At 35.9% G+C, this 63,437-nt stretch overlaps 3 protein-coding genes across 6 annotated transcripts in view; 2 read left to right on the top strand and 1 right to left on the bottom strand.

Annotated features, from left to right (window-relative positions):
* The first annotated feature begins 6,542 nt into the window (after positions 1-6,542).
* Positions 6,543-47,777, top strand: LOC128241791 (uncharacterized). 3 transcript variants are annotated; one of them, XM_052958876.1, is made up of 5 exons: positions 6,543-6,817; positions 40,046-40,185; positions 43,399-43,481; positions 45,357-45,626; positions 47,158-47,777. In XM_052958876.1, exons 1-5 carry the CDS (start codon positions 6,677-6,679, stop codon positions 47,223-47,225), a joined length of 702 nt encoding a protein of 233 aa, XP_052814836.1. In that variant the 5' UTR covers positions 6,543-6,676; the 3' UTR covers positions 47,226-47,777. The 3 variants fall into 3 exon arrangements, with proteins under 3 accessions (XP_052814836.1, XP_052814834.1, XP_052814835.1); XM_052958874.1 differs by lacking the exons at positions 40,046-40,185; positions 43,399-43,481; positions 45,357-45,626; positions 47,158-47,777 and adding exons at positions 11,306-11,428; positions 12,863-16,237; XM_052958875.1 differs by lacking the exons at positions 6,543-6,817; positions 40,046-40,185; positions 43,399-43,481; positions 45,357-45,626; positions 47,158-47,777 and adding exons at positions 8,994-9,093; positions 11,306-11,428; positions 12,863-16,237.
* On the top strand, positions 18,408-25,653 carry LOC128241793 (uncharacterized). Its single transcript, XM_052958877.1, has 3 exons — positions 18,408-18,507; positions 20,720-20,842; positions 22,279-25,653. The coding sequence occupies exons 1-3, from the start codon at positions 18,436-18,438 to the stop codon at positions 25,042-25,044; spliced, it is 2,961 nt and encodes a 986-aa protein (XP_052814837.1). The 5' UTR covers positions 18,408-18,435; the 3' UTR covers positions 25,045-25,653.
* A 3,202-nt stretch (positions 47,778-50,979) lies between the features above and the next one.
* The window catches only part of LOC128241497 (neuronal acetylcholine receptor subunit alpha-3-like), a 26,808-nt gene continuing 14,350 nt past the window's right edge, over positions 50,980-63,437 (bottom strand). For both annotated transcript variants that reach the window (XM_052958450.1, XM_052958449.1), the window contains exons 2-9: positions 62,319-62,461; positions 61,694-61,738; positions 60,869-60,978; positions 60,426-60,531; positions 58,525-58,649; positions 58,070-58,185; positions 55,740-55,940; positions 50,980-54,831 (exon numbers count right to left, since the gene is read on the bottom strand). In XM_052958450.1, the coding sequence (XP_052814410.1) occupies positions 54,404-54,831; positions 55,740-55,940; positions 58,070-58,185; positions 58,525-58,649; positions 60,426-60,531; positions 60,869-60,978; positions 61,694-61,738; positions 62,319-62,461 (1,274 nt within the window). In that variant the 3' untranslated portion in view covers positions 50,980-54,403. The remainder of the gene's footprint in view (positions 54,832-55,739; positions 55,941-58,069; positions 58,186-58,524; positions 58,650-60,425; positions 60,532-60,868; positions 60,979-61,693; positions 61,739-62,318; positions 62,462-63,437) is intronic.

The following is a 63,437-nucleotide window of genomic DNA, read 5'->3' as shown; positions in this document are numbered from 1 at the left end:
CACCCTCTGCCGCACTGTCACCCTCTGCCGCATAGTCACCCTCTGCCGCACTATCACCCTCTGCCGCACTGTCACCCTCTGCCGCACTATCACCCTCTGCCGCATAGTCACCCTCTGCCGCACTGTCACCCTCTGCCGCATAGTCACCCTCTGCCGCATAGTCACCCTCTGACGTCATGAAATTGAAAATACGCTACAAATACGCCGCCATGTTGGATTTGTATGTGAAAAATTATGGTTAATATAAAACTGGCATTGCAACCTTAAAATGCACTAATTATAAAACCTCACTTCTATAGAAAATATGAAATTGGCAATACGGTACGAATACGGGATTTACTGATAGTATTTTACTTAAAGTCTGTATCACCTGAGCGCCTTGTTTACCAGCCGACAATTCTTGCCAAAATGGCAGCAAGATTCGCAGCTGTCAGTGAAAATGGTATTTTTAGTCTTTAAAATACTACAGTTTTTGTTCGGCCTCGGTCGACAGCATTTACCTCAGGTTGACAATATGCACTGTCACCCTCAAGGCAGTCAATATTTATATTATAACATTTTCATTCTTACTTTACTAAATATCATTTTATTCAAATATCAAAATAAAAACAAATAGCGTATGTATGTCCAAAGGCCGTAAATCGCGCGATGCGGCTCATATGATGTAGACCACTAGAAACACCTTAAAGATTGTTAGTTTACCACAAAATAATTGGTTATGAAACTGCATCGCTCTCATCAAATGTTTTGTAAGTATATACTTAAAATCTTGAACCATTACTTAATGCTGCTATATTGATCAGATAAAATCAGCATCTCACACAATATTATAAAGCGTCTAATTCACCAAAATAATTGCTCACAAATCAGAGTTTAAAGCGCGTTTAAAATTAAGCTTGCACTCACTGTGCAATTAGCGATACTGCACACATCTTGGTTACTTCCCTTTGCCCACGCATCTCAAGTGTTCATGATCAATATCACGTGAATTAAAAAACATTCGAAATTATGTTCTAGTTTTTAACTTTAAAAAGAATGTTATTTAATGGAACTTAAATGAAAAAGTCTCCTAATACGTTTATAATTTTCTGAAATAGAACTCGTATTTGTGGCTGAGACCATATTTGCTTGTCAAGTGAGGGCATTGCGTACGAGATTGTTGTTCTCGTCGTTCTAGGGTACACATTAGTAATGGATACGCTAAAATCACGCATTATATCATTAAATAAACATATATTTAAAGTAGTATAATTATAAGATACAAAAACCCCATACCGTTTTGCTTTGGTGTAAAATTAAGAGATTGCCTAGTGGTAAAAAATTACTATCGATATCAGTTTGCCTATTTTCCTATTTTCGTTTAAAGCACATTTACGTTTATATTTTGTTGTTGAAGTAAACTTTATTCCTACTACGCATTGTTTTGTCGTTATTTTTATATGCAGTAAAACATACTTTTGCATATTGTATATAATTATCATCAACATGGCATTGTTTAATATAAATCTGCTCAATTAAAGTAACCAAAAATGTACATATGCTTATTAATAACTGACAAATATTCGATGATGGAACCAATTGTGACGTTAAATTACCTTGAACGAAAACAAGTATCACTAAATCTATGAATTCAACATGTATCTACTGCTGAACACCATTGACTCGAACTCCCAGGGACCAGTGACAATATCTCGAGCCTCGGGAAATTCGAGCCAAGCGGGAATTCTTACCTTTAGAAGAGAATAAACGGTCCTTTTCATCTAGCTCGAGCCAGCGAGGAAATCGAGCCAAACGAGTTCGAGCAAACGGGGTTTGACTGTAACATGTTCTTTTTAGCTTTATCTGCACCAGTATAATTTTGACGGCAAGACTAAAAAGGCCAAGAAACGATAAAAAAAAACTGCCAGAGGGCCATACAACCAACAGAACACCATTTTAAGGCCCGCTATAAAATGTTGAAATAAGATTTTTTAGCGGTGCAACGAGCTTTGAAGAACTGAAAATAGAAGAACTGAAAAATAATGCGTGACGCTATTTTCGCATAGACGTCCTCTGTGTGACATTTCGAGTAAGAAATAAAAAAAAATAATAATAAAGTTGCGTATTTGTTGCAATATAAGCTAAATTAATGATATTGTTTAGTGTGAATCCAGCTGCTCATTACCCTTTAAATGTCTCCACTGAAATTATATCTTAAATTTATTTATTTAATTCGGACGATTATGTTTTTTATGTCTATGCTTACATATCTAAACTGAACGGAAAAGACCGTTTGTTATGGGTATCGCTTTTATTCAAGTCTGGTACATGCAATTAGAAACATGTATGCACAAGTAATATTTAATTATTTTTAAACTTATATAAGTCCTTAAGCTCATAACGTACATCAGTTACGTCAACCGTTGATCTACACTTTGCCAATTACAAAGTAAATGTCCGGCACCGCCATGTATATAAATGCATAAACGGTGAGCTTTCTTTCGAATTCACGCATTTTGTTATTTAATTTATATACCTGGTCATACTAGAGTCAATGATGAATTGGGACCTAATGTTTTGACCTCCCAAGATATCTTATGCCATGGGTTATCATCAAAATACGGAAGCCTTCTTGATGAATTTCGGATATCGATTTCAAAATCTTCTTTCATTTTGACGTATGTAATTACATATACCTGCACTTGCCAAAAGGTACGAGAAAAGCCTCGTTAATTAATTTCTTGTGCAATTTGTGTATATTATTTAAACTGGCATTGGCACAGACTCGTTTGCATCAATGCATTTTATTGCATGAGTTGTTCATACAGATAGATAAAATCGACATGACTATAAACACAAGTATTTCGAATCTGCAACGGTTTGAGTGAGGTTTTGGAGTCTGATATGCAAGATGGCGGAGAAACAATGACAAAATGGGATCTTCGGAACCTGTTTTCGACTAGTAAGTAGTATAAAGTATATATTTCCAAAATATCATGACGCGCATTCGGCTCTACAGTTACCATGCCTGCCTCGGCTTTTTATTTCATGCTTCTAGGTTACGGAATTAAAAAAGTTAAGAAGGAAAACCTTGCAGATTCGAAATAAGTGTACCCTCCTGGTAAATGGGGTTACTGACTAGTAGTCTGAAATGGATGTGATTGATGCCCACTAGATGGTAATCACTCAATCAGGCCCCAGTATTACAAACATACTCAAGTCAAATCTCAAACTCAATCTTTACTCATTTTACCATATAAAATTATAGTATGATTCGAAATCTTGCATGTTTTTATATTTTGGAAAAATATTTTCTCATGAAATATGTTGATAAAAATATTGTGTCAATATTGAAAAGAAAACTGATTCTAAAGCTAAAATATACTTAGTTACTTTTTAGAACAAAGATCTGTACTTTAATACATTATTGGCTGTAGAATATATGTCCTTTGGAATTCGATCAAAGGCTTTAAAGGGGCTGTCTCACGTATGATGAAATAGAGAAAAAAAAGGAAATTGTCGAAAACTGACATAAACTTGGCATCGATGAGTACAATGCATCGAAACTTACTTACTGCAGTACCACATAGTTTGAATTTTTTTTTAAGTTTAGCAGTTATTTCGTATTTTTCCATTAAAAAAGATTACTGGGTATGTCAACCAGGTAGAATTCATTCCTTATGCGTGATTGGCTAGTTGGTGTGTTCACGTGATATTACCGAGGTAGGTCTATAGCTCAATTATGTCCCCCGATTAGAATAAGCCTTTGTAGCGCAGTGAGTAAGATGCTGGCCTACAATTTTGGCGTCGCGGGTTCGAACCCGGTCTCCGTCACAATTTTTTTTTTTTGCATTTTGGTATTTTTTTTTACAGTTATGATATCAAAGCGTAACACAATCTATTAGATAATTTCCCTGAAATTCGTTACAGAAATAAACTTTTGTCGGTGCCAATCTGTGACACAGTCCCTTTAATCAACATTTGTTAGGCTATAAAGCGCTTTTAGAACGTGTAAAAAACATAAATGAGTTTTAATAAAGGTGATGCTATGTGGTAAATTGAGTTGAGACTGAGTTAAATTGGGGCCAGGCCAGATTTAAACTATTCTTCGTTTCTCCTACCACGAACGATTTTCTCTCAACAACTTTTTTAAATTTTCAACAGCTCAGGCAGATGTGGTGTCGGTCGGACGGTCGATGTTAAAACTCTGTATTTGTTTGATTGAGTAATAGACAAATACTGTATTTGAAATAATCGTGGAAAAAGATGCCAGTTTTTCCTAGCTTTGGTAACATTCTTGATAAGTCTTGATATTAAAATAAAAATGGCACATACGTTTTAGAAAAAATATTAATGTCATTTTTAATATCTCCTTCATGTGACTTTTAAGATTTTACACCTAATATCAATTGGTCGTACACAGGCAGGCCTCAGGCAGAATACATATCAGCAAACTGGATCGGTAGATATTTTTTTTATCAGATCTGTGCCTAAACTTGCCATCATTAACAACTTAAATCAATGAAACGTGACGAAAACAATTGTATCGACCATACATTTTGTTCACAAATACACGCAACTGTTGTTTTTGATGTCTGACCCTATCAAACATGAATGGGTCCCTTTCATTATTATCTCAGATGTGCCATGCATTTAAATCAGCAGCTGGCTCAAATAAAGAGAAAATTATATACACTATACGTGTGTTTATTTATCAGATAATGAATATCATTTCACTCTTGAGTGTCAATTGTCAAAGATCTAAAAAAGCAATACCTTAAAACATATTATTATACCGCACTGAATATACCTAAATTTATTGCATTACTTAAATCGCAAATTGTAACTTTAAACCGGAAATCTTGACGTTTAAAGCTGCTATCTCATAGATTTGTTGTTATGACAACTTTTTTTTTATTTTTTGTCTTGGAATGGGCCAATTTTTGCGTAAATATCAGTGGTCCAGTGATATAAGACTACTGACAAAATATCAGATCGTAGATTTGAAAATTAATGTTTTATGGCTAAAAGCGTTTCTAACGGGTTAAGAAAAATGCACAAAGCATCAATTTTTAAACTTAAAAATGAAAACCAGCGATCCGATTTTTTGTCAGCAGTCTTATATTACTGGTTTCAGTGCATTTTCTCATAAATTGGCTTGCAACAAGACAAAAAAATAAATAAAAAGTTGTCAAAACGCCAAATCTGTGATAATGCAGCTTTAAGCAAATAAATTAAGAGGGAGATATTTATTGTATTACAGGAAATATTGTCAACATTAACTACTTCACGCTTAAATGTGACTATACTACTGATATAACGTTTGGTCGCATGATTTGCTGTATTTATATTTTGTTCAGTTGCTTACATAGATGTGTTGTACCTTGATAATGTTTAGAAACATTTCGTAATTGAAATATGTACACGCATGAGCATTTTTGTATAGATGTGTTTGGAAATAAACTGCCAAACTGTGGTTGTGTGTATGTGCGTGCGTGTTTTGTGTTTTTCAATTCGTTTGTTGCATCGCTGGTGGTCGTTGAGTGTCCTCCAATATCGTTCTACTTCCTATATTTAAGCCTCCTAATTTGATTTTAAACCGCTCTACCGCTGTTTACATTTCATTGATGTAATTGAAAAGACGTGTGCTTAAATCAAATAGTTTACGTTTGTTTTGTAGGAAGGGAAGGATCTAGATACGCAAAAGCCACCCCTATCGAATGCTTATTTTACAAAAGGTTTACATACTGTTTTGGTTTATCCAGTCGTCTAAAACATATCAAACACAGATCGTGGGTCATTTTCGTATGTTTCACTGCACTTTCCTTTAGAAAGATCGTATCAGGTTTCAATAATGGAAAGAGATATACTTAAAGGAACACACTATAAGTTGATGTATCTTTATATTTTAAATGCATTATCTTGTTAAACATTTTAAACCTTTGACTTGAATAATCAAAATGCATAAAAAATAAGTACTGATGAACAATATTAGCAATATTGTGGCGCTTTCTTAAACGGGTAATTTGTGGCCACGTATATCCATTTATAAAAGCTGATATTTATTTACCTGTACCCAAATCATATGATTTTGTGCTTTATCGTTAAGCGCAGATAAGTTAAACATGATAAGGCATTTTTTTATTCAACCTATATTCTGCGCCTTTAAAAGGTTAATAACATATTTACTTAAAGATGCACTCTTACTCAGGCCCAAATAAGATATATCACATAAATACAAAATGTTTTAATTTAGCGAAAGGCATGAAAACATATCGAAAACAATGGTTATTATGAAGGATACTGAGTTTATATGAAAGAAAGGTACAGAAGACACGGTATTTCTACCTTATTAGACGATAGTTGATCACTGTAAATCTTTTAGAACTCACCATTCATTTAATATTTGTGCGTTTTCAGCCATTAAATACACAGTAATTATTTTCCATAAATGCATTTTTAGTAGTTTACCTTTTATCACCCAAAACTTATATTTGATATACCTGGGTATGTATTGATTTCAAATACGAGTGTCACTTGAATACAATATCAAAATGATTCAGAAGCGTTAGTTCTCAGGTACCTGTACCGTGGGTAATTTTCATACATTTAACTAGCATTATCTTATGGACATAACTAGAAGAGGACTTCATAAAAGGTTAACACTCAAGCACCTTTTCTGTAAAACAATATTATAATGGATTTGAACTGCTGGTGCTCTGTGCTTTGTTGCTTGAGTTTTCTGTTATCAAGAACAGATGGGAATTGTGCGGGTAATCTTAACATCGGAGAGGCTAAAATACCAAAAGGAATGGATTTGGCGACTTACAAAAATACGGTATTTAGAATAGTGTGCCTATATTTGTTTTAGATCTATTTTACAGATTCATTATTAAGGAATGAACTTGATGACTTACTAAAATACGGTCTTTTGAATGCTATATCTTTATTGGTTTGATATGTATTTTACAGTGACTGTTATTTTATGCAAAAAACTCCTTGACATGGCTTTTTAAATTATACTTCTATTACCAATTGAATGCCGAAGGTAGAAAGCTGCACACGGGATCGGTAAGTCTCTTTTTTTTAGTGGTGGTGTTAGTATTTTATACTCCGGGTCTCGGCGTGAGCACATTGAAGGATACCAATAGTGACAGTTCAACCACCGCACACTTATCCTGGGCAGACTTTATCTGGCGGTTAACCAGCGCTAGATGCCTTCATCTCTGCAAGGAACTGGCAACTTCTGTACATGCCAGGGGCAGTGCAACAGTGCGAAAAGTAGAAAGGATTGCATAACGAAAACAACAGGAATGACCAGGTCCGGCCGGGAATTGAACCCGAGTAGTCCGATTCACAGTCCAACGCTCTATCGATTGAGCTAACCGTGCGGACTAAATACTCTTATTAAATCCATGCCCAAACTTGTCATCATTGACACATAAAATGAACGAAAATGATTGTATCGATCAAATATTTTGTTCACATTTTACACGAAATTGTTGTTTTTGATGTCTGACCCTTTTAAACGCGTATGAGTTCCTTTCATTATTATCTCAGATGTTTCATGTATTTAAATCAGTAACCGATAAATATAAAGAAAATATAATATACACAATACAATTTTATAAAGTAATCAGTCCAATCACGTTTTCCAAAATCTTAAAAAAAAACAACATTTCAGTTTATATTTCATCCGTTAATTATATTGTATTAACAATATTTGGCCGATTGTTTAGAACTAATACTTATGTGAAAAACTGCAGACACAAGCTCAGTAGCAAAAAGTTTAAACATAAACCCGGTAAAATGGCACTGGGTAAACGCCAAAGACATAGAACACGAAAACAAAAATTCACACAAACAAGAAACATGTGCTTGGGGCTTGGTGCCTTCATCTCTGCAAAGCACTGATAACTGAATAAATTATATTTAGCAGCGTGATTAACGACGACATCGTTGTTAACTTTTAAATGCAAAGTTTTTCATGATGTGTATTTATATTAAAATAAAACAAGCTTAGCTGAAACAGTCTTCTCAAACATTGTTTAAGGCCTAGTTTAAGCCTTCTATAAGTGAGGCCCCCCCCCCTAAAAAACCGTGTATTTGTACAACACCTCTGTTAATTGATCTTAATCTAATTACCTAATTGTCTTATCAGATCTCTGATCTGAGTATCCTGCTGTGCAGTTTGGGGTGTTTTATGATAGAAATGGACCCTAAATGGCCCAAACATTCCTTAAACTAGGCCTTTAAGAACACTGAGATCATAGGTGTATCAATAAAACTTCCAGAAAAGTAGCGATTTGATGGTTAACAACGATGACGTTAACAACGTTGTTAACTTTAACAAAGTTCCGAACAATCGGCCCATTATGTGTTCATTGAAATACATGAATAGGGTGGGTTTACGTATTTCGTGTATACTTGTGTTTATTTATTAGAAGATGAATTTCATTTCATTCTTGAATGTCAATTGTGTACAGATCTTTGAAAACAATACTTAAAACATCTCAATATATCGCACCGAATATACCTATTGTATGCAATATTTAAAACATCTTATTATACCGCACCGAATATACCTATTGTATGCAATATTTAAATCGCAAAATTATTTTGTAAACAGAAATCTTGATACTGTAAACAGAATCCTTGCCATTAATTTGTGTAAAGCAAATGACTGAAAAGAGAGAAATGTATTTTATTATGGGTAATATTGTCAACACGCTAAAATGCAACTATAATGATGCTATAACGTTTGGTCGCATGATTTGGTGTGTATATATATTCAATTTGTTCAGTTGCTATATAAATGTATTGTACATGTCTTGTTAAGAAACAATTTGTTATTGAATTAAGTATACTCATGTGCATTTTTTGTCTAGATGTATTTTGAAATGAACTGTGTGTGCGTTGAGTATCGCCTAATATCGCTATTACACTCTTTAAGCGTCAAAGTTTGATTTATAACGCATCTATATGGAAGTTTCGACTTACGGGTACTTTGACTTTTTACTTTTGACTTTCGACTTATGACTTATGACTTTTGACTTATTACGTTTGAGATGCATGCCTCATCTCATGATGGCGGACAAGGAATATTCAGAAGAAGTAAGTTCATTTGTCTTAGTTTTTTCTTGTATTATTTGCGAAATAATTGAAAACAAAACATATATACACACGTCCGCGAACAGTGTGTTATTAATTTGCAATTAATTCGGAAAGAAGAGTCGAAAACACTTTGTTTGCATGGCACCGTTCATGCAAAACACCGGCACAAATGGTGTTTGGTTTTTATTTCTAATGTACTAGAAAGGAACACTTGGGATCCTTTTCCACAACGCTATTTGGGCAGAATTCAAAGTTCACTGAATACTTTGACTTGTATGCACTGTCACTCCATATAGAGCTTCCCTCGAATAGAGCTCCCCGTGTTTTTCTTCTGTCACAAAGTGCACAATGTAGGCCTTTCTGTAACATATTCATTTCAGGAACAGGGAATCTTTGCTACATGTGTAAGCTCAATCTGACATATCTATAAATGAAAAGCCTAAATATTGGATCGGGTTTTAAACCCACTTATATCAGCATTGTTTGTTGCCGTTTGCAGTTTCAAATTTGTAATTTAAACTATCGCATTTCATCCGTGGTTCATCCGTCCGTCCGTCCGTCCTTCAGTCCTTTCTTTAACAAATTATTGGTATCGCAACCCGCAAGTCGCAAGAAACTACTGAGTATAATTCAATGAAGCGTGACCACCATCATACAGTACCATATTAGTTGCTAGAATAGCGTTGCTAGGTCAATGGTCAAGGTCACATTGACCTACCTTTGAAATCGTCGTATATTCACTGGAAATAATGTATTGATTTCAATGACACTTGGTCCTAATTGAAAATGGGTCACTGAGTCAAAGGTCATCGTGAGCTGATTTTGAAATAGGGTTCTGCTCAATAACTGGTAAAAATGTTCACCTGAAGCGCCTGTAAAGAAAGCTCTACATAAGGAACTAGATAGATTTAATTATAGCGCACTCAATTGTTTTTGGACTGGGTTCCTAAGGCCGCGTTTGGTCCCCTAAGCCCTTTGATCCAAAAAATATATGATAATAACACGAACACTGTCAACGGTTCCGGCCATTATTTCACACTTAATGCTGTATAAACACGTCCTTGCTAAATTATGTACGTCCCAGCCATATGTGACAACTATCAAATAAGCTGTATGTGGGCTTTCAAATGTTTTTAACGAATAGAGCTCCCTTTTAAAGACAGCACTATTCGTTGAAGTTCATCGAGATCCCGTGTAACTCGTTTCGATGGGACCTCTATAGGGTGTGACAATGCACACTTAATCAAGTTGATGAGGAATGAAATAAAGCTAAAGGGCAAACAGTTTAGCATTGTTTCGAAATAGTATTGGGGCGGTTTAATCTTTTGTCCGAGGTCTTTCGCTCTTTGTGAAGGTAAATTTCCGATTGTTCGCTTTCAAAAGGCCATAGATGTGAGAATTTCTATGTTTTGTAGTCCCTTATATATGAATATGATGTAAATTTATATGCTTCTTCAAGAGTCTACACTTAAATTTTCAGTACTTGTTATAAGTCTGCTACTTGTAAGGAAATAGTTTCGTCCTCGTCAGTTTCGTAACCAGAATGCAATATTTGTATCCTCGACCTTTCGTTCGCGATTCATATTTTGCTGTTTCGTCCTAGATGTTGTTAGTTCCCTTTTATTTAGGTGGATTACAGTGGTGTACTAGTGTACTATGCTTTTTCATGTGAACTGAGTATAATTTGGTTCCTTAAGTCCTGTTTATAGATCTATGAAACTATTGATACTATCAATAGATAAATACCTCTATGTACTTGACTTATTTAGTCATTTGATATGCTTAAACACCATTTTAATTGGATTATTACAGCATATTGAGCTTCGGGCATTGGGGATTATGCGCCCTTATAGTATATATTTAATAGGTTATCGGGCTTTCTGGTAAATGTGCATTTCTTTCTTTTTAAGCTTTACGACAAATAAACCTCGGACTAACCGTTCTCGTTATTACCTTCCTCGTCAGGTTAAAGCATTATGATGCGGTGCACAACGTTTACCTATGTTGTTTTAGGAAAACCGTGGCTGGTCTGTAGCATATGCCTTTAATAGTTCGAATAGTTACTCTTTTTTTTATATTTCCGAAGAAACCGAAAGGAGCGTGTTGTGTAATAAAATAATAATTTATATATACATGTAACTGGTCGTTTCTTTCAGAATTCAGATTCTTGTTGAATGTCAGATGTACAGCTAATACACTTCATACTTTGCAGGAAAGACGAGAGCGGATTAAAGCAGTAATTGAAAATATTCGTACTCGTAGTAAAAAGCTGAAGAAGAAAGCTCTGGTGCCTGCTACTAAAAAAGTCAGTGAGCCAAAAGAAAAGGAAAAAATGGTAAATATGTCTAAAAATAGATTTGTCTTGGTACTGGCAGGGGAACGACTTACAATAACAAGGTATTCTTTATTGGAAACCACTTTATTAGCTCCATTTTTTGATGAAAAAGCGGAGCAATTGTTAACACTGCAACTTTTAATGAATGTCGTTCGTTGGCAAAGTCAGGTAGAAACATGCACTATCTCCTTATCTAAACAGAAGATTGTAAGCGGTGCAAATATATATAACATATTTCATAACTTGAAAACCACTGGATGGAATTTGATATAACTTCATACAATGGTAGAGCTCATGAGAGGAAGTGAAGTGTACAAGAACCATAACTTATTTGCTTAATTACTGAGTTATTTTCCTTTGTTACTTTTCTTGTCCGGAGCATAACTTGAAAACTACTGGATGGAATTTCATATAACTTTATACATGGCGGTGGGGAATATAGTTGTCCTTCAGACTGCAATCTTGTTAATTTCTGTTTTGTAGAACTTTGCATACAATTGATCTATAATAGAAGTTATTATAACACATATATAATATGCCATTTCTTAGGATTTTTCACTACAACTGCTAATACTACTACTACTGTTATTGATGCTGCTATCGCTCTGCTACTGCTACTACATCTACTACTTCTACTACTACTAGAACTACTACTACCAATACTACTACTGCTTATACTACTTTTACTACTACTGCTTCAACTACTTCTACTACTACTGCTGCGGCTTCTACTTCTAATACTTCTTTTATTACTACTAGTACTACTACTACCGCTAATACTACAACTACTACTATTTGTACTACTACTGCTTCTACTACTACTACTACTGCGGCGGCTTCTACTTCTACTACTACTATAACCTTTACTCCTACTACTACTTCTACTACTACTACTACTACTACTACAGCTGATACTACTACTACTACAACTACTTCTACTACTTCTAATAATACTGCTTCTGCTACTACTACTACTACTTCTACTACTAGTACTACTACAACTTCACTTCTAGTACTACTAATACCACCACTACTACTACTACTACTACTACTACTACTACTACTACTACAATTATACTACTACTACTACTACTACTATTGCTGCTGCTAACTACTACTACATGTACTACTACTACTGTTGCTACTGCTGCTGTTGTTGCTACTACTACTACTACTACTACTACTACTTCCATTACTACTACTACTACTACTTCCACCGTCTACCGTTACTAGCCCTACTAGCGCTATTACTTCTAGTACTACTACTACTACTACTACTACTACAACAACACAACAACAACTACTACTACTACTCATACTACAACTGCTACTGCTTCTACTACTTCTACTACTACTACTACTACTACTACTACTACTACTACTACTACTACTACTTTTTCATTTAGGACTACATGTTCTACTTATTTCATTTAGGATGCTGCAGGACAGGAAAAGAGAAAACAGAAACCTAACGGCCGTCATACTATGTACAAGCTACATATCGGATGGCGCCATTACTGTCAAGGTGACTTTAGACAAATTACATCAAGACGAGATGGGGGCATTCGGAAGATGGAATATAATATAACGGAGCCTCAGTCAGTGGAATCAATAATTGAAGTCGGCAAACGTTTATTTTTTCCGAATGGAAGAAATTCTTTTGGAAATTTAAATGATATGGAAGTGAATTTAACTAATTACAGCGGTGAGAAAATTGAACGCTTCTGCAATATAGATGAACAACCGTGTACATTTCAAGAATTTTTGAAGTCAACAGGAAGGTACTCGTCTCAATTCCATGTTTATCTTTCGACGAAAAGCATTACCTATGATAAAATAAAGCCACTGGAAGAAACAAGTGAAACGAGTTATCTTGCCAACAGGAAGACAATACAAGGACTGCATGTACAGTATACTAAGAATGAAACATCAGAATATTCAGGAGACACCTCAATTATCACATGTCATAGCACAAAACAATGCAGGGAATTATCAGGTATTCCTGATGACATAGACGATTACGACCCTCTTGAAGATGGTTATAATGTAACGTATCTGGCTGTAAATGATAAGGTTTACATGGAGCGAACTTCGTCTGGCCTCAGTTTTCCACAAGACGTCGCTGGACAAGACAGTGCATATATATTTCATGGACCTAATGAGATATGTGGAATGAATGAAGGCAAAGTTGTTTTAGGCGTAGTAACAAACTGTTCTGAAAACGTTAATTACACATGGTATAAGGATCAAAGCATATATGCAGCAGGGATTAATCTCATGTTGATACATACAAATGACACTGGTGTCTATAATGTAAAAGGCGAAACGTTGTACACCTTTGAAGAGAGTGTTGAAATAGCTTTGCCCGCAACTACAGATAGATATGACATGGATATGCGAATCGACAGCGAGGTTACTGAAAATCTGAACACCACACACTTTGGCATAACTGCTGATTTGAAAGATTGCGTTTCTAATACAGCAGCTACAGATTCTAGCCTAGACATGGTTAAACAAACGTTTATTGAAACAAGTGATTTGGGTGAAAATGATGGTAAAGGTACACACAGTTTAACAACAACAACTTTTATCTGTGACAAAGATGGCACATGTGCAAATGCTGTATCAGCAGCTTGTGAAACAAGTGTATTCTGTGAAAAAGACGGCATAGGTGCAAACGCTGTTTCAACATTTCTTGAAACAAGTGTAATCCATGAAAGAGATGCCACAGGTGCAAACGCTGTTCTTACATTTCCTGAAACAAGTGTAATCCATGAAAAAGATGGCACAGGGGCAACTGCTATTCCAACAATTCCTGAAACAATTCCTGAAACAAGTGCAATGTGTGCAAACAATGGTACAGGAACAAATACTATTTCGACAATTCCTAAAGTAGATGTAATCTGTGAAAAAGATGGCAAATGTTCAAAGACTGTTCAGACAATTCCTGCAACAAGTGTAATCTTTGAAAAAGATGGTTCAGATGCAAACACCGTTTCAACAGGTTATTTCTGTGAAAAATATGGTGCAGCAGTAAACAAAGCACCAACAGTTACCGAAACAAGTATTTTGATCGAAAATGAGTGTACATGTTCAAATGCTATTTCAACAGTTACAGAAACAAGTTTTTTGGGTGATGTTACAACTGAATTCTTAGATATTTCAACAGGATTTGTGGATTCTGTGGAAACCAGACTGGACAAGGATGAAAATGAAAATGATATTAAAGCTAAGCTTACTGGAAAAAACTCAAGAAAGAGTATGGGTTCTTCTGATAATTTAGTTGCAGAGCAACCACCAGTTAAAAAAGGGTTTACACAGTTGGATGCTAATACTGACAACTTAAATGTAAGGTTTGGAGACTTCAAATTATTGGAAAAAATAGGGGAGGGTGGTTTTGGTGAGGTTTACAAAGGTGAATATTTGGGAACAGATATTGCAGTGAAGAAAGTTAAGATAAAACGCATGAAAGTTGTGAAACAGTCAGTGTTGCAAGAAGTTGTCACAAACAGTCATCTTAGGCATCCAAACATTGTTCTACTGATGGGTTACTCGATCAATACTGACTGTCTCTATCTTGTCACAGAGTTCATTGCAGGTCCAAATTTGGATGATGTGCTTTTTGCTGACAATGAGTACGAATTTACTGTGCCTCAAAAACATGCAGTGGCATTGCAAGTATGTCAGGGTGTAGCATATTTACATAATCATAATCCAATAGTTATTCACAGAGACATTAAGCCTGAAAACATTTTGCTGACGAGAAATTTGGAAACGGCAAAACTTTGTGACATGGGATTGTCTAAGGTGAAGGTAATGAATACCATGACCAAAACAGTTGCAGATCGCAGAGAGACACAGCCAGGAACTCCAGCTTATCAAGCTCCAGAGATTCTTCTGCGAGCTAGGAGAGGCAGAACACAAGCAGATGTTTGGAGCCTCTGTTGTTCATTAGTTGAGCTCTTTACTGCCAAAACCATATGGGACTTGACCAGTGAGGATGATGAAAATGACGACTCTGTCCAGGTTATAATCCGGGCAATGCAAAGAAAGGATATGCCACATGGGTTAAGTAATTTAGACAGGGAGCATACCCTTTCAGTGCAGCTGAAGGCTGTTATTCAGAAGGGCTTATCATACCAGATTGAGGACAGACCGACAGCATTAGACTTTGTAGTTGCGCTAAAACATGAACTTTAAAGAAATGTGATGAGCAGCTCAGGACCATCATGGCCCTCTTTATCAGATTGACGATTGTTTAGAATGCCCTGTGCAATTAGTAATGTACATGTAGCCTCATTTGGCTATTATATTGGAGGTTATTTTCCCTAACACACCTCATATATCGCATAATACTGGTAAGGATTTATATAGATCTTTGTGTTTTGTGTTAAAGATAATTAACGTTTGAGACAAGTGACCTTTATGTTATTCAGTAGAAAGACAAAAGGGTCCATTTTCTCATGACGGCAGGTATTTGTTAAAATGAGGTTTCACACAATCCGTTTACACAAAGTTATATCTTTTAACATTATAGATCTGATTTAAAGTGCACTTGTTACATTTGCACACAGTGTAAAACAAGACCAGTTGGCTCTTATAGGAGCCCTTTGATTCAGGTATACAGTGTTTGAAATGTTACCGTTAAAATCGTTAAAATACATGTATACATAGAAATCGTTAAAATACATGTATACAAAATACAACAGTAGACTTGTTCATTAGTTTGTTGCAGATAAATAAAAAGGACCATTAAAAGTTCATAAAAGTTATTACGAGTTATATCCATACATACCTTAGAGACAACCTGTATAAATACCTACTTTTGGAAATCATTTGAACACTATTGAGACTATTCCATGAGAGCTTTTAAAAGTTGTTCTGCAGTCAAAGTCATCGGCATTATTGTAGATGTTGTCAAAGTCTGCATTAGCAATACTCAAACTCTTTGGCTTACATGTATATTGTTTTGTATATTTGATCCTTTCCTCAACACCAGCGCCTCTGGACGCCTCTGAAATATCAGATTTTCGAAAATGAAGCATTTGACTATATGGAGCCTATGCTTGAATTCAAATCATTACTTAAGTTTTAACTTAACTTTAAAAATTGTAAAAGTAGAGACAATGATGAAATGATCTAAAATAAAGCCTGTTGTGGAAAGGGTTCATTTGTACAAAATGCCATTAATTTGTGAAATTCATTGTAGCAATTTGAAACAATTCATTGTAGCAATTTGAAACAATTGAGTTACATTAGTTAAACAAGAGTTTGTGAAACACAAATGCCCCCCTAAAAGCAGATATTTCTTTTCTAATGTATGTCAAAGATGGCCAAGATTAAACTTATAAAAAGTAGGTCAAATGTCAAGGTCACAGGTCAAAAAGGTTGGTATGTTTGCATATATCATGTCACAAGCAATATATACCTATAAAACATGAAAAGCCTTGCCATCAAATCACAGTACTGAATGACCTTCACCTTTGACCTACTGACCTCAAAAGAAATAGAGGCCATCTACTCATCATCAAGTACCTCCCTAGCAAATATTAGGACTGTAAGGATGGATGAGTTATTGATCGGAAATCATTTGGTCAGAATTACAGTAATGAATGACCTTGATGACATTGACCTTTGACGTACTGACCTCAAAAGAAATAGGAGTCATCTACTCATCATCCCGAACCTCCCTACCAAATATGAGGACTGTAGGTTTAAGGGCTATGTCATAATTCGAAAATTATATTCCCTGGCCTAAACTGTCTATTCTAATTTGTCAGCCTAGTTCTACGATATCGATAGTAAATATCCAAAACAGTGTTTCTGCAACCTGACAATGTTGAATGGAAGGTATCTGCATAATGTTAGCCTCCAATTACGACTAATTACTACCGGACAAGCTAAAACAATAGCTTCCGGCAGTTGCAGGACATCTACCTCACCCCAGTGGTATCAATAAAAAAATCACTAGATAATATAAGACAGATACACTATCTACAGTCAACGAGAGTTAGATTTTGTAAAAGAAACTGATATAACCTAGAATCGCACAAAACGACTTTGTAAACAACCAATTTTCTCTTGAAATGTTTGAACTTGACCAAATTTGTTTATTTACAAAGTTGTTACAAAATATAATAAGGGTATTCTACTCATTACCACGAACCTCCCTAGCAAATATGATGACTGGAGATGAAAGAATGGACGAGTTATTGATCGGAAACCATTTGGTCAGAATTACAGTATTAAATGACCTTGATGACCTTGACCTTTGACTTATTGACCCAATAAAAATAGGGGTCAGACCGACCGACAGACCGACCGACATGTGCAAAGCAATATACCCCACTTTTTTCAGAAGGGGGCATAATAAAGTTTTTATACCCCCAAAATAGAAATTTGGGGGGGGGGGGGTATATAGGAGTCACCCTTTCGGTCGGTCGGTCGGTCTGGCGGTCGGTCTACAAAAGTTTGTCCGGAGCATAACTTTAATACTACTGTAGCTATGTTGATGAAACTTCATATGTAGATAGACCTTGATGAGGGGGTAGTGCAGTGCACAAGAACCATCACTATGCTTGCTCTTTTAAAGGAGTTATTCCCCTTTGTTGTTTTTGGTCTTTTGATTTTGTCCGGAGCATAACTCTTATACTTAAGCTGCTAGTTTGATGAAATTTCGTCTGAAGATAAACCTTGATGAGAGGAAGTGCAGTACTTGAGAACCATAACTCTAATTTGCTTAATTACGGAGTTATTGTCCTTTCTATATTTGTTATGTTTATTGTTAAACCTTGCCCTTATCTACTTAAGGATGCTGTGGGGGGTATTAATCAAATTTAGTGATATTTCTAGTTCATTTAAGAATAAAATCTTAAGTTGTAACTCACAAGTCACAACTCATAACTCACAACTCATAACTCACTTGTATGGAAGCCTTGGAGGGCCACTTTTGAGTTTCGACTTACGGGTACTTTGACTTTTTACTTTTGACTTTCGACTTATGACTTATGACTTTTGACTTATTACGTTTGAGATGCATGCCTCATCTCATGATGGCGGACAAGGAATATTCAGAAGAAGTAAGTTCATTTGTCTTAGTTTTTTCTTGTATTATTTGCGAAATAATTGAAAACAAAACATATATACACACGTCCGCGAACAGTGTGTTATTAATTTGCAATTAATTCGGAAAGAAGAGTCGAAAACACTTTGTTTGCATGGCACCGTTCATGCAAAACACCGGCACAAATGGTGTTTGGTTTTTATTTCTAATGTACTAGAAAGGAACACTTGGGATCCTTTTCCACAACGCTATTTGGGCAGAATTCAAAGTTCACTGAATACTTTGACTTGTATGCACTGTCACTCCATATAGAGCTTCCCTCGAATAGAGCTCCCCGTGTTTTTCTTCTGTCACAAAGTGCACAATGTAGGCCTTTCTGTAACATATTCATTTCAGGAACAGGGAATCTTTGCTACATGTGTAAGCTCAATCTGACATATCTATAAATGAAAAGCCTAAATATTGGATCGGGTTTTAAACCCACTTATATCAGCATTGTTTGTTGCCGTTTGCAGTTTCAAATTTGTAATTTAAACTATCGCATTTCATCCGTGGTTCATCCGTCCGTCCGTCCGTCCTTCAGTCCTTTCTTTAACAAATTATTGGTATCGCAACCCGCAAGTCGCAAGAAACTACTGAGTATAATTCAATGAAGCGTGACCACCATCATACAGTACCATATTAGTTGCTAGAATAGCGTTGCTAGGTCAATGGTCAAGGTCACATTGACCTACCTTTGAAATCGTCGTATATTCACTGGAAATAATGTATTGATTTCAATGACACTTGGTCCTAATTGAAAATGGGTCACTGAGTCAAAGGTCATCGTGAGCTGATTTTGAAATAGGGTTCTGCTCAATAACTGGTAAAAATGTTCACCTGAAGCGCCTGTAAAGAAAGCTCTACATAAGGAACTAGATAGATTTAATTATAGCGCACTCAATTGTTTTTGGACTGGGTTCCTAAGGCCGCGTTTGGTCCCCTAAGCCCTTTGATCCAAAAAATATATGATAATAACACGAACACTGTCAACGGTTCCGGCCATTATTTCACACTTAATGCTGTATAAACACGTCCTTGCTAAATTATGTACGTCCCAGCCATATGTGACAACTATCAAATAAGCTGTATGTGGGCTTTCAAATGTTTTTAACGAATAGAGCTCCCTTTTAAAGACAGCACTATTCGTTGAAGTTCATCGAGATCCCGTGTAACTCGTTTCGATGGGACCTCTATAGGGTGTGACAATGCACACTTAATCAAGTTGATGAGGAATGAAATAAAGCTAAAGGGCAAACAGTTTAGCATTGTTTCGAAATAGTATTGGGGCGGTTTAATCTTTTGTCCGAGGTCTTTCGCTCTTTGTGAAGGTAAATTTCCGATTGTTCGCTTTCAAAAGGCCATAGATGTGAGAATTTCTATGTTTTGTAGTCCCTTATATATGAATATGATGTAAATTTATATGCTTCTTCAAGAGTCTACACTTAAATTTTCAGTACTTGTTATAAGTCTGCTACTTGTAAGGAAATAGTTTCGTCCTCGTCAGTTTCGTAACCAGAATGCAATATTTGTATCCTCGACCTTTCGTTCGCGATTCATATTTTGCTGTTTCGTCCTAGATGTTGTTAGTTCCCTTTTATTTAGGTGGATTACAGTGGTGTACTAGTGTACTATGCTTTTTCATGTGAACTGAGTATAATTTGGTTCCTTAAGTCCTGTTTATAGATCTATGAAACTATTGATACTATCAATAGATAAATACCTCTATGTACTTGACTTATTTAGTCATTTGATATGCTTAAACACCATTTTAATTGGATTATTACAGCATATTGAGCTTCGGGCATTGGGGATTATGCGCCCTTATAGTATATATTTAATAGGTTATCGGGCTTTCTGGTAAATGTGCATTTCTTTCTTTTTTAAGCTTTACGACAAATAAACCTCGGACTAACCGTTCTCGTTATTACCTTCCTCGTCAGGTTAAAGCATTATGATGCGGTGCACAACGTTTACCTATGTTGTTTTAGGAAAACCGTGGCTGGTCTGTAGCATATGCCTTTAATAGTTCGAATAGTTACTCTTTTTTTATATTTCCGAAGAAACCGAAAGGAGCGTGTTGTGTAATAAAATAATAATTTATATATACATGTAACTGGTCGTTTCTTTCAGAATTCAGATTCTTGTTGAATGTCAGATGTACAGCTAATACACTTCATACTTTGCAGGAAAGACGAGAGCGGATTAAAGCAGTAATTGAAAATATTCGTACTCGTAGTAAAAAGCTGAAGAAGAAAGCTCTGGTGCCTGCTACTAAAAAAGTCAGTGAGCCAAAAGAAAAGGAAAAAATGGTAAATATGTCTAAAAATAGATTTGTCTTGGTACTGGCAGGGGAACGACTTACAATAACAAGGTATTCTTTATTGGAAACCACTTTATTAGCTCCATTTTTTGATGAAAAAGCGGAGCAATTGTTAACACTGCAACTTTTAATGAATGTCGTTCGTTGGCAAAGTCAGGTAGAAACATGCACTATCTCCTTATCTAAACAGAAGATTGTAAGCGGTGCAAATATATATAACATATTTCATAACTTGAAAACCACTGGATGGAATTTGATATAACTTCATACAATGGTAGAGCTCATGAGAGGAAGTGAAGTGTACAAGAACCATAACTTATTTGCTTAATTACTGAGTTATTTTCCTTTGTTACTTTTCTTGTCCGGAGCATAACTTGAAAACTACTGGATGGAATTTCATATAACTTTATACATGGCGGTGGGGAATATAGTTGTCCTTCAGACTGCAATCTTGTTAATTTCTGTTTTGTAGAACTTTGCATACAATTGATCTATAATAGAAGTTATTATAACACATATATAATATGCCATTTCTTAGGATTTTTCACTACAACTGCTAATACTACTACTACTGTTATTGATGCTGCTATCGCTCTGCTACTGCTACTACATCTACTACTTCTACTACTACTAGAACTACTACTACCAATACTACTACTGCTTATACTACTTTTACTACTACTGCTTCAACTACTTCTACTACTACTGCTGCGGCTTCTACTTCTAATACTTCTTTTATTACTTCTAGTACTACTAATACCACTACTACTACTACTACTACTACTACAATTATACTACTACTGCTTCTACTACTACTACTACTGCGGCGGCTTCTACTTCTACTACTACTATAACCTTTACTCCTACTACTACTTCTACTACTACTACTACTACTACTACAGCTGATACTACTACTACTACAACTACTTCTACTACTTCTAATAATACTGCTTCTGCTACTACTACTACTACTTCTACTACTAGTACTACTACAACTTCACTTCTAGTACTACTAATACCACCACTACTACTACTACTACTACTACTACTACTACTACTACTACAATTATACTACTACTACTACTACTACTATTGCTGCTGCTAACTACTACTACATGTACTACTACTACTGTTGCTACTGCTGCTGTTGTTGCTACTACTACTACTACTACTACTACTACTTCCATTACTACTACTACTACTACTTCCACCGTCTACCGTTACTAGCCCTACTAGCGCTATTACTTCTAGTACTACTACTACTACTACTACTACTACAACAACACAACAACAACTACTACTACTACTCATACTACAACTGCTACTGCTTCTACTACTTCTACTACTACTACTACTACTACTACTACTACTACTACTACTACTACTTTTTCATTTAGGACTACATGTTCTACTTATTTCATTTAGGATGCTGCAGGACAGGAAAAGAGAAAACAGAAACCTAACGGCCGTCATACTATGTACAAGCTACATATCGGATGGCGCCATTACTGTCAAGGTGACTTTAGACAAATTACATCAAGACGAGATGGGGGCATTCGGAAGATGGAATATAATATAACGGAGCCTCAGTCAGTGGAATCAATAATTGAAGTCGGCAAACGTTTATTTTTTCCGAATGGAAGAAATTCTTTTGGAAATTTAAATGATATGGAAGTGAATTTAACTAATTACAGCGGTGAGAAAATTGAACGCTTCTGCAATATAGATGAACAACCGTGTACATTTCAAGAATTTTTGAAGTCAACAGGAAGGTACTCGTCTCAATTCCATGTTTATCTTTCGACGAAAAGCATTACCTATGATAAAATAAAGCCACTGGAAGAAACAAGTGAAACGAGTTATCTTGCCAACAGGAAGACAATACAAGGACTGCATGTACAGTATACTAAGAATGAAACATCAGAATATTCAGGAGACACCTCAATTATCACATGTCATAGCACAAAACAATGCAGGGAATTATCAGGTATTCCTGATGACATAGACGATTACGACCCTCTTGAAGATGGTTATAATGTAACGTATCTGGCTGTAAATGATAAGGTTTACATGGAGCGAACTTCGTCTGGCCTCAGTTTTCCACAAGACGTCGCTGGACAAGACAGTGCATATATATTTCATGGACCTAATGAGATATGTGGAATGAATGAAGGCAAAGTTGTTTTAGGCGTAGTAACAAACTGTTCTGAAAACGTTAATTACACATGGTATAAGGATCAAAGCATATATGCAGCAGGGATTAATCTCATGTTGATACATACAAATGACACTGGTGTCTATAATGTAAAAGGCGAAACGTTGTACACCTTTGAAGAGAGTGTTGAAATAGCTTTGCCCGCAACTACAGATAGATATGACATGGATATGCGAATCGACAGCGAGGTTACTGAAAATCTGAACACCACACACTTTGGCATAACTGCTGATTTGAAAGATTGCGTTTCTAATACAGCAGCTACAGATTCTAGCCTAGACATGGTTAAACAAACGTTTATTGAAACAAGTGATTTGGGTGAAAATGATGGTAAAGGTACACACAGTTTAACAACAACAACTTTTATCTGTGACAAAGATGGCACATGTGCAAATGCTGTATCAGCAGCTTGTGAAACAAGTGTATTCTGTGAAAAAGACGGCATAGGTGCAAACGCTGTTTCAACATTTCTTGAAACAAGTGTAATCCATGAAAGAGATGCCACAGGTGCAAACGCTGTTCTTACATTTCCTGAAACAAGTGTAATCCATGAAAAAGATGGCACAGGGGCAACTGCTATTCCAACAATTCCTGAAACAATTCCTGAAACAAGTGCAATGTGTGCAAACAATGGTACAGGAACAAATACTATTTCGACAATTCCTAAAGTAGATGTAATCTGTGAAAAAGATGGCAAATGTTCAAAGACTGTTCAGACAATTCCTGCAACAAGTGTAATCTTTGAAAAAGATGGTTCAGATGCAAACACCGTTTCAACAGGTTATTTCTGTGAAAAATATGGTGCAGCAGTAAACAAAGCACCAACAGTTACCGAAACAAGTATTTTGATCGAAAATGAGTGTACATGTTCAAATGCTATTTCAACAGTTACAGAAACAAGTTTTTTGGGTGATGTTACAACTGAATTCTTAGATATTTCAACAGGATTTGTGGATTCTGTGGAAACCAGACTGGACAAGGATGAAAATGAAAATGATATTAAAGCTAAGCTTACTGGAAAAAACTCAAGAAAGAGTATGGGTTCTTCTGATAATTTAGTTGCAGAGCAACCACCAGTTAAAAAAGGGTTTACACAGTTGGATGCTAATACTGACAACTTAAATGTAAGGTTTGGAGACTTCAAATTATTGGAAAAAATAGGGGAGGGTGGTTTTGGTGAGGTTTACAAAGGTGAATATTTGGGAACAGATATTGCAGTGAAGAAAGTTAAGATAAAACGCATGAAAGTTGTGAAACAGTCAGTGTTGCAAGAAGTTGTCACAAACAGTCATCTTAGGCATCCAAACATTGTTCTACTGATGGGTTACTCGATCAATACTGACTGTCTCTATCTTGTCACAGAGTTCATTGCAGGTCCAAATTTGGATGATGTGCTTTTTGCTGACAATGAGTACGAATTTACTGTGCCTCAAAAACATGCAGTGGCATTGCAAGTATGTCAGGGTGTAGCATATTTACATAATCATAATCCAATAGTTATTCACAGAGACATTAAGCCTGAAAACATTTTGCTGACGAGAAATTTGGAAACGGCAAAACTTTGTGACATGGGATTGTCTAAGGTGAAGGTAATGAATACCATGACCAAAACAGTTGCAGATCGCAGAGAGACACAGCCAGGAACTCCAGCTTATCAAGCTCCAGAGATTCTTCTGCGAGCTAGGAGAGGCAGAACACAAGCAGATGTTTGGAGCCTCTGTTGTTCATTAGTTGAGCTCTTTACTGCCAAAACCATATGGGACTTGACCAGTGAGGATGATGAAAATGACGACTCTGTCCAGGTTATAATCCGGGCAATGCAAAGAAAGGATATGCCACATGGGTTAAGTAATTTAGACAGGGAGCATACCCTTTCAGTGCAGCTGAAGGCTGTTATTCAGAAGGGCTTATCATACCAGATTGAGGACAGACCGACAGCATTAGACTTTGTAGTTGCGCTAAAACATGAACTTTAAAGAAATGTGATGAGCAGCTCAGGACCATCATGGCCCTCTTTATCAGATTGACGATTGTTTAGAATGCCCTGTGCAATTAGTAATGTACATGTAGCCTCATTTGGCTATTATATTGGAGGTTATTTTCCCTAACACACCTCATATATCGCATAATACTGGTAAGGATTTATATAGATCTTTGTGTTTTGTGTTAAAGATAATTAACGTTTGAGACAAGTGACCTTTATGTTATTCAGTAGAAAGACAAAAGGGTCCATTTTCTCATGACGGCAGGTATTTGTTAAAATGAGGTTTCACACAATCCGTTTACACAAAGTTATATCTTTTAACATTATAGATCTGATTTAAAGTGCACTTGTTACATTTGCACACAGTGTAAAACAAGACCAGTTGGCTCTTATAGGAGCCCTTTGATTCAGGTATACAGTGTTTGAAATGTTACCGTTAAAATCGTTAAAATACATGTATACATAGAAATCGTTAAAATACATGTATACAAAATACAACAGTAGACTTGTTCATTAGTTTGTTGCAGATAAATAAAAAGGACCATTAAAAGTTCATAAAAGTTATTACGAGTTATATCCATACATACCTTAGAGACAACCTGTATAAATACCTACTTTTGGAAATCATTTGAACACTATTGAGACTATTCCATGAGAGCTTTTAAAAGTTGTTCTGCAGTCAAAGTCATCGGCATTATTGTAGATGTTGTCAAAGTCTGCATTAGCAATACTCAAACTCTTTGGCTTACATGTATATTGTTTTGTATATTTGATCCTTTCCTCAACACCAGCGCCTCTGGACGCCTCTGAAATATCAGATTTTCGAAAATGAAGCATTTGACTATATGGAGCCTATGCTTGAATTCAAATCATTACTTAAGTTTTAACTTAACTTTAAAAATTGTAAAAGTAGAGACAATGATGAAATGATCTAAAATAAAGCCTGTTGTGGAAAGGGTTCATTTGTACAAAATGCCATTAATTTGTGAAATTCATTGTAGCAATTTGAAACAATTCATTGTAGCAATTTGAAACAATTGAGTTACATTAGTTAAACAAGAGTTTGTGAAACACAAATGCCCCCCTAAAAGCAGATATTTCTTTTCTAATGTATGTCAAAGATGGCCAAGATTAAACTTATAAAAAGTAGGTCAAATGTCAAGGTCACAGGTCAAAAAGGTTGGTATGTTTGCATATATCATGTCACAAGCAATATATACCTATAAAACATGAAAAGCCTTGCCATCAAATCACAGTACTGAATGACCTTCACCTTTGACCTACTGACCTCAAAAGAAATAGAGGCCATCTACTCATCATCAAGTACCTCCCTAGCAAATATTAGGACTGTAAGGATGGATGAGTTATTGATCGGAAATCATTTGGTCAGAATTACAGTAATGAATGACCTTGATGACATTGACCTTTGACGTACTGACCTCAAAAGAAATAGGAGTCATCTACTCATCATCCCGAACCTCCCTACCAAATATGAGGACTGTAGGTTTAAGGGCTATGTCATAATTCGAAAATTATATTCCCTGGCCTAAACTGTCTATTCTAATTTGTCAGCCTAGTTCTACGATATCGATAGTAAATATCCAAAACAGTGTTTCTGCAACCTGACAATGTTGAATGGAAGGTATCTGCATAATGTTAGCCTCCAATTACGACTAATTACTACCGGACAAGCTAAAACAATAGCTTCCGGCAGTTGCAGGACATCTACCTCACCCCAGTGGTATCAATAAAAAAATCACTAGATAATATAAGACAGATACACTATCTACAGTCAACGAGAGTTAGATTTTGTAAAAGAAACTGATATAACCTAGAATCGCACAAAACGACTTTGTAAACAACCAATTTTCTCTTGAAATGTTTGAACTTGACCAAATTTGTTTATTTACAAAGTTGTTACAAAATATAATAAGGGTATTCTACTCATTACCACGAACCTCCCTAGCAAATATGATGACTGGAGATGAAAGAATGGACGAGTTATTGATCGGAAACCATTTGGTCAGAATTACAGTATTAAATGACCTTGATGACCTTGACCTTTGACTTATTGACCCAATAAAAATAGGGGTCAGACCGACCGACAGACCGACCGACATGTGCAAAGCAATATACCCCACTTTTTTCAGAAGGGGGCATAATAAAGTTTTTATACCCCCAAAATAGAAATTTGGGGGGGGTATATAGGAGTCACCCTTTCGGTCGGTCGGTCGGTCTGGCGGTCGGTCTACAAAAGTTTGTCCGGAGCATAACTTTAATACTACTGTAGCTATGTTGATGAAACTTCATATGTAGATAGACCTTGATGAGGGGGTAGTGCAGTGCACAAGAACCATCACTATGCTTGCTCTTTTAAAGGAGTTATTCCCCTTTGTTGTTTTTGGTCTTTTGATTTTGTCCGGAGCATAACTCTTATACTTAAGCTGCTAGTTTGATGAAATTTCGTCTGAAGATAAACCTTGATGAGAGGAAGTGCAGTACTTGAGAACCATAACTCTAATTTGCTTAATTACGGAGTTATTGTCCTTTCTATATTTGTTATGTTTATTGTTAAACCTTGCCCTTATCTACTTAAGGATGCTGTGGGGGGTATTAATCAAATTTAGTGATATTTCTAGTTCATTTAAGAATAAAATCTTAAGTTGTAACTCACAAGTCACAACTCATAACTCACAACTCATAACTCACTTGTGTATAAAGTACCAAGTAAATGTAGTATTGGAAGTTTAAGAGTGTGATTTAAATGCTGTGTGTTGAAGATCGGGTCATATTTACAACCGCTAGAGTGTTCATAAGCATTTTTTAAATTTTTTAAATGACCTAGTGATCTAGATTTTACGGTGGCACTGAGGTGACATGTGCAATATATTTTAAAAGATTAACCTCGGGAAAACGAAATGGACTTAATGACATCCCGAGGGGGGGTTGACGATATACCGGCAATATACCGGAATATCCCCCGCACAGTCCCCACCCACTCATTATTCCGTTCATTCCGTATGCAAGTTGCATACGGAATGAATGGGAGAATGAGTGGGTGGGGACTGTGCGGGGGATATACCAAAAACATAACTCTGGAAAACGAACTTTCTTTTCTCGAATTAAAAATAACCTCGGGAAAACGATCCCGATTTTCTTTTTTAACTCGGGGGAAAACGAAAGTGTTTTTTTATCTCGTTCCCACGACATAAACAGCAGATCAAATTCAAACGAGACTTTTGCTATACATACAATTGCTTTGACCCTTATTTGTCATCTGGTAATCTCGTCTACTTCAACGTCGTCCAGTTCGCTTCCAATTTAAAAGAACTGTTGGCCGAGTATCAAGCAGCTTGAATCCTGATCAGAATCCGAATTACACGGCGTCTGATATCGATCCAAACTGTTTACATACTTATTTTACATTATTGTGGCCGCGGTTAGCATGAAAGGAGTTGAACTCTTTCGTGATATAGGATAAGGACCACGAGACTTTCGCTTTAGACATACTGTTGTTTTAACCTTAACCCTTTACTCCATATGTACTATTTCTATTCATTTGCAAACAGGGTATACCCAGATCACGCCGCTCCTACAGAGGCTGCCTAATCAGGTTATATCCTGTTTGCAAATATGCAATATCCTAGAAATAATTCATCACAATTGGCTATAACAAGTACGTACCATTATAGAGATATATTAAATTATATAGTCATGGTGGGCGGAGTCTTTCTTGAATATTCAAGGAGTAAAGACTGACCCAATTCATTCACAGACTGAACAAATGCGATTCCCGGCGCACTCGCAGTGATCTGCATGCGTTTTTATGGAGGCAACTATGATTGAACTCTTTATTATATGAATATTCAAGCAAGTCTCCACCTACCATGAGTATATAATTGAATATATCTTTATAGTAGCACATAAACTAATGAATATTATTGTCATAGCCGAATCTGAAGATTTAATTTCTATGATATTCCATATTTGCAAACAAGATGTATCCTGACCAGAAAGCAGGCGTAGACAGGAGTATAATGCATATATGGAGTAAAGGGTTAATGTAACTACAGTGCACCTACCATATAAGAAGCCGCATAAGCAGTTTCTGAGACACGTTACAGCTTTATTTATGCCTTAAAACAACTATATAAGCAAGTCAAATGGTAGAACTTTCAAAGACCTTTTCTTGTTTAGAACAATTTTCTGATTTTTAATCGCCATTTTTCGAAACTGATATGCAGTACCCTTAAAGTAGTTTTTTCAATAACGTACGCCCATGCAATATTCATTAGTACAATGGGTATTTATGTTTAATCAATTCTCGAAATTAAATTGTTCAACTCAGTATACAGTCGTAGTGCTGACTCAGCGTCCAATGGCATCTGTAGATCTGGCTTCAAAAGATGTGCTAATTCTTTGAATTCCTCACAGTGTCTTTTTGGACGCGAATACATGTCTTTGCAAACATTTACGTCATTCAAGTTCGCTGCATTACCGAAGTCGTGAGTTTCAAACAGACCTGGTATAAAGAACAGTGTGTCAGGTTTTCCACCAATAACCGAAGGGTTTGTTCCCTTATCTCATGAACGTTCCATTGCTGTGCAATCCGGTCTAACTCGGTTTGTATGAGATCCATAAAGCAAAATTTTAAGTTCTCACATTGTATTGCGTCCAGCTCATTAAACGTCCCTGTATCGCGTAAGTCTTTGAAAAAGTTAATCCACCAATGTATTCCATTTTGTCGTAATGTACCCCACCACCTCTCAATGCGCTGGTTCGATGTGCTTTTTCCAACTACAACGCTTCGAGCCCCAGCAAACGGATCAGTAGCATCGTGCCGGAAGTATTGCTGCAAAAGTAAAGCAATGCAGTTTTCCGTGCCACCATCAGAACGTAGTATTCGAGGGACTTTTTTATGCTCATTCAATGCATCTAAAAAGTATCTTGCAATTAAGCGTGGGTCATTATTTGAGTCCGAAACCTCTAACCATATTATTTTCCTACTAAACCCATCCACCGCACCATGAATACAAAATCCATATGGCTTTAATTTGTCGTAACCGTCTATATGCCATACAAAATTGGGTCCTTTGGCAAAGTATACTCGCCGGCGGAGACGATGTGCTTTTCGCAGCTCTACACCAACTGGATCCAGCGCTCTCATTATTTCCATGACGCCGTCCCTTTTGACGTACATGTTGTAATCCAGCATTAACCGACGCCACATTGTACGGTAACCTATGCATTGTCCACTTGTTTGTATTTCTCTGTTTATAACATCAGACACAATCTCCAAAGGTGTATATATTATATTACGTCGTTTCAAATTTAAGCGTTTAAGTATCCTCTTTACTGTCCTCAATGACGTTATAATGCCATGTCGTGTCAGTAAAAATGCAACAATTTCATAGATCTTAAAGCCTTTCTGAAAGTACTCTACTGTGAGCAGAGTTTTGTCTGTTATAGATGTTGGTGGTAGGTACCTTGGCACAGTAGCTTGGGCAATACCGAGCAGTATTATGAAACAGACACAGAACACTATCCAAGTTGTCATCTTCATATTTTTCAGTCGAGTAGTTGTGTCTGAAAAACATGTTTATATATATGATATTATTCTCTACATTGTACAACATAGGTAACACTATTGAGTCCAAAGTACTCCATATGTCTTCAAAAAGTAAGTACTCATTATTGGTATATTTCTTACCTAGCTAAACATTTTTAAAACTGGCTCTGTGCTTGCTTGGTAAAGTTACCTACCTATACATGTTTAATGCTGGTTCTGTGTTTGCCCGGTAAAAATGCAGTCTATTTCTTACCTAGCTATACATGTTTAATACTGGCTCTGTGAACGTCTTAAAAGTGATATAACTTGTCAGATCAGAGTTTGTGTTGAGAAAGATAGAACATGTATAACCACTAAAAACATGAAAACATTAACAACATAGTCAACAGATTACTGAACTCACACACACACACGCACGCACGCACGCACGCACGCACACACACACACACACACAAAATCCTCCGTCACAACCCACAATTAAATATATGCGATATTAAGTATTTGAGCAAGAATAATTAAAATCATTTTAATTCACAGTGTATGTGCCGGAGAAAACGTTTAAAATAGGGGTTACATACCTGAAATCAACGTAGTTCCATTCAGCTTCTGGAGCACGTGTATAATGCATAGCCTAAGTCAAAAGTCAAAAGTCATAAGTCATAAGTCGAAAGTCGAAAGTCAAAAGTCAAAAGTCAAAAGTCAAAAGTCAAAAGACAAAAGTCAAAAGTACCCGTAAGTCGAAACTCAAAAGTGGCCCTCCAAGGCTTCCATACATCTACCGCTGTTTACTTTCATTAATGTAATTCAACAACCGTGTGCTTCAAATTTAATCGCTTGTTTGTTTTGTAACAAGGGAATGATTTAAGTACCGAAAATGCCCTACATTTTGTTCAGTTGCTTATCTAAATGCTTTGTACCTTGACTATGTTTAGAAACGTTTCGTAATTAAATTATGTATTTAGAAATAAACTGCGAAACTGTGTATGTGAGTGTGTGTTTTGTTTTTTCAAATAGTTTGTTGCATTGCTGGTCGTTGAGTATTGCCTAATATCGCTCTCAAAAACTTAAAGCGTCTAAGTTTTATTTATATTCGCCTCTACCGCTGTTTACTTTCATTGATAAAATTCAACAACCGTGTGCTTAAAATCGTTGATGTTTGTTTTGTAAGAAGGGAATGATTTAAATACCAAACAAAAGCCATACCTTTGTGGAGTGTTTATTCTACTAAAGGTTTAAATACTATTTTGGTTTATCGAGTCGCGTAGAACGGATGAGGCAAAGATCGTGGATAATATTTTGACATTTCACTGCACTTCTCTTTAAAAAGATCTTATCAGGCCTCAACATTGCAATGAGATATACTTTAAAGGGACTGTACATCAGATTGGCACACAAAAAAAGTTTTTTTTCTGTAACGAAACTCAGGACAATATTTTAATAAAATGTTTTACTCTTTGATATCATAATTGTAAAAAAAACCATACCAAAATGTAAAAACAACATCGAGTCAGAGGCCGGGTTCAAACCGGGGTCGCCAAAATTGCAGTCCAGTGCTGTATCTACTGTGCTACGAAGGCTTACTCTACACAATTGGAATATTTAAGCTATATACCTAACATGGTCATATCACGTGATAACATCGGCTAGCCAATCACGCATAAGGAATGAATTCGACTAGGTAGACATACCTAGTAATCTTTTTTAATGGAAAAATACGAAACAAATGCGAAAAATAAATGAATTGTAAACTATGTGGTACTTCAGTTATTAAGTTCAATGCATTGTTCACATCGATACCAAGTTTATGTCAGTTTTCGACAATTGTTTTTTGCTGTTTTATCAATTTTCTTTCTGTATCAACCTATATTGTGCGCCTTCAAAAGGTTAATATCACATTAACTTAAAGATGCTCTCTTATTCCCAAATAAGATGTGTCAAATTAATAAAAATGTTTTAATTTACCGAAAGCATGAATAAATATCGAAAACAACGGTTTTTTAAAAAAAGTATACTGTGTTGTTTTTTTTAAAGAAAGATGCAGAAAACACGGTATGTCTACCTTATGAAACGATAGTTGATCACTATAAATTTTTAAGAACTCACCAATCATTTCATATTTGTGCGTTTTCAGCTATTAAATACACGGTTACAATCTTGTTATCAGTAAGGAATAATTTCCATTAATACATTTTAGTACTTTACTGTTTATCATTCTAATCAATGCAATTTATGCTTGTTATACATTGAAATGTATTGATTTTAAATAGTGTCATTTTAATACAATCTAAAAATGGTTCAAAGGCGTTAGTGCTAAGGTACCAGTATCGTGGGTAATTTTTATACATTTCTCCACTGTTCTCTTCTTGACAGAAGTAAAAAACGGAATACATAAAAGGTAAACCCTCAAACACCTTTTTTGTAAAACAATAGTAAACTGATATTGAAGTGCTTGTAATCTGTACTTTGTTGCTTGTGTCAGCTGTTATCAAGAACAGATGGAAATTGCGCGGAAATGCAAACCTAAATTCATTGCATTATTTAAATGGGAAAATGTTACAGTGAAAAGAAACCTTGATATTTATAAGTATTAAGCATATGCATTAAGAGATATATATTTATTGTCTTACAATAAACCAGTGTAACCATTGTAACCATGGTCTCATTGGCGTTACAATATTCATAGCTTTCATTTTATGGGCCAATTTTGTGCTCTATCTACAAGAGATAGAATCGAGATGAATCGAGCCGCAGAGTGATTGTTGATTTGAGCTGGCCAGAATTTACTTCAGTAAACAGTGGAATATTAAAAAAACATGTACTTAGGAGAGGACATAAAACTTACATTTCCAACCGTTGATTCCTTAGTGGATATCATTTTGTGTCAGGGCCCTGGTGCTTTGATGTTTAAAACAGACTTATCACGTGCATATCGCCAGATTCGCGTTGACCCCGGTGATATTCATTTTCTATCTATAAGTTGGCGCGGTAAGATTTACATAGACTGTGCACTTCCGTTTGGATTACGTTCTGCAGCTTTTATATGTCAGCGAGTAACATCCATGATCTGTTATATTGTATCTTTGCAAAATGTACTGTGTGTAAATTATTTAGATGATTTCGGTGGTGCTGACGTACCCTCTCGTGCGCATCACTCTTTCCGTGCTTTGTCGGATACGTTGCACCGTGTTGGTGTGCAGGAGAACGTTAAGAAGGCCTGTGAACCCTCGCCCATCATGGTTTTTCTCGGTGTACTTCTGGATTCAGATCGTTTGGAGTTACGGATTACTCCGGAGCGCTTGGAGGAAATTCGTTCTCTACTTCCAAGATGGATGAAGAAGAGATCGGCCTCAAAAAGGGATTTGCAGTCACTTCTTGGAAAACTTCAGTTTATTGGCAAATGTGTGAAACCAAGCCGTGTGTTCATATCGCGTATATTAGTGCTGCTACGTGGTTTGAAAAATAATGATCAAAAAGTGAAGTTGGGTAATGAATTTAGGAAAGATATCAAGTGGTGGATAAGTTTTGTTCATATCTATAATGGTGTGTCCATGATTAAAACCAGTCAATGGTCTACTGTTGATCAAGTGTTCTCATCAGATGCTTGTCTTTCTGGATGTGGAGCTATTAATCAGTGTGGTGAATTCTTTCATAAAACGTTTCCCAAATGTGTGCTTGAAGCGTGTTCAAATATAGCTCAGTTTGAGTGTATCAGTGTTGTAGTCGCTTTAAAGTTGTGGTCTGTGAAATGGCAGGGGATGAAAATATCCATATTTTGTGATAATCAAGCAGTTTGCTCTGTTTTGAATTCTGGGAGAACCAAGGATCCAATCTTACAGAAGTGCCTTCGCGAGGTAGCATACTTGGCATGCTCTCGCGAGTTCGAGCTTCGAGCAGTGCATCTGTCCTCGGCCAGCAACAGACTTGCAGACTTACTCAGTCGCTGGCATTTAGATCGTTCTTAACGCAGAACTATTTGCGCACGAGGCGCTTCTGAATGGATATACGGAGATAAATGTGGATGATTCAGTGTTTATCTTAGAAAACGATTGGTGAACATATTGTTATACTTTCGTGATATTCATTGATTGGTCGATACACTATTATTAACATATATTTCGACATGGGTTTTGTTTTTGAGTAAATTTTGTTAACCTGTGTGTAACCCATTTGATCATTTGAATGCATGTATTGGTAATTCTACATTTAATGTGCCTAAGTGTTCGCAATAGTGTTTATTTCATGAATTTTGATCATTTCGACATTTATCTTTATTTTTATTTCTTAATACCTCCACGGACTGATTAATTGTCCTTGGTACCTCTTAGTTTGTTAAAATTTGTATAAATAAGCCGTGCTTTTAAGATGCGTTTCTTCTTTTAACAGATGAAGGATCGAACAATTGTATGGGGCTTAATCTTCTTCGCCAACATTTAGTTCATACCCAACGGTCTGCTTATTCGCACGGGACCTACAAGAACTTAAAGACTCAAATTCGCTCATTTCTGTTATTTTGTGTATTTTATTCATTGCAAGATTGTCCTGTAAATATTGAAACACTTTGTTTATATGCCCAATTTTTAAGCCGTAGCATGAAATCTCTCCAAAGTATTAAAAACTATATTAACGGGGCTCGTATTTACCATGTCTTGCGAGGAGAAGTTTTCCCTGATATTTCCAACATTTCTTTGCAACTCACTTACAGAGGGCTAGGAAAGTTACTATTTCATTCCCCAAAGCAGGCTCCGCCCATAACGCCAGATCTTTTGAAGCAAATTTATGATGTTCTAGATTTTGCTATTCCATTTCATGCTACGATATGGTGCTTATTTTTGTTTGCATTTTACATGATGTGCAGGAAATCAAGCATAGTTCCTGATTCTAGTGTTAAGTTTGATAAGTCTAAATACCTGTGTAGAAACGATGTGTCAGTGACAGATTTTGGCATTGTTGTTTTACTTAAGTATGCTAAAACTAATCAATTCGGGGACAACAACGTAGTTACTCCGTTGTGTAAAAATGACTCTTCTTCTTTATGTCCAGTAAAAGCGTTTCAAAACATGTGTAGGTTAGTTCCCTTGGCACTCTCAGAACCGTTGTTTGGTACAGTTTCCGTTGGGGAGGTGATCCCGCTTGACGCGAGCTGCGTTGATCGTATGTTTCGATGTATTATGACGCAACTTCCGATTGCTCACGCTCACGAATACACCATGCACTCCTTCAGACGCGGAGGAGCTTCCTTCTATTTTAAATGCGGTGTGCCGGGGGAACTTATTCAATTGTTTGGTAACTGGAAATCCGACTGTTACCTACGCTACCTTAGATTTTCATTTTCTAGCATGACTGACGCGGCACGGCTTGTCGCTTTGGCTTCCTAACTTAGATTCTGGTATTTAAGTTCAGGTTTTGGCCGTTTTTGGGAGGATTTTTGGCTGCTTTTGACAAAACTTTATATCTATGTTAATTTCATTTACAATCTAGCAGCCCATTATTTCGGCCAAATTAAATTTATATTTTACATTTGTCTTTGTTTTTCCTGAGCGCAATAATTTAACTAATTTTGAGAAAATTTAATAATTATCAAGGGAGGGAACTCTTTCTTAGCGCCGAATGTTTAATTGTCCGCCCTTCTTTATTTTGGCGCCTTTCTCACTTGTTCTCTAGTTTTAATCCGGTTCGGACGTGTGTTTTCTCCCTCCCCCCCGCCCGATTCTTTTATTTCTTTTTGTCGAACAAGTTCTCAATTTTATCTTTGCTTACATAGTTACCCCTTTTCTTCCCTCTTTTATTTAAGGATATTGAATATTATATTATGTTTTTTTCACTTTATTATGCTTTCTGATGTAGTGTATCCTTGCATTGAGGATTTTTGGCTGCTTTTGACAAAACTTTATATCTATGTTAATTTCATTTACAATCTAGCAGCCCATTATTTCGGCCAAATTAAATTTATATTTTACATTTGTCTTTGTTTTTCCTGAGCGCAATAATTGTTGGTAGTCATTGAGTATCGTTTAATACCGTTGTTCCTTATCTATTTAAGCATCTACCGCTGTTTATATCAGTTTGAACAAACGCGTGCATTAATTCAAGTAGTTGATGTTTGTTTTGTAAAAATCAATTGACCTAAATACCAAATAAACTATACCTATTTGGAATGCTTATATTACAAAAGGTTAACATAATATTTTGGTATATCCAGTCGTCTAACACGGATCAGAGACAGGTCGTGGGTCATTTGCGTACGTTTCACTGCACTTCTCTTCATTGAGATCAGAGGTGAAGCAGAAAAGCGGGTACTTAAAAGCCACCATTCAAACTTACTTATTACAATATCAAAATGGATTTGAAGTGTTGGTGCTCAGTATTTTGTTGCATGAGTTTGCTGTTATCAAAAACAGATGGAAATTGTGCAAGATATCTTAACATCGGAGAGGCTAAAATACCAAAAGGAATGGATTTGGCGACTTATAAAAATACGGTATTTTGAATATTGTGTCTTTATTTAGTCAAGATCTATTTCATGGATGCATTATTAGGGGAAGGATTTGGTAACTTTCAAAAAAAAAACTGTCATGTGATGTCTTTATTGGTTTAAGATCTATTTCACAGAGACTTTTATTTTATGCTTTTAAGAAGAACTGACAGTTTATGTACATTTTTTGTAATTAAGTTGTTGCTTCATGTACTATTTAAGGAGCACAATGAAGTTTGATGCATATTTTGTTTAATTTTAAGGCACTATTTTTTAAAACTCATTTGACTTTAAAAAAACACAGTCATATGTATGATATATGTGAAGGTAGAATAATATCATCATTTGTAAATGTTTTCGTTCAATTTAAAAGTTACGTAACCACAAATTTCCCAGTTTAAAAGCGCACACATTTCTTAATTGTTTTATCTGTTTATTGTTAATCTGGCGAAAGGGTATATTATATAAACGGTGACTGGCACAGTAAGTGGGTAGTTTAAACAATATATTTCAGACCACTAAAACATTTAGATATTGTTAGTTTGTATTTCCACAAAATAGATGGTAATGCGAGTGTGTCGCATAAAATCATATTTTTGTAAGAACATACTAACAACCTTTCACCGTTATTTAATGCTTATGTGAAATGAATTATTACATATATATTTTTTTGACTATTTTTGAAAAAAAAAAGAGCGACAACTACTTATAAACAGATTTTTTTAAATATTAAAATAAGGCGGGCTTATTTTTAACTTTTGATTTTGGTAAACAAATTGAATGAAATGTATAGCGTTTCTGTTGTATATTCGTAAGTGAAGCATGTTCAAAAGTGTGGTAAAATGAAGAGAAAAGAGAACTTATTTTCGTTAAGATGTTTAATAAATTCAAGGATAATGTATTTAAACGGTTTTTCTTAAGGTTAACTGAACATTTCAGTCATTTGGACTCGAAACAAACCCATTTCCCATTAATCGGACACTTAGCAGTAGACGTTTTAAAAGAGAGAGCTAAATTGAATTATGATATAAATGGGCTTATTTATTTTATTTTATTATAGTTCATGAAAAGAAAATACTAAATCGACTGATTTATTATAATTTCTTTCATTGAAGCTTTTTAACAGCATTTCCTTAATGATTAACCGTAAATAGATGTGCTGACTGATTGAATGTACGGATTCAAGTTTTTAAGAGAATATTTTAAATACAACAATTTCATTTGTACCAAACATGAATTTCTTATTATAACGTAACATTAACCAGCAGTTGAAAGTTAAATTCAAACTGATTCACTAGACTGTTCAATTTCCAATTATGTCAAGTTGTTGAAATAAAAAATGCTATTACTTCATAGGTTCAAAATTTATTGCACCCCCTTACTAAGCGAATGATTTTCATAATCACAATATTTCTAAATATTCGACGTTCCACTAGGAAAATGAATGTAAGCGCGGAAAGCGTTGAAAGGCTGAAGGCAGTCAAGCCCTGGTTCTATTCTTTTTTGATTCTGTTCACTGGCAATTAAAACCTTATAAAAAATGAGTTGCGCCAAATGGTAACCGATAAGTGCATGTCATTACCTAAGGTAAAGTAATGTAAATGGATGAACTTTCAATGCTAGACCTATATGTTCTTGGGTAAATAAATTGGTATTTTGATTCGTACTATTTTTAAACAGCATGACACCATACGTCTCACTTTTATAATCCCGGCTCAGTAATTCTTTTAACATGTCATGTGAAATAGATCTGACGATACCTGACTTCGAGTTGCGATACTTAAGTCTATTGACCTTCGGCATAAAGCACAGACACTTCTAATCTATAGTACGCTTTCAAAAGTAACCCAACAAAATTATCAACTCCATAGGCGGATTCATTTAAGGAATGAATTGCGGGGTTGATGTCATTATCGGGGTATGAACGCAATTGGGTTGGTCAATGCGTGTGGAGTCCGAAGGACTCCACGCGTACTTTGACCAACCCAATTGCGTTCATATCCCCGATAATGACATTAACCCCGCAATTCATTCCTTATATTTACACCAATAGTTCATTATTTCATTCAAGAATTGTTAAAAAAATCTTCATTTCATTTAAGAAAACCTTTAAGTAATCCGTTCTGACCCATTCTGTAAATAGAACGACCCGAATATAACCGGAAACATTTTTTTCAAATGACGTCACAATAACGCGGGAAAAGATCAACCACTTGAAATCACTTTAAAACGTAAAATTGAAACACTTCTGGTACCATTATATTTAAAATATAATAAACGAACACTTTTAAAAATGTTGATCTATATTTTATGGGACCTGCAGACACAATACAACCAATAACAAGATCAATAGCTTTCATGTATATTGTTATGCAATGAATTACGATCCGAACATATCCGAAGATGTTGCGTTCATCGATTGATGAACGCAATTGCTGAAAGGCAGTTCATTTAAAGAATGGAAGTTGAGGTGTAAATATGAATTCATAACTTAAAACAAAATCAAAGTCTACTGTTATATAATACTTTTCATTCATAGAAAGTTGGTTGTAGTACCACATAGCACGTGGGTGTCAAGTCATTGAGTACATACAAAAACACGAGTTAGCTCAAGATATTCACGACTGGATAAATACTATTACATCTAACTTCTGTTAAACAAACACTCGGACTTTGGTGAATTAATTTTTGTTCTATCAAATTGTTAATAACAAAATGTTTTATTTAAGCATTCTAGATTTACCTTTAATTGCAAAATAATTTACTACTCCTGACTTACAATCATTTATCTTTATGTTCACATTTTATTTTTATGCTTCTCGCAAAGTTCTACCTGTTTGCTCATAAACTGTTTGTATGCTATAGGCATTATTGCCTGAATGCATTAAAAGTTGTTGTTGTTGTTGTTGTTGTTGTAGATCTGAAGGAATGTACCTTTCAAATAATTTTCAGACCGTCGGCACTCTATTAGGAGAGGTGTACTTCGGCATGAAGGCCCCGCCCTTATTCGTGCCCGACGTCAACTACCACAGCCTGACCGTGCCCGTCAACAGCACTCACTTCGCTCAACTCACTGAAGGCGACACACCAGGGTGAGTAAAGGTGTTTGTACGTAAACAGGCACACTATAGGTCAATGTGTGTATACCACGTGATAAATTACGTCATATATGCTACGTCGGAAGGCAAAAAATCGTTTAAATTGAAGAATTAAATCAAAGATAACTTTTCTTTTACAACACCATTTTAAACGAAAGAAAAGGCAGTCTATGCCGCTGAAAGAGCCCCGCATTTGTTTTATTACCAAAATTTGATGAGGTCATTACTTTCATCATACACTTCGACAAACCTGTTTCCAAAATAATGTTTTGACAGTGCTCCGTCAGACGGCCGTATTGTAAAAAGGTTTGTCGAAATGTTTTAAGAAACTAAACTCTCAATCAAATGTTGGTGAAATACCGAAGGTGGGGCTCCGTAAGCGGCGTAGACTGCGCTATGTTTTATTTAAAATGGTGAAGAAATAGTGAAGTTATCTTTGTTTAAAGTCTTTTTTCAAATTAAAATATTGCCTTCCGACATAATATTTATGACGAAATTTATCGCGTGGTATACACACAGTGTAGGTTGTTATTTTGTAATTTTAATGCATTTCTATTTTTAACTCATTTGACATTAATGAATAGAAAACAATATATAAATTGCGTAGAGTAAAAAAGGTTTTATAAATGTGTTTTCTTTCAATTAACAGGAACGTTATCACACATTCCAAAGTTGAAAAAGCACCAAGATATCATTTAATTGACTTTTAAATGTACGCAAATCATATGCCTTTTTGTTTTAATAATTAAAAGCTGCACTCTCACAGATCGAACGTTTTGACAACTGTTTAATATTTTGTCTAGGAACGAGCAAATTTTTGCGAAAATCCATGGAAACCAGTGATATAAGACAGCTGACAAAAAATTAGATCGCAGATTTTTATATTTATGTTTAAAATTTCATGTTTTATGCGTTAGTAACGGTTTAAGCCATAAAACATTAATTTTTGAACGGTAATATGCAAATCTGTGCTCTGATCTTTTGTCAGCAATCTTTTATCATTGGTTTGCAGATATTTACGCAAAAATATGCTTTTTCCAAGACAAAAAATAAAACAGTTGTAAAAACGGTTAATCTGTGGGAGTACAGCTTTAAGAGAAATTATATTGATAATGCATTTACAGCAAAACATTTAAGCATCAACTTACTTTTTGTCGCTTTAAAGGCAACCCTTTTTAATTTTCCAAAAGACAATTATGCAAAAGAAATGTCATCCACAGTACACAAGCGCATTCAACACCTTTATGATAGATTAGTTATGAATACGATTGGGTGCCAACGATGCGGAAATGTATTATGTATTACAAAATTAAAAAGATCGAAATCATATCGTTCAAATTCCACCTATTTAACAATATTTATATGAAAACTAGTTAAAACTAGTTTATATGTTGAATCAAGTTATTAAATGGGAGTTTTCAAATATGGCTGTGACCATATAACATTTTAAAACAATTTGTAACGACAGAAACGGTACATTGTATAAGCTTTTAAATTTCTTCTCATTCTGTCAATTCATTTTGACAACATAATGCATTTTCGATATAATTTAGCTTGTATTTCTACTTGTACTAGTTGTTAAATGGCTCTATACCTAATCTGGTATTGGTAATCTAAATACTGTTTAATCTAATAAACTGACACGTTTAATTGTACCTAAAATACCTTAAATCTTTTTCTATTGACATCTTTCGGGGAGGGTCTCTCACTAATGACCATTTAGTTGCCTACATCCACACGTTCATTTACATCGGCTCATTGATCGTATTCGTGTGTAAGACTCCATCCAAGTGGAAATACATTCAAACACTTCCGCTTCATTTTAAGTCGATTCATTATTAAACATTAATACGTGCGACCACACACGAAGCTTTTCGTGTTAAAGGCTTATGACCTGTCCATTTGGTATTGCAACCTACAATGATATTCCGCATTCTTAAGCCGTTTTATATTAATAATATCTGTCATGTGTTCCCGTTCCGGATAAAAAAATCCGACCCGAGGGCTCCTGCGTTGCCAGGTAACAAGGCTTGCCGAGTTACCGGCTACGCAGCGTGCCCGAGGGTCGGAGTTTTCTATCCGAAACGGACACACATGATAGATATTTTTTCTAGCATACCTTAAATAACATTTTTTGTGAAGAAAATACATAAGAAAGCGCGTTTTTGTACATTTCACCAAAAAGCGCGTGCGATGATGTTTACTGACGTCATGACGCGCAGTAATTTGTATTCACTGCATACGTCAATAAGTTCCTTCGCTATCACGTCTTTTAAGGGTTATTTTGTTTTGTTTTTAAGGAATATTTTTGTAAAGTTAATGTTAATGGGACTAATCTATTGAAATCGCATAACTATGGTTACATATAGTGTTTAATAATAGAAATTGAAAGTATTACGTAACAGCGCGTGACTCATCTGGCATGGGGGGATGCCAGATGGAGTTTTCCAGCACGGCTGAAATCGCCGGAAATGCCTATCCGGTGTGCTAGAATAATGAATCGCATATACCATCATTTATGCTCTAATTCCGTTGATAACCTACCCGGACAAATCTCCAGTGGAAGAAACTTAAACTGTAGCCTGAAGTCCGTATTATTCACTATTTTTCACAAAATCCTTCGTGGAATGACGTCAGAAATACGTCATAAGAACGCTGAGGTGAAATATCTCCACATTTATCGGCGAACCTGACGAAATTCAAACATTGCGTACTTCCACGTTGAGGTCATTTGATGTGCAACACACTCTGAGTGGGAGATCTTTTCTAAGCAAACATGTATTGTTTTCTTCAGTTTCTTCATTGGAGAAGTACACACTTAATGTTTCAGTTGAAAAGCACACTCTTTAGTTTATAATTTCAGTGGAGAAAGACACACAAATGAGTGTATCATTTTATTCAAATAGTACATGCCCAATCCAGTCCTCTTTAGGCGGCTTAGGATGTTAGTGTTGTATGAAGTAATGTGTAATATTGCCACAGCTTACATTCATTTACACTAGTTTATACTTTGGTTTAAATATGCATGTTTTAACATAGAAATATGTAAGAGTTGTAGTGGTAGCAGGATACCTTAATTGGAGGTGGGCTTAAAATATAAACATATATTGATAATATATCATGAATGGATTGCAGAATATGTTCTATAATTTATCATAGTGAGAACAAATCCTGGATACTTACATTTTATCATGTTCTGTTTTGTAGGACGGGACGGTGTGCATCTGCTGTAACATACTTAAAGATAACAACCGACGAGACACGTTTTCAACGAGGACCAATGGGTTCAGGTATGGATGTTCAATGTTCGGTTTGTTTGAGTAGCAAATTATCATTTTACAATGCATTTTAGGAGCAATTGTCTCGGGTATGGATGTACAATGTTTGGTTTTTGAGGAGCAAGGGACTCGGGTATGGATGTTCAATGTTTGGTTTTTGAGGAGCAAGGGACTCGGGTATGGATGTTCAATGTTTGGTTTGTTCGAGGAGCAAGGGACTCGGGTATGGATGTACAGTTTTTGGTTTTTAAGGGGAAAGGGATTCGGGTATGGATGTACAATGTTGGGTTTGTTCGAGGATCAATGGACTCGGGTATGGATGTACAATGTTTGGTTTGTTCGAGGAGCAAGGGACTCGGGTATGGATATGCAATGTTGGGTTTGTTCGAGGACAAAGGGATTCGGGTATGGATGTGCAGTGTTTGGTTTGTACGAGGAGCAAGGGACTCGGGTATGGATGTTCAATGTAGGGTTTGTTCGAGGAGCAAGGGACTCGGGTATGGATGTACAATGTTTGGTGTGTTCGAGAAGCAAGGGATTCGGGCATGAATGTACAATGTTGGGTTAGTTCGAGGAACAAGGGACTCGGGTGTGGATGTACAATGTTGGGTTTGTTCGAGGGGCAAGGAGCTCTGGAATGGATGTGCAGTGTTTGGTTTGTTCGAGGAGCAAGGGACTCTGGTGTGGATGTACAATGTTGGGTTTGTTCGAGGGGCAAGGGATTCGGGTATGGATGTACAATGTTGGGTTTGCTCGAGGAGCAAGGGACTCGGGTATGGATGTACAGTGTTTGGTTTTTGAGGGGCAAGGGATTCGGGTGTGGATGTACAATTTTGGGTTTGTTCGAGGAGCAAGGGACTCGGGTATGGATGTACAGTGTTTGGTTTTTGAGGAGCAAGGGAGTCGGGTGTGGATGTACAATGTTGGGTTTGTTCGAGGAGCAAAGGACTCGGGTATGGATAGGCAATGTTGGGTTTGTTCGAGGAGCAAGGGACTCGGGTATGGATGTACAATGTTTGGCTGGTTCGAGGGTCAAGGGACTCGGGTATGGATGTACAAGGGTCAAGGTACTCGGGTATGGATGTACAGTGTTTTGTTTGTTCGAGGAGCAAGGGACTCGGGTATGGATGTACAATGTTTGGTTTGTTTGAGGAGCAAGGGACTCGGGTATGGATGTACAGTGTTGGGTTTGTTTGAGGAGCAAGGGACTCGGGTATGGATGTACAATGTTTGGTTTGTTCGAGGAGCAAGGGACTCGGGTATGAATGTTCAATGTTTGGTTTGTTTGAGGACCAAGGAACTCGGGTATGGATGTACAATGTTTGGTTTGTTCGAGGAGCAAGGGACTCGGGTATGAATGTACAATGTTGGGTTTTTTGAGGACCAAGGAACGCGGGTATGGATGTACAATGTTGGGTTTGTTCGAGGCGCAAGGGACTCGGGTATGGATGTACAGTGTTTGGTTTTTGAGGAGCAAGGGATTCGGGTGTGGATGTGCAATGTTGGGTTTGTTCGAGGAGCAAGGGACTCTGGTATGGATGTACAATGCCGAGCTTGTTGTAGGAGCTATGTTTCACGAGAATGGAAGTATATTGTTGCGTTTATTGCGTATAGTTATTGAAAATTCAATTTTCAATGTTTATTGACAAGTATTTGCTGCTGTTTTTTACACTCTCACAGATTGACCTTTTAGCCAACAAAGTCTGCTAACGACGGTGTTTGTTTATTTTTGAATTTGGCACTGGATATGTTGGTATTTTTTTTAAAGAAATTACCTAACACTAATCAAAGACTCATTCACTCTTGCCTAAGCCATTTCAATGGAAGTTCATGTTACAGAAAACAAGCATTCCATGGACCGTTAATACATCTTAAGTTATTTTTCAGCGGAGATTCAAGTGTATTTCTCATCGTGTCCGACCAAGTATGTTTGGGGATTTCGCTGTAGTCAACCTGGAGGAAGCAAACAAAACAAATGTCCCTTAGACCAAACTTACCTTGGACTCTACGTTGTACAGAACAACTTCTCTGTTGTACCTGGTATTCGGGAATACATGAGTGATCTCCCCTTTGAGCAGATGGCAAAAGACCTATGCCCTACGGGTCTGAGGTTTGGGGCTTCAGATCTAAAATGGTTTTACTCTTATGGAGTGAACAGTGAGTAGTTTATGCTTTTGATTTGTATTATTTACAGTGCCCGTTTTCACCAACGTCTTGAGTATGTGTTTCAGACACAAACTTTTAAAACTGAATGCTTCAATATTTGAAAATATCTACAATAGAGCTTATGTTGACAAAAGATAAGTGCATGAATGTGGAATAGTTTATGTAAACACATAGACATATTTCTTACCATCTTTGCTCCTATAATATCATTTAACAACAAAAATAAATTTATTTTTTATCAGTCAGTCTTAAATTTAGTATTAGTACGTTTGTGTATACGGGCCCTGGGACAGTATTCATTAAGGGTTTTATTGGAAAATTGCAGTTTAATGTAAAGAAATCAACAATGTTTGAAAATTTAAAAATGAAAATGAGCAGGAAATCGGTCCGAAAACTGTATACATTTTTTAATGAAAATAGACCGTAACATGAAAGAATTTATGTCAATAATTACGAAATGTCCATTGAGTTGGAAATACTCACTAAGATGCTTTATGGTAACGGCCCCCTTTTAGTTAAGTGTGTTACATCGAACGTAATGGTATTTGACAGAATAATTGTTATAGGAGATATTATATTAGTTGAAGTAATGTACGTGCTTATTACAGAATGAATTCATTAATTCAGTCGCTCTTGGGTAGATCATAAATAAGTAATATCACGCGATGCATTCTGTAATAAGCACTTACATACCTTCGAATAATATGATATCTCCTATAACAATTATTCTGTGACATACCATGACTCCTCGAATCACACCTCGAAAAACAAACAATCTCGAGACTTAATCTATCTATTGTGAACATTAAAAGTTACGTCAATAATAGATGTAATGTTAGTGGGACTATGACGTCATAATTTCCTACATTTGAAAACAGAATAGCAATGACCATTATTTGATTGATGTAATGTTAGTGGGACTATGACGTCATAATTTCCTACATTTGAAAACAGAATAGCAATGACCATTATTTGATAGATGTAATGTTAGTGGGACTATGACGTCATAATTTCCTACATTTGAAAACAGAATAGCAATGACCATTATTTGATAAATGTAATGTTAGTGGGACTATGACGTCATAATTTCCTACATTTGAAAACAGAATAGCAGTGGCCATAATTTGATAGATGTAATGTTAGTGGGACTATGACGTCATAACTTACTACGTTTGAAAACAGAATAGCAATGGCCATAATTTGATAGATGTTATATTAGCGGGACTATGACGTCATAATTTCCTACGTTTGAAAATAGAATAGCAGTGAGCATTATTTGATAGATGTAATGTTAGCGGGACTATGACGTCATAATTTACTACGTTTGAAAACAGAATAGCAGTGGCCATAATTTGATAAATAGTAAATACCATTGATAGTTTTGAAGAATTATAGGACTATTTCAATGTAAAGCAGTTTTGATATCATCCCGAAAAATGACAATTACATTCATTAAAATTGTCCGCGGCTAGAATATAAAAATATATATGTATCGTAAAAGTTTTTTTTTCTTTTTTTACAGCTGCATGCACCCAGGCCAACAACCTCCGAGAATATAAAGGAAACATCAACGACTACCTTATTAATTAAACTTGTTTTTATTAAAATATATATTCATTTCAATATATCACAACATATATTACACATTAATATACATTTTTATACATTGTTTACAAAAATGCCAATACTCTGTTTTGTCTTCCAAAAAATTACTTTGATTTCTTTTAAAGGATTTAATATTCTAGTATCGTTCACAGGAGAATTTACAGATGAGTATCTTCTTTATGTGTTTGTAAAATCTACAAAACTATTGAGAACAAACATCTTATTTAAAAGAAAACTTCCTATTGGTTATGAAATTCACAGAATAATGGTAAACAACGAATACTAGATGTTCTTGTACGGTTTCATTTATACATGAAACTTTTATTATACGTTCGAATACTATTAATAATGTATTGAAATAAAACACGATAGCAAACATGTTTCTAGTTATATGTACTAAATACAAATCCAACCTCACATTACTTGTGTTAACGCTTTACTTACATGACTGAATTGTGCGTCTTTTTGTTTGGTAATGTTTATAAATATCTCTGTTTTCATGTTCACTCATGCAATATATATATAATATTATATGTTTACGTGACTGAATAAATCTGTTTGAATATGTTTGGTATAATAATATTTGAACAATGCATTAAAATACTTATGTGTATTATAGTAACGATTTCAAACTAGATAAGGACCCCGGACACTGTCTATATGAATTTGCCTAATACATATTAATTACTACTAAATACAATGGCCGCTATATTTGGCAAAAAAATCGATCTTTTTGACAACAAATAAAGGGTACAAAATTCTTTATTACTTAAAGACTATTGTTAGAAGACTGCCGCCAGACAGAACAGTTCACAAAATTGCATTCCGCTACAGCTTTCATGAAAATTGAAAACACGGTCAAGATTAAAAATTTAAAACAAAATCAGTACACTATGTTATGATACAACGTACGTGATATTTTTTATTCATTTAAACATGTAGGGGATTCCGATGATAACAGCTACCAGCTGGAGAGCATCGCAATTGGACCGGAACGAAGCTTTTTAGGCAAACTATGACGGGATGCTCTGTAATGATTTACAACTATGTATGTTGTATTTTTTTTATTTCCCTTGAATTAGTTTTGCATGCATATGTATCATAGCTTGCAGACTACTAACAGCCACCACGTGTATTGTCCCCGAACATAATGAATATTATATTGTTTGAGTAACATTCAATTTGGACCGGGACCAAGGTATTTTTATAGATGCTACGACAGTATACTTTAACAATATATGCTAGGATAATGAATTGCAACTAGCAATGTTGTATCCGAACGAAATGCAGATAATTCTGTAAGTAATGCATTGAATATGGGCCGATGTTTACAAGATCTTTGAATGAGAGCTGCGGCGAAATGCTACCCTTTTATGTGTATTGTCAGGCGGCAGTCTTCTGACAATGCTCTGACAGACCGCGTATTTATTTTTCTTGATTGTATCATTGTGTTGCATTTATGTGTTGTATATTTCGCCATCGAATAACAGGTTGTGGCTGCTTTTTGGCAATCATGTGCGTTATCTGTTCAGCGGACTATCCTCAGTTTTTGAAATGCAACTGTGTGTGCATTAGCAGTGTAATCTTGACTGAAAAACCCCAAACTGTCCAGGGGACTACAATGATTGGTTTAGAATACAACAGTGGGTGCATTAGCAGTGTAATCTAGGCATAATTAAATGGAAGGCGAGGGAGGGAAGCGAGGGCAGCACTCATCTTATTGTTACTGATGTGCATTGACTGTTCAGGCGACTAGCGACAGTGCTTATGAATGTAGCTGTGCTTTATAATGCAACTGTTGGTGCATAAGCAGTGTCATTTGGAAAAATGGGATGAAGTAAGTAGGGGAAGCAGGTAAGGGTGCAAATCAGTACTCATTGTCAAAACTATGTGTTAACTGTTCAGCTTAATTCCCACATTACATTATATTGATTAGGCGGTTGCTTTGGTAGTATCATCTGGAGTAAGAAATGGGGTTGGGGTAAGCGAGATAAGGTAAGGGTGCAAATCAGTGCTCATATTCAATGATGTGTGAAAACTGTTCAGGTGGCTACCCAAAGTGGTTTAGAATGCAACTCTGGGAGCAGAAGCAGTGTAACCCGGAACAAAAAAAAATGGAGAGGGAAACATGGGGGAGTAGGATAGGAGGTTCATTGTCAGTTTTGTTCTCCGAAGTAGAGGGTTTTTTTCATTCTGGAATATTGTCTTACAAAATCTTAATGTCAATGTTGTGCGTAAACTCTTCAGGTGACTACACATAGTGCATATCAGTGCTCATTGTCAATGCTGTGCGTATGCTGTTTATATACCTAACCTGTAGAGTGCACATGTGATGCGGTGGCGGAATAAAACAATTTGAGTGGGGTAAACGGGGGCAAATCAGTTTTCATTGTCAATGTTTTGAGTAAACTGTTCAAGCTACTACCCACAGTGCTTTAGAATATGACTGTGGGTGAATAAGCAGTGTAATCGTGAATTAAACAAAAACATGTGAGAGAGTGGGGGGGGGGGGTTGTTAAAAATGTGGGGGCAGCAGGTGAGGTGCAAACCATGGCTCATTTTCAATGTTGTGTATAAACTGTTAAGGCGACTACCCACAGTGCTTAAGAGTTAATGTTGCTGCATTAGCAGTGTTTTCCAAAACACAACAACAGATTTGTGAATTGAATAAGCAGGGGCAGCAGGTATGGTGCAATTCAGCTCTTAGTGTCTATGTTGTGCGTAAACTGTTTAGGCGACTTTACGCGGTGCTTTATGAGGCAAATGATCGGAATACGGCTGTTCTACAGTCGAGTTTAAGAAATTGAATTAAGCGAGGTAAGCACCTTATTTGGAACTATACAAGAGTTACTGCTATAATTCAGTTTTTATCGCATCATATAGTTTCTGTTTAATGTGATCAACACCCTTTCTTCATTTCGACATGTTTGCAAAAACATCCAACTACAAGTATATTTATTGCGCACATATCCTTACAAATACTCGTAAACGATCAGTCGAAACGTGCTTAACGATGCGCAACGTTGAACTGCAAAGCCTCGAAATCACGTTTATATCAGGTGGCCGCTGGAGTGGAATTCAATATTCGACTTCAAAGTTAATCGTATGGTCATACATCATTGACTTCATTCACTCCAATGGTCAGTTATTAATAACTAGGAGTCCAATTAGCTACATCTTTCTTAGAACCAATAAGGACTTATATTGAATAGCAGCCTTGAACTTCAAACACTCAAGTATCGTAGACGAAAAAGTGAAGTCAGGACAATAAACATGGATAAAAAAGACAAGACGTATTGTGTCTTTTGTGTTTGACTTTCGGTAACGATCCTGTTATCTTTGGGCAAAAGCTGAATTAAAATGATCACTACAATCATGTTCAACCGAAACCCGCTATGTCGAACTCCAATTTTATCGATGTTCCGGTTATGTCAAAGGTTTTTTCATTTTTTCGATTAATTTTGACAGACAGACAGACAGTTTATTTTGACTTGTACAATGTACATCGTCAACAACACATATGTTTATAATTATATATATCAACGTGTAATCATACACTTTTTTGTATATCGGTTATATCGAATATTCGCTTTCTCTAAGTATTTTCCGAGGTCCCAACGACTGACAATAAGCGAGAGTTGATTAACGTAAATTGCTTTATTTCTTTAATAAACTACACTCAGTAAAGAAAACGTTGAACATAACCATCCATTATGAAAAACATGAGATTTTGCTTCAAAACAAGCGCTTTTATTTCATTTAACAGCAAAAAGAATTTACCCGAAATAACAATGTTAAAAAATGTAAATAATTTGTGATGCTTAAAAATTAAATGGAAGAATGAATAAAAGTGAATAAACCAATGAATAAACGATCAAATGAATGAATTTGTTCATTTTTGTTTATGATGATATAAATTTATACATATTTATCATAAACAATGGCGAAAAAGAAATACCGAATGAAAAACAGAGTGAACGAAGGAATACGTGTTAAATGAGATGCGTCGTGACGTCATATTTCGTGATTCATAATCATACTTAAGATTTCACATTTTATAATCTCAATATTTGTTAACAAACAATTCCGATTTGATATCAGCAGTAAAAATAATTCATCACATAATATTCGTAGTTGTGGCACTATCTGGCTCAATGTTGTACATGACATATATATCAGCAAAGTTTTAGCAGTATCTGCATGCTAACAGTAATGTCTTAAAGCTGCATTCTCACAGATTGACCGTTTTTATTTTTCGTCATGGAATGAGCCAAATTTTGTGTAAATATCTGAAAACCGTTGATATAAGACTGCTTATAAAACTAAATCAAGAGATCTTGTTAAAAGATATTAATAAAGCTTGTAAAGAATTGAAACCTGGGCGCTCAGGAGGTCCTGATTATGTCATTAATGAATTCTTTAAATATGCTCCCAATAATGTACTTGAATACCTACATAAGTTGTTTAATAAATTGTTTGATATAGGATATTTTCCAGACTTGTGGACTGAAGGCTATATTGTACCAATCTTTAAAAAGGGAAGTAGGGAAGACCCTGGAAACTATAGGGGAATCACTCTTCTTAGTACATTGGGAAAATTATTTTCCAAGATAATAAATAACAGACTAACATGCTGGACAGAGAATTATAATGTATATGTTGAAGCACAGGCTGGTTTTAGACAGAAAATGAGTACTGTGGATAATATTTTTGTTGTTCATGGACTCTTACAGCATTAGTTAAACAAAAATAAAAGGTTATTTGTTGCCTTTATAGATTTTACAAAAGCCTTTGATTATATTGAAAGACAAACTCCTTTTTACAAGCTTATCAAATTAGGATTGAGAGGAAAAATTTATGATATTATTAGAAATATGTATAAAAATGTTAGATCAAGAGTTAAAAGCAATAATAAGGTTAGTGATGAATTTAGTTGCAACTTAGGTGTAAGGCAAGGGGAAAGCCTTTCCCCATTTTTATTTGCTATGTATCTAAATGACTTAGAAGAAACTTTAATCGTGAAAGGCCATGATGGCATTGATATTGGTATGTTAAAACTATATCTCATTTTATATGCAGATGATATATGTATTTTTTCTGAAACGGAAAAGGGACTACAAAATGGTTTATCTATATTGGAAGAATATTGTAATAGATGGAAGCTAAAAGTAAATGTCAGTAAAACTAAAATCATGATATTTATAAAAGGTGGACGGAGATTAGGTAATATTATATTTACTTATAACAATGAAGAAATTGAAATTGTTTATAAATTTAATTATTTGGGAATTGTGTTCACCGCAGGTGTGTCTTTTAATACGGCCTTTGAAAGAATAGCTGGTCAAGCCATGAAAGCAATTTACACTATGAAGTCATATCTTGTTTAATTTCCATACATCTCTGTTAGTCACAGGTTAGATTTATTTGATAAACTTATCGACCCAGTGATATGTTATGGTAGTGAAATCTGGGGATATTCTAATGCACCAGTCTGAGAGAGATTGTACCTTAGATTTTATAAGCAGTTACTTGGAGTCAAATTGCAGACACAAAATGTCTTTGTCTATGGTGAATTGGGCAAGATGCCATGTAAAAATAGGACTATGTACAATGTCATTAGATATTGGACTAAGATTATATGTACATCAGATATAAAGTATGCTAAACTTGTATATAATATGATGTTAAATGACTTAGATATTTATCCAAATAAGCCATCTTGGGCAAAGCATGTTAGAAACATATAACAACGGTTAGGACTTAACGATGCATGGTTATTCCAGACCGTAGGAAATGTGAATTTGTTTCTATACCATGTAAAACTAAGAATAAGTGACCAATATAAGCAAGAATGGAATGCAGATATACAAAGTTCAAGTAGAGCATTAACGTATAGACTGTTTGCTGAATTTAAATTTCAACCATATTTAGATATTGTTAACATTGAAAAGTATAGAATCTCATTAACTAAATTACGTGTTTCGTCACATAGACTTTGTATAGAAACAGGTCGACGGAACAAACCTACACCTATTCCAGTTAATGAAAGAGTCTGTTTTTATTGTAACTCTTAAGAAGATGAATTTCACTTTATTTTCGAATGTGAATGTTTCATTGAACTAAGACAAACACTAATAAATAGATATTACCGTACCAACGCTAATTTTATAAAGTTCAAAGATTTATTACAATCAGAAAGTTGTGTTGTTTTGAAAAAATTAGCAACATTTTGTCATAAAGCATTTGCTGCAAGAAACTTACTATTTTATATATATATATACTAGTACGTGCGTTGCTAATACTCAAACATTGAGTTCTGCCTGAAATAATTATTATTTATTGTATTGCAAGTTACTCTCCTTTCGCTGTATCTTACTACATGTACATAATACTCATCGCCAACCATATGAATGTATTAACCATTGTATTTGTATACTGTACTCATGGGCTTATGCCTACTGTATATGTTTTTCCACAATAAACAATATATAAAAGATCAGTTGGCAGATTTGATATCTGCGATCAAAAATTGATGTTTTATGGCTAAAGGCGTTACTAACGATTTAAGAAAAAATGAAATTTTTGGCACCTTTCCAAACAATTGCGATATGTTCTATTGTGATTTATCTTATATGACTGAATTGAAAGCATTGATGACAAAATCAGCTGATTTTGTGAAAAAAAGAAAAAGAAAATGTCATATTGGTCAATCTGTGAGAATGCAGCTTTAAAAAGGTAAAAATGTAATATAATTATACAGTTAGTTTTATAAGTTAGCTGATTAAGTTTTTTTGGTTCTTCTTTTTTGTAGGTATCTTGATAATGGCTTATTGTTCAGAGCGTTGTTTAAGTTAACATCTTTGCAAACGAAATCAATGTTAACTTTGAAAGGTGAAATATGTTATGATGTGCTCATGTATTTTAATAAACCAAAAACGTACAGCTTAAACAGTTGCCTCAAGTGTATCCATGACACTTCCAGAGAAATACAGATTTGAACGTTAACAACGAAAAAGTTAACAAAGTTGTTAACTTTAACAAAATTCTGAACAATAAGCCATTCTTATTCATTAGATATTAAACTCAATAATAATTGATATCTTTGATCGTTAGAATGCATATTAATGATATTGTAATCTTTAATTTCACGGTAATTCCAAAAACTACGCCGCCTGATCAGAATTCCCACCAGCTACTAGAGCTATAATGAAGGAAATATTCATGATCACAGTAACAGCCATAAAAATAACAAACAGAAATCTGTCCCAGATGATCGCTATCTCAGACCATGATATGTCAGCCAAATCCGTGTCTCTTCCCAGCGACATGGTCTCCTCATCGTTCTTCGCCGGCGATGCTTTTTTCAAGTCCGTTTGTGAAAGCGGGACTACTTTTTGTGTTCTTACACGTGACGTCAGCAGTTCTTGCTTAGTTGAACACACAACCCTCGCTGCGAATCTGGTGACGGCTAAAACGCATCCATGGACGCCAGTTAATTTTGGACGACCCTCGGTATGGTACATCAATTGGAGTAGGACTGTTAGAAGTATTCCAACGGCTGCGAGAACTGTGATTACTCCAAGATACAATCCTGAAAGGCAAGATACAAACATGAACGATAAGAGATATAAGCATAATAATATTATACACACATGAACGACACGATACAAGCATAATGGACACGGTTCACGTATGGAATACAAGATATAAGCATAAAAGACACGATACAAGCATAATAAAAATGATACGAGCATACAATAAATATACAAGCATAACATACACGATACGAGCAAAACAGATAAAATACAAGCATAAGAAACACAATAAGGGCATGAAATATAAGCAAATATAGACGCGATACGAGCTTAAAAGACAAAATACAAGCATAAGAAACAATCACTTATAACAAAATAAAAGATACAAACCTGAATAAAAAGTTACAAGCATGTTAGTCCAGATAAAAACATGAAAGACAAGATTTAGCATGAAATATAAGATACAGTCATGATATACAAGATACAAATATAAAAGACGACATACAAGCATAAAAGACAAGATACAAACATGGAAGGCAATATACAAATATGAAAGCCTTAATGCAAGCATGATGAATTCAATATATGAGCATGAAAGAGAAATCGTTTCTTTGGAACTTCGTTAAAGTAAAAAAATATGTAAACGCTTCGAAAGCATATTGCCAAGAAACACAATTAGAATCTGCAGTAATGCACGTAAAATACACATTTTAATGACAAGATGAAGCGTGATAAATAATGGATTGTTAAAACTAAAATACTGACAGCGGGACCCTTATACCAATGTTGATATGCGCTCAAATAGTGATATTTTAAATAGCGTTAGTAACGGTTAAAGGTTGAATTATCAATAAGGCAATCTCGATCTTTATGTATCACCAACAGTCTGTGGTTCCATATATCCCCCACCCATAGGAGCAAAACATTAATTAAGTATAAACTCCAAAAGGGAATCAAAATTTACCGAGAACTGATACTGTAATCGAAGTGGGTGGCAGGGCATCTGATGTGATGGTCAGAAGCACGGCTAACGCCAGAAACACCGTCAAAACGTATGATAGTTTCTCTCCGCTTTCAAACGGCACGATGAACGTAAGTGCGACCAGCAATGACGTCACAATCACCGGCATCATGACGTTCAGATTGTAGAAATCCGTTCGGCGTCCTGAAAGTGATCGTTGTTATAAAAACTTATACTAAGAAAGTATTTAGAGAAATATCATTACAACTAAAGACCTTTTTGTATTTAAAACTGTTCATAATTTTATACATGGTTTTTTAATGCGACTTAGGATAAAACCCCGATTTCTACGAACATTTAATCGAAAAACAGAAAGTTTCTTACAGTGACAAAGACATGATATATGTGAACATTTGTTTTATTCGCGGCCTCTTACTATCTCGTTCCACGACTTATAAGTCTTTCTCATGGCCAGGACTTAGTTATGTCGTGGCCACGATTTACTAACTCGTCCCCACGACTTTATATGTTGTGGCCACGACTAAGAGATAACAAGGTAGTGACCCAAAACAACTTTGTCGTGGGAACGAGATTACAACAATTCACAATAGTCACCAAAAAGCCACCGTAGTTTCTACCTACCCATAATTGAATGACACATTTTGTAAAGAATATTTTCTAGAAGTTAATTTAGAAGTTAGTGACTTTGCTGCCATTTATGTCACAAAACAATGAAAACAACAGGGAAAAGCCCAGTAGCATTTAATCATTCGGAACTCCTCGGCAATCTCCGCCATACGAGGACCCATTCGGAACTCCCCGGCCGTTTATGTCACAAAACAATGAAAACAACAGGGAAAAGCCCAGTAGCATTAAATCATTCGGAACTCCTCGACAATCTCCGCCATACGAAGACCCAATCGGAACTCCTCGGCCATCTCCGCCATACGAAGAACCATTCGAACTCCCCCCGTTTATGTCACAAAACAATAGAAATAACAGAGAAAAGCCCAGTTGCATTTAATCATTCGGAACTCCTCGGCCATCTCCGCCATACGGCGACCCATTCGGAACTCCCCGGCTGTTTATGTCACAAAACAATAAAAACAACAAGGAAAAACACGTAGCATTTATTCAAACTAATCTATGAAAGTTTCTTGGCCATTTTCTTTCAAAACAATTCATCAAAAACAACCTCGGATGTATATGGACGGTTTACCATGTAAGATTTCTTTATATTTAACAACGCTACAAGTAGACCAGACTCTGTGCTGCATTGTTAGTTTTCAGGCAACCAGTCCCTTGTCTGATATTTAACCTAGTACAGGCAGACACAAAATTTTCGTCGCCACCATTTTAATTTTACGATCTACTTGTGCACCGGCATACATTCAAGGCTCGTCGTATGGCGGAAATTGCCGATGTGTTCCGATTGGAATAGGGCAAGTCGTATGGCGGTGATTGCCGAGGTGTTCCGATTGGAATAGGGCAAGTCGTATGGCGGAGATTGCCGAGGTGTTCCGATTGGAATAGGGCAAGTCGTATGGCGAAGATTGCCGAGGTGTTCCGATTGGAATAGGGCAAGTCGTATGGCGGAGATTGCCGAGGTGTTCCGATTGAAATAGGGCAAGTCGTATGGCGGAGATTGCCGAGGTGTGCCGATTGTCCATCAATGAGTGTTGATTTTAATTATTCGAGTTAAACCTTTGCTACTTAAGAAGTGATATTCCACGAATTATTTTATATACATTTGGCAAGACAGCATATACGTTTGCAAACTCCACGCAGTGTAACTTCCCTTAAGTAAAGTAATCACTGATCCAATGCAAATTATTTGACCATGGATAGATATCACGTGATACATAGATTGTAAATTATCTTTGATTGTGGATTTTTTTTTTACCTCCATACACCTTGAATAATTGAAAAGGTTTAAAAGCTATCGGAATTTCTCGGCCATTATCCTTCGAAAATAACCTCGGGTGGATATTATGAACGGCTTACAATATCGGAATTATATAAGTCTAACTACGCTGCCAGTATATTGCGTAGTAATTTCAATTATGCAGTTAAAATTGATGATTTTTCTCTGGGGAATTTTTATTATTCATGCAAGAAAACCGTTGACTAGCATCAATTTAAACCTAGTCATACAAAATACACGATAAAACTTAACAATTAATTAATATTATTATTTATGTTTTACGAACTACTGCTTCTGATATACCGGCATACACACGAGTATGTTTTCGTTGGAAAATGGCTGGGGCTGCCCGAAGCTTTCCTGCTTGTCAGGGGAGATCACTGAGAAGGTGATTAAAACTTAAGCATACTTATGATCAGTTTATATTCCAGCACTGGGAAGGTCCTTGTTGCACCACTGTCCAAGATTTCCACGATAGATGAGGTTGTAGCCTCGCTTCGTAAGACCACCCACTCGCCATGGGTTCTAAAAATAGAACGTGTGTTTATCTTATTTGCTCGAATTGCAAAACGCTGTTTTGAATCGGTTTGTTCCCACTTTCCCAACCGCTAATTTTCACACTTAAAAATTATCATCAATAATCTCTTCGCACCTAAAATTTACCTCTATTTTCTATACTGTTCAACAAAAATGATATGTCTTTACGAGATAAATCACGAGATAAATCATTGAAAAAATAACATATAGTCCTTACAAACTTGGGGGAAGGACAAGGTTGACTTCCGAAGCGGTGTATCTCCAGCCCAACATTAAGGAACATCCCTTTACATCGTAGGCTAGTAAGTCGTGTCGAAATGTACTTACTCAAAGTCTTCCAGGTTGATGGGCGTGCTGGGAAGAACCAAGTTGACTTCAGAAGCGGTGTATCCCCAGCCCACAATCTTCAAGGAACAGCCCTGCACATCGTAGGGGTAGTAGGTTATGTCCACCTGGAGATGTTGTGAATGATAAAGTCGTATGCATTAAATGTTCAACTCATAACAATGGTTTATTCAATCGAAACCCGTTGGCTCGATATCCCAGGGGCCGGCCAAATTACTTCGAGCCTCGCGAGTATCGAGCCAAGCGGAAATATTTACAAAGCGTAAAACAAATTCGGTCTTTAACATCCTATTCCAGCCAACGAGGAAATCGAGCCAAGCGATATCGAGCCAACGGGTTTCGACTGTAGTGGATTTCAGTGTCAACCATTGGCATCAAATTATGCATTTAAATAGAATAATTTACATAACAACCCAACTTTGAGTTCCTGGGGCCATGATTAATGACAGACTCAAGTCCAAGTCTAGACTAAGACTCCGAAAAGCATTTATCGAAGTATCATCTTTGTTTTATTTCTTTTACAAAATTTCATGTCAGTAATAGTAAATCATTTAACTATAATTCACCATCGTTGCTTTGTTTTGCAATTACATGAAGATTTCCAATTTTGAATATTGAGTCTGAACTCAGAACTGAAACATTTCGTAATCACTGCCCTATGAGACTGTTCAAAATAAGTACATATTACAACACTTCAGCTTAACAAGAAGATAATTGTATTGCTAAGCATGACTGTTTGGGTCGTTTTAACTCACATCTTAAATAACCCGGGTGACAGCGCTATACACTAGTGCCTGTAGTTTTCACTGACCGTGTCAATGAAGTAGTTTTCACTAACTATGTGAAGGAGGTAGTTTTCACTGACTGTGTGAAGGAGGTAGTTTTCACTGACTATGCCATGAGGTAGTTTTCACTGACTGTGTGAAGGAGGTAGTTTTCACTGACTATGCCATGAGGTAGTTTTCACTGACTGTGTGAAGGAGGTAGTTTTCACTGACTATACCATGAGGTAGTTTTCACTGACTGTGTGAAGGAGGTAGTTTTCACTGACTATGCCATGAGGTAGTTTTCACTGACTGTGTGAAGGAGGTAGTTTTCACTGACTATGCCGTGGGGTAGTTTTCACTGACTGTGTGAAGGCGGTAGTTTTCACTGACTATGCCATGAGGTAGTTTTCACTGACTATGCCATGAGGTAGTTTTCACTGACTATGCCATGAGGTAGTTTTCACTGACTGTGTGAAGAAGGTAGTTTTCACTGACTATGCCATGAGGTAGTTTTCACTGACTGTGTGAAGGAGGTAGTTTTCACTGACTATACCATGAGGTAGTTTTCACTGACTGTGTAAAGGAGGTAGTTTTCACTGACTATGCTATGAGGTAGTTTTCACTGACTGTGTGAAGAAGTTAGTTTTCACTGACTGTGTGAAGGGGGTAGTTTTCACTGACTGTGTGAAGGAGGTAGTTTTCACTGACTGTGTGAAGGAGGTAGTTTTCACTGACTATGTCATGAGGTAGTTTTCACTGACTGTGTGAAGGAGGTAGTTTTCACTGACTGTGTGAAGGAGGCAGTTTTCACTGACCGTGCAAATGATAATGTTCTCACTGATCGCGCCAAGGAGGTAGTTTTCACTGACATTGACAATGAGGTAGGTTTCACTGACAGTGTCAATGAGGTTGCTTTCACTGACCATGTCAATACTGTAGTTTGCCCTGACTGTGTAAAGGCAGTTGTTTTCACTGACCGTGTCAATTAGGTAGTTTTCACTGACAGTGTCAATGAGCAGTTTTCTTGTTTTCCTTGATGTATGTACCTTATACATAATTTTGGTTAATATGTTGGTACAAGGCGTGCATATGTAATTACATTATGGTATCACTTACCTCACAATGCACGTTGAATGCTCTTGGCGGCTCCCACTCCACAAGTCCCAGATAGTCAAATCTCAGTAGCAGCGAACTATCTGTTACGACACCTAAATCCTCCAGACTGTTAGAAGAAAAATGTATGATAAAACATGTATCCCAACGTTATTTTTCCAAGTTACGCTCTCCCTAACTTTAAATTCTGACCGCCCGTGCTAACCAAAGTAGCAGCGCTGTGTTTTAAGCCACCCTATATCATAAATACTATACAAAGAAAGTATGGTGTAACAGGTAAAGAAACACTATTTCACTAGTTACAAATTATTGAAAATAACATATTGCATATGTTATGAACCGATTATATCATTATGAGCGAGATTATTAACCTAGAAAATGACCTATTTTAGGAAATAACTTGTTTGATGAATATTGCCCCTGGCGTTAACATATTTTCTACTTACGAGTTATCGATGACTACCTCTGGCTTCCATATTTTGGACGGTTGAGCGAAGGCACTTTCGATGTCGTCATAGGAAGCTTTAGTGTACGCTAAACGGCTGTCCTCCCATTCCTAGAATAATGTAAAGTACAACTAGCGTACATTATTGAAAACATTGTCCTCCCATTCCTAGAATAATGTAAAGTGCAACTAGTGTACATTATTGAAAACATTGTCCTCCCATTCCTAGAACAATGTAAAGTACAACTAGCGTACATTATTGAAAACATTGTCCTCCCATTCCTAGAATAATGTAAAGTGCAACTAGTGTACATTATTGAAAACATTGTCCTCCCATTCCTAGAACAATGTAAAGTACAACTAGCGTACATTATTGAAAACATTGTCCTCCCATTCCTAGAACAATGTAAAGTACAACTAGCGTACATTATTGAAAACATTGTCCTCCCATTCCTAGAACAATGTAAAGTACAACTAGCGTACATTATTGAAAACATTGTTATACTTATTAAAACCTTTTTTTTGTTCAATGTCATGCATTACCAATTTTATGTTTCTTTACAAATTTAGAAACACCTGCGTCAGAATTTAAGAATATTTTATAAAGTTCCATTTTCGACCAATCACAAGACACTATTTCATTTACCCCGAAGACTCGCTTTTATTCGCCTCCGAACAAGGATTCAAAGAGATCGCCGTAAATGACTTTCCCTTTTTGTGCTCATATATTCTATTTATTTTGAATAAACATGTAAGTACCAATTATTGAAATGGTATTTAGAATAAATGTCGGCAATAAACATATACTCATGTAAAATAAACCTACCATAGTAAGCCATCCAGCTAACGTCAACTTCTGAGATTTTAAGTCCTGTCAAAATACAAAGAAAGTATAATGGAATATAGCATTTCTGCATAGTATTCATCGTATTCATCTCATGTTGGGAAAACGCACACTTTCCTAATAATGCGTGTTTTCGTACGGTAGAAAGATGAAAATAACGAAACAAAACATACATAATAACAAAACAAAACATATAATAAATATTGCAAGAAACGAAATGCTCTCGTCAGAGCTGTGGGAAGACTCTAGATGTCATTCACTGTAGGGCTCGCGGCATTTGGGTTACAACATAACTCGTTTGGCAAACATCCAACAAAACAGTGGGAGTAAAACTCCCCCTTTTACCTAAAAAATATGTTTCAGTCACACGAGGGAATGTGACAGGTTCAATCCATAATGCAGCCACTATAGGGCGGGGGTAGACCTTTAAAAACTGAACAACCACGAAATGCCCTCTATGTTTAAGCGTACTCTTAATACAATAATTAGTGATCCACCTGTTGGTGTTAAGGAATGTGAAAACCCCGTCAGTTGCACTTATCGTAATTTAAGCATGCATTTGACAAACGAATAATGTCTTTAAAATTATTATATAAAACTAACAAACCAGCTCATCAATGGCTAGGACGTTGAGGCCGATTTTGACCTCTGTTGTATCGGCTGGTCGCGATACTGGATCATAATTGGTATCCAACTTAGCCGTGCGTATCGCTGTTTCTTGTGCGGCCGAATAAACTCCTTCCACTGGTGCTGTATGAACAAAATGATATTGTAAGGTGAAATAGCTTGATCGCTGTGTTTTCTGTATGGCCGAACATAAGTATGCTATTTCTTAAGCGAATTAAAGGGCTGACTTGAAAAAGGGCAAATAACATCAAATAGAAAGGGCTGACTTGATAAAGGGCAAATAACATCAAATAGAAAATTACTACTCAGAGTTCCATGTGTTATTGTGTGTGTTTTTTCGTTTCTTTTTAAAACATGACAGTGTAAGTAAAGCAGGGTTATACCATATCAGACCATGGACTACTTTCCATTTTTGTTGAGGTTAGAGTTTATTTTTAGAAGTAATTTCTTCCTGAATCAGTAATCTAAGGGAGGGTTAGGCCCCCCAAAAATGTAACAGCTTAAAAATCATAACGTGTGTCAAAAAGACCTGTCAAGCACTGCATGACCCCCTCCCCCTCCCCCAAGATATTGTGTCGTCATATTAATTAATATTTACACTAAATTTACGCTCTACATAATTTTATGCAAACAGTAGGCGTAGCTATATGCGCATGCGCAGTTATAGCAATTATCTTAATCATGAAGAGTCGTCTTCAGCAAAAAGTTACGATTCTTCACAAATAAAAAAAAGATTTAAAAATCTAGCGCCCCTGATTGGTTCAGAAAGGAGGGCATACAATAAAAAGGTTGTGCAGCTTGCTGAACATGCAGGATAAACCCTATCTACTTTCATCATTTTCACCACAGTGTTCGTATTCTTTAGCCGGAAATGGCCACTTTATCGAATATATAGTGGTTATGTTCAGCTAATTATATTCTTATGTTATTTAGTATTAAGTACAAAAGTGAAACCCTTTTTCTAATATATAGTGTCTGGGGTAGTGAAACACAAGAACTCAGTGTTTTAGCGCGCAAATTGGACAACACATGAAATTAAATTAGTGGTCTGTAACCTAAAACTTCTATTTTAAAGTATTCAATAAAAAATAGTGTAATA

The sequence above is a fragment of the Mya arenaria genome, chromosome 7 (assembly GCF_026914265.1).
Source record: "Mya arenaria isolate MELC-2E11 chromosome 7, ASM2691426v1".
In the NCBI taxonomy this organism is placed as follows: Eukaryota; Metazoa; Mollusca; class Bivalvia; order Myida; family Myidae; genus Mya; species Mya arenaria.
This window is presented reverse-complemented; position numbering and strand designations above follow the sequence as displayed.

Excerpts from the sequence above, each read along its gene's own strand:
- LOC128241791 (XM_052958874.1), top strand. The coding sequence starts at position 6,677 with ATGGATTTGAACTGCTGGTGCTCTGTGCTTTGTTGCTTGAGTTTTCTG. Across the intron at positions 6,818-11,305 it reads TGGCGACTTACAAAAATACG|GAAAGACGAGAGCGGATTAA; the intron begins GTATTTAGAATA and ends CATACTTTGCAG. Across the intron at positions 11,429-12,862 it reads CAAAAGAAAAGGAAAAAATG|GATGCTGCAGGACAGGAAAA; the intron begins GTAAATATGTCT and ends TATTTCATTTAG.
- LOC128241793 (XM_052958877.1), top strand. The coding sequence starts at position 18,436 with ATGACTTTTGACTTATTACGTTTGAGATGCATGCCTCATCTCATGATG. Across the intron at positions 18,508-20,719 it reads ACAAGGAATATTCAGAAGAA|GAAAGACGAGAGCGGATTAA; the intron begins GTAAGTTCATTT and ends CATACTTTGCAG. Across the intron at positions 20,843-22,278 it reads CAAAAGAAAAGGAAAAAATG|GATGCTGCAGGACAGGAAAA; the intron begins GTAAATATGTCT and ends TATTTCATTTAG.